The 72,089-nt window shown below is 34.1% G+C and overlaps 3 protein-coding genes and 1 pseudogene across 7 annotated transcripts; 2 read left to right on the top strand and 2 right to left on the bottom strand.

The window, feature by feature from the left end:
- Positions 1-35,979: 35,979 nt before the first annotated feature.
- On the bottom strand, positions 35,980-38,403 carry LOC147063157 (uncharacterized). Of its 5 annotated transcripts, none has more exons than XM_085959627.1 (5): positions 38,361-38,403; positions 38,208-38,269; positions 37,835-37,971; positions 37,375-37,560; positions 35,980-37,283 (listed from the first exon to the last, which is right to left on the bottom strand). In XM_085959627.1, the coding sequence occupies exons 2-5, from the start codon at positions 38,257-38,259 to the stop codon at positions 37,149-37,151; spliced, it is 510 nt and encodes a 169-aa protein (XP_085815753.1). In that variant the 5' UTR covers positions 38,260-38,269; positions 38,361-38,403; the 3' UTR covers positions 35,980-37,148. The 5 variants fall into 5 exon arrangements, with proteins under 5 accessions (XP_085815753.1, XP_085815755.1, XP_085815754.1 ...); XM_085959629.1 differs by having other exon boundaries at positions 37,012-37,283; positions 38,176-38,269; positions 38,361-38,388; XM_085959628.1 differs by lacking the exon at positions 38,361-38,403 and having other exon boundaries at positions 37,012-37,283; positions 38,208-38,350.
- Positions 38,404-39,246: 843 nt separating this feature from the next.
- LOC147063156 (uncharacterized) lies at positions 39,247-50,683 on the bottom strand. Its single transcript, XM_085959998.1, has 2 exons — positions 50,059-50,683; positions 39,247-39,257 (listed from the first exon to the last, which is right to left on the bottom strand). Exons 1-2 carry the CDS (start codon positions 50,681-50,683, stop codon positions 39,247-39,249), a joined length of 636 nt encoding a protein of 211 aa, XP_085816124.1.
- Positions 50,684-50,939: 256 nt separating this feature from the next.
- LOC147063155 (uncharacterized) lies at positions 50,940-62,378 on the top strand (annotated as a pseudogene).
- Positions 62,379-64,259: 1,881 nt separating this feature from the next.
- Positions 64,260-66,257, top strand: LOC147063154 (uncharacterized). The gene is made up of 2 exons (XM_085959997.1): positions 64,260-64,884; positions 66,130-66,257. Exons 1-2 carry the CDS (start codon positions 64,260-64,262, stop codon positions 66,255-66,257), a joined length of 753 nt encoding a protein of 250 aa, XP_085816123.1.
- Positions 66,258-72,089: the final 5,832 nt, after the last annotated feature.

The raw sequence follows: 72,089 nt of genomic DNA, 5'->3' as shown, positions 1-72,089 counted from the left end.
GTATTTCTTAAACATTAAAAAAAACAGAAGTAAGTGCCTATCAATAAATATAGCTATTACAATCTTTTTAAAATATTATTTTATAGCAAAAACCTACATACCTACATTTAAAAATATGTATTGATCATAATTGTAGAACTAGTGATTTTTTACAAATAATTTGAATATATTGATAATTTTAACTAAAGTTCGTCAAGTGCAAATAAGTCCGGCTGCAGGAAAAGCTTCTGAAATTCAATGCTTGTACAGGCATCAATAATTATAGAATAATCGAACATTTATGTCACGGACGTTTTCTATTTCGAAATAATATTACGATAATTCATCACGACGATTACTTATTTAAATATATTTGATGAAATTTGTTTTATTATTTTTTCACTTCTGTTGGTTTCACTCAATATATTTACATTTTAAGAGCACATAACTTATTATTCATTTTCAAAAACGTAAATGAGTGTGCTTTCTTAATACCGAAATATCCGGAATTTTGAATTTTAAAACCGGTATTTCGGTATGGATAAATACTGGAATACCGGTTTTGAGATACGGGAATTGCAATCCCTAGCTGTGTGATGTTGTTAAACGGAATTTGTGGGGTGTGGCCAGAAGTGTACGAAATACCTCATTCTTAGGTGAAGTGCGTTTTCACGTGACGAAAGGTGAGACTCTTCATCATGATTCTTCAGATAAGAAAAAAATCGGTGTGTGTACTTATGTACGCGCGTTAGAAGTTATATTTCTTTGCCATAATAAAACAAAAACACTCGAATGTACGCGAATAAATAATATTATTACAAAATGTACTTACTTTGGAGGAAAAAAATCTCAAAAATTTAGCAAACCGCTATTTTGACCATCTCTGCTTAAACAGATGACTGTTGAACTATTTTCGTTAACAATAATAATTTATTACAAATCAAAAGTAAAACATAGCATATGCCCTATTTTCATGGTTTAACTGAAACGTGATATTGGCTTTTGTGATGAAACATAATAATTATTATTGTCTTTAATTATTATAAACAGCTAATAAATAAATTGACATGGGAGATATTATCCTAAACTATAAAAATATCTATTTTTGTGTATGAAGTGTCTAAATATTGTAAATTTACAACATATGTACCATTGTTTGAATTATTTACCAACTCAACATTCACAAAATTTATTTATTTATTGATGTATAATTTTACTCATAAATAATACTTAAGTACATAAATATAGTCTCAAATCTTAATGAATAATCATAATAATAAATTGTGTTACATCGGCGTCACACGCCAAAAATACACTGATCTGTTTTCCCAAACGCGCCAAAAGATGTATAACTTCCAAAAAAAAATTATGCAGTCAACATAATAAAACTCAATATAAGTAGGTAATTTTGTAATTTTTTTCATAGATATATATTAGAATTACTTAGTAATAGGTTTTTGACAAAATATGGATGTATACACACATTAATGACTGGCGAAAACAAACTATGTAAATACTAATTAATTGAGATAGATACAGCAGTCTTTGACCAGCCCTGCACGCCAAGCAGGTTCAATGCGCCCCCTGTCACTCCATCGATAAAGCTGAACTGTGGTATTCCAACTTAGGTGAGGATTATTTTCGAAACTAACGTATTTAACATACGGTTTACATGCACTGGCTACGAATAGTGGCCGAAAATTGGACTTCCAGATTGCGCTTTCTTCGAGCCAGCTGCGGCGGCGCCCATATACCCAAAATCATATTTAAACACTAATGGTATAAAATTATCTTTCGAACAAAGTCAATAACATGTCCATTACTACAATTTTTAAGTATTTTATTTCATTTTAAAGTTCTACACCTCTAAAAAAAACACCCTTTAGTATGTAATTTGTGTGAAGAAAACTTAATCAAAACCATCAGACTGATTCGCTTATGCAGAGATGCAATTTACCTAAGTTGGATTTTCATCTCTGGTCGTTACCGAAGCGTTAGCGAATACAAACAAATAAATAAGTTTTTAACATTTAATAACTTTAACGGTGTCAACTGATAATTTTGTTGAGAATGTCTTGTTAATCGCATGATGTTTATATGGAATATTTGTGCTATATTTTAATTGATTTCTTTTTGAGATACGACATTCTATTTGATTAATGATTAAATTAGCGGATTCAACTTAAGTTACATTACATACATAAATCGTCTCGAAGCGGTTCATAAGTACGTCAATTTTAAAGCTTACTGTTATGATTTATCTAATTCTATTTCAACCACTGCAAATTTTATGGTACCATCTTTGGAAAGTCGACGTTCGATATCTGATCAATATTTTCTTTTTAAAATTATCAATGGTTTTGTTGACTCGCCAAACCTACTCGAAAGGGTGGGTTTCCATTGTCCATCAAGATTTACGCGAAACTAAACTTTGTACCATATCTTGTTAGGCATATTTTAATGTATATATGGAAAGTTTGCTGGTTGCAATAACTTTTCATTATTATATTTAATATTTTTGTAATCAATATGTAACTGTTTGTTTCCACAATAAAAAAAATATACATATTTGATTTGCACGTCTTTTAATTCAAGCACATCATTTATTATAAGTATCGGGTCGGAACAGAATTACTAAAAGGTACTAACTAATTATTTAGTTTAATTATAGTAACATATTAATTTTAATTTAATTTAAATGGAACACTATAATTTGCAATAAAATTGAATAGATTTGATTACAATTTGTTTTTAAGATTCCTATACAAATCAAAGTGCTGCTTTGCTGATATTTGTAAACCGGTCCGATGTTTTCGGCTAATTTTATCGAGTACCTACAGGTATCTTCGCATAAATTTCTGGACACAATACAAATATATTATATTCGCGATACACAATAGGTTAATTTTACGAGAAGACGTTTACAATTAATATTGAATATTATATTTGTACTCTCCAGTTGCTAAGTTGTACGATTAAGTCATTAAATATTTCAGTTATGACCAGGTGCTCAATGAGTGGAGATTAGTGCTACTTAATTTAACCTTGTCGGGGTATGTATTATGACAAATAAAATGCGTAAACACTTGAAACGTCCCGGTAACAAGAACTTGTTTTTCCCGTGTGGTGAAAATCATAGGTACATTCCAGTTATTATATTTAGCCATTTTCATATCAGCGATAAATACGCGGAAAGGGAGTAGGTTGGCTTTGAGAATTTTGAAGAGTTTTGAAAAGGAAAAATGTTACCTAACGTTAATGTGAAAAAAAAATAGATTTCTAAGAATCTATTTTATGAAAAAAGGTAGCTTGTAAAAGAAAAGGTAAGAATCTTTGCTTAAAATGTGTGTGTTACCTAAGGTCTATTTATGTTTTCTGTTGTTTTATTATCGAATCGTATGAGTACGTTTTTTTTAATCTATTAGCACTTTGGGAGTTTTCAACAAATGCACAAATCAAATGAAATGCTTCAACAAAAAGCGTTGTATTTCACTGTAAAGTGAAACGGGGCATCAGAAAATATTTTCACGGAAATGTTTATTACTTCAATGAGTGAGATATTGGATATATTCCGTCTAATATTTATCAATCTTCTCAACGACATTTTCCTGATCACATTTCAACACAACGGCTTGACTGCATTTTCCTCATTTTACGCTTGGAGTGTAAACTGATTTCATGTTGGCACAATTTAACGATAATCGTTTGTCAACGTGGTGCGAAAGATTTTTGAAAACATCGCTCAGTTTTCGAGTTTTTAGTATCAGAATACCCTCATAAAAAATGTGTCTTTTTGATTTCTGTGATTGATTGAAATTCACATGTGACTTGTTCAATATTAATGTGTTTATACATAAATGAGGATCTAATGCAACTTAAATAAAAGAATGGATTTGAATTCTATCAAGTATCTTTGATCGATAGTATTAATATTATATAAAAGAGTATTTGATTACTGCTACTTTCAGAGTTTTGTTTTTTTAATTGGACTGATTCATGTATTTAACTTCAATACTATAAATTAATATTGATTCATGATATTTTTTTCGCTTTGAATACTTTCCGATCCCTGTTAAGATTCAGTACCGGTGGAAAGGTTAAGCACAAGGCCGCGCCACTTTCCTTGATCTATCGGTGCATCTGCAGCACATTGATTGCTTGTGTGTCACCGCTGCAGGGTGAAGGAGGGTAGGTTACGTGACGGAATCCTTGCGGATATGGTGGCAAAAAAACAAATACGATAAGAACTCGTTCGGCTGCGTAGATAAATATTATCATCCCTACATAATTAAAATCATAAAACAAATGATATTATTCAGAAATTACCAGAATTCCAAGTTCCATTATACGAGTAATATTAGCATTGATGTGAAGATCTTTTAATTTATAATTTAATCGCTTTTTTCTAAAATCATTTGCGATTTGATCAGGTACTTTTCTGTGTTATAGTTATTAAATAACCAAATTATCCCTGGGGTTGTGGGTTGCAAATCATCTGGAAGTTTCTTTCATAAGTCGAGGAATGAGAAACATAAACACATTGCATGGGTGATAGTGGGTTGAACTGACTCTGATATGATCCTCAACTCCAGGCCTTTTTTGTTGGATAGTTTTGGGACAATTAGTACACGATACCATATTGTATTATGTGGGTATCATCATCATCATCATTATCAGCCTGAATCTATCCACTGCTGTATGAAGGCCTCTTCAAGCTGCTTCCACTTCTCTCGGTCCTGTGAATTGCGTTGCCACGTACTTCCTCAGAACTTTATCATTTCATTTCATCGATCCAGCGGCCTCTAGGTCTTTCTTGCGGACGTTTTGTGGTTTTTGGATACCACTGGATGACTAGATTTGTCCAACGATTGTCTCTTCTTCGAGCTATGTGTCCAGCCCATCTCCATTTAAGGCTTTTAATGAACTCTATCACATCCACTCATTCGTTTTTTTGTCCTTTCAAACTCTTGATTTATTCACTCGTATGACGGCAGGGTGTCGATGACCGTATATATATCCGTACCTATAGAGCAGAAGCATATAAGTATTTTTTTCGCATTATACAGGAGAATGTTTTTAAGGTTTAAAGAAGTGTCACAAATCAGGATATGATGAAAATTGGATTGTTTAATGTTATTATTATAAAAAAACTAGTATATTTTTAAAATATATTTGATTAAAAAAGACAATCAATCAATTCAATGAGTTATTGATTATTTAATGACATATAAGGTTTTGGCATAAAAATATTTTCAACATTTTGACATATCATTTACAATAATAGATGTTGTATTATAGAAAACTTATGAAATTAAAATAAGATCTTGGAAATTTAATGAACACACGATAAATTGAAATTAACAGTATTAATAATAGTTGGTAAAAACTAATAGGTATATTTTAAAAATATATTTATTAAAAAAAGAAAATTATGTAATTACATGAGTTATTGAGCATTTAATGACATATGGTGTTTTGGCATAAAAATATTTTCAATATTTTGATATATCCTTTACAATAATAGATGTTTTATTATAGAAAAACTTATGAAATTAAAACAAGAGCATGGAAATTAAATGAAAACATGATAAAATTAAACTAAAAGTAATAATAATATTGGTCAACAGTTGTTTATGAGTATTACACTTATAGTATTTTTATAAAAAAAATTAACATGTATTTAAATTTATATAAAATGGATGATAAACCGGATCTATTAGTGGCAATAAACTGATGAGGTCATCTTTCTTAGATTGATTTATTGGCAGAGGACTGTTATAGTATTGCTTAATGTTAACAATGTTCCTTCTTCCTCTTGTCGTACGGCGTAAATCAAGTTGAAGAAATGGGTCATCTTCATGTAATGAATTTTTAAATTTTATTAAACAAAACTCCTTCTCATACCTGAGTCCTGAACCATCTAATTTTGTTCCAAACGACATTTTCTCCAACTGTATTAATTTTTCGCTTCACCAGTTGATTAAAAAGAAGTCTTAAATAATTGTAAATCTCATCCTGAGACATCTCTTTGGCAATAAAAGATTTCTTGCCCCTTACTGTTCTAACAAACTGATACCAATCATGGCGAATATTAATTTCTATGTTGGAAGTTTTCTTGGCTTTTTCAATACGTGAATGGTCAGTGTCACATTCAAGTCGCGTATGGCCTGGGAGCAAATATTTATGATCCATGACCTGGATATTTGGTGATGTACTTACAAAGTAAGATAGGGCTGCAGTTATTATAATATTTTTATTTTGTCCCAGACAAGAATCAGAGTATGCAATATCACTTTCAACAGTTTGACTTATAACACAAAACGCTATTTCGTTGGTTCCCCTTACAGCTATTCCCTCGTGCCACATATAACATGAGGTTTGGTTCGATGACCGATGTGCAATTTCTTACGGTCAAATTATATGTGTACAATTGCCTTTTATAGTACACTTTATTTGAGTTAAGAGAAGGCGTTGGCAAACACTGCTGCAGGTCGAATGCTAAAAAAGCAATTTTACCTTCAGATTGGAGAGCTTTGGTCTTATCGTTTTTTTAATTCATAGCCTTTATCTGCCACTTGCAAACTTGTCGGTTTCCAATTTTTGTTTTATTTGTAAATCTGTAGCACAGTTTAATCGAATATTGTATGTATCACAAGTTTTTCATGTGTTTTTGCTAGGTACTTTAAATTTATATCCGGTGTTTTTAAAAATTAAAGCATACATACTATATGACACAGGAATCATATTTTTTTCCGTTTGCATATCACAATACATTTCAAACATTTTTGATATGTTTAGCTGCCCAGACAGGTATTCTTTGGATGTGCGACGACGTGAATAATGATTTTCATGTCTAGGAAAGCTTTTTATGTGTGCAGTAACTTCTTCCCTTTCGTTTGTTTTCTTATGGGATTGTGTTTTCTACGATTATCATTACCAATAAATCCTGTATCTTTGCATTGTTTGCAGTGATTCCAAATACATGTTGAAACATTTTTTTGCGTACTTTATATTCCAGTCCCTCTGTATTGCTAATTTTATAAATTCAATAAAGACAGCTGCCAAAAATGCAGAATACCATAGATAAGACGTCTTTGCATGCGTAATTTTATAATATGCCAAAAGCGTATACGTCAGACATATAAATGCTTTTGCCTTGTTAGAGTTTGAAAATTTATATTATGCAAAAGCGTATAATATGTCAGAGATATATGCTTTTGGCTTGTTAGAGCTTGACATTTTATGACATGTATTGTTTTTCCAAGTCGTTTTTACGAGAAATCTATAGGTTTTAGAGATATATGCTTTTGCCATAACATAAAGTAGGCATTTTTTGACATATTGGCATTCAAATCTCAAAATCGCCAAAACACGACTTATATGCTTCGGCCATATTGGTACGGATATATTCAAACAAATGCCTTATTTAGTATATTGTATACAATATAAAATTCTGCGTAGGGCCGTTACAGATAAGGATGAAAAACTTTATTATGTATGTATATAGGTACATTTTTTGTAGTACACCCAATATACCAGATGCAAAGACTTAATACTAAACGATTAGGTATTCAACGTTTACTTATAAAAAAAAAAATAATTCGAGAATTTGATAAATATAACATACTCCTACACAATTGCCACGGAAATTGCGAATTATTCATTATTCCGTCCGTACGAATAAAAGTTACAGTAAAAAATTGTTGATGTAACTAAAATACTATGTAAGTTATTGAGAGATTCGGTTTATTCTAAATTTTATCGGTGAATCCAAATAATATGCCCAAAATAATCGCCGCCCCTTATCTACTTGATATTATAATATATTATAATATATTATAATATATATATATAAATGTATATATTCTATATTTCTGGTATATCTGTTTGTGTCGTTAATAGTAATAGGTATCTTGTAGTGTGTATTCTGTAAAGTTTTATTCATTAAAGTTCATTGATTACATCGTTTCGATATTATTTTACTGTTTTTTAGAATTACTAAAATAAATTTATTTTCGCTTTATTATTATATTTTTTTAATCCAAGATGAAGCTATACACAGTATTACTTTATATTTTTCAATTTATTATTTTTCCAACTTATGTATTTTTTTATTGTGCTTATATAAAAAAAACAAATTATGCGTTCTAATTCAATAATATAGGTACTTACAAATTACTCATACAATTTTATGAATAACCAATTTTTAGTTAATTATGGCAACATTCTTAATGCGGGACAATCGCACTCGCTGAAATACCAACTTACGATAGTAGATCTATAGGTACCCACCTGTTGCGCTAACCGTTGTCGCAACAGGTAGTTTGACACAAGGACACGTTGTATATTACTGAGGCGTCCGCTTTCTCTTTAGGAAACTGGTCTTAGGAGAGAAAAACTATTGAGTTGATTTAAAGTCCTCTGACACCAAAATCTTTTAAATCCTAACAATAGCTTACGAGGTAGGTATTCATTTTTATTGGTTAAATGTGTTTTTTATGAGGCATATGCCGATATCTGAAATATTACGCAGAAGTAAGGGTTACATGACAAAACATACATGATAGAACAAAACATGATAAAGTAGAACATGACAATATAGTACGGTGACAAAACGGAACATGGAAAATCCGAACAGTGACAAAACAGAACAGCGATAAATAGAAGAACTTATGACCTATCAGGAAAAATAGGTATAACATTTAATATTAAATGGATAATATAATACTATGTTGATAGATCTTTAATAGCACAGATTTTCAATACGCCGTAAAAATTCAAATTATGTATATAATATCTCCATTTCTAATCGCTGGAAAGCCTCAATTAAATGGGACTCAACTCGGTGTTTCCGGCAAGCTTAGATAATATATTTCAATCTAATATGTTCAAAATGATTGGGTGACTAATGAAATAATGAATTTAAAAATTCTATAGAGACAAAAACGGAAATTTAGCTATTTGAATATGTATTGTAATCTATATACGAGTACCAGCATCATATTGATAATATTTATTTATTTGGCTAACGGTATCTTTTTTTCAGCATTCTAGAATAAACTTGAATTAAACATTCCGATATAAAAATGGATCTATAATTTAATCCTGTTCAGGTTTTCCGTTGAATATGGACAAAAAATATAATTGTATACAATTATACATAGTTTGTGTATACAAAATATTTCCTAAGCGCCATTAAATGAATAAATTTTATAATTCGTTGCTTATCTTGTATTTTCCTTAATTTAATCATTTAGATGGTTTTACAGTAAATGGTGCTAACCTACGATACATCTAGTAGCTGCATAATTGCCAAAATGTCGGTTTTGAAAAAAAATGTTTACTTATATAGGTACGCGTGAGAGCAGCCGGAACATCCTCTGACCTTTTTGAAATCACGTCAGTCAGAAATCAATTCATCGCACCGTTCCCCAAAACCGTCAACTTCATTTGCTAATAGAAGCATTTGAATATAAACGACTATGTGGTGTAAATAATTGTAAAGTGTATTTTAAAAGTAACTTTAAAGAATTTTTAAAGTAATTTTACTAGTAAAGTGTATTTTTCAAAACATTCCAGGGGAGGCTAAAAACAAAGCGAATTACAATGCCTGTCGCCTACAACATCGAAATATCTTTTTTTTTCAGAATACCTTTTATTGTATTAAATATATTTTTTCCATGGTATAGATAAGCTATAGGGGTTAAAAAAATGTTATTTGATTTTTAATTATTTTGTACGCACATAGGTAGCCGATTAAAATAGTGCATTTTTTGCACATAGCTACTGTTGTCTATAATAGATCTATGTTTTTCTTGATCTCATTGTCGGACACTGATGTTAATGTTATGTGTATTTTTTTTTACATAAGTTTGTTGGATTCTTTGTTATAATTGGCTTGTTTACCTCGGACGGTCAAATTATCTTTTATTCAAGGCGGAGCGATAATTTTGGGAATTTTATGAACCGGAACGGCGCTCCGGTGCCCTTCGGGCCATTTTGAGCCCTGAATCAATTGAATATGATACTTTTAGATATGGTAGGTAGTTTTCGGGTCGTCAGCGAGCAAAAGGATAAAACTAATAGTAGCGGTTGTCGTTCCTTCCTCCACCACATTGCGTTGGGGCATAGGGCAAGTACAAGTTCACACCACTTCCCTCGGTCCATTGCCAAATTACATGCCTCAATCCCTGAGGGCTGCCATGTCTGAATCTTAGGGGTAAACTGGTACGACGGCGTTACAAACAGTCGAGTTCATGAGCGGGCAGTAGGGGTTGTAATTAAGTGCAATTAAGATTTCACCAAAAATTAGTTGAATTTGCCTTTTTACTTATTATATTACCTAATGCACAAAATTAATAAATAGTTAAGTAACCGATCAGACATAGGTAATATAAGAAAGTCTTTGAATAGATAGTTGAATTGTGAAAGGACGCATAAAAATGTTTTGGCACATAAAAATTGATCTAATACATAATATCGCGTTACATTTTAAACGTCATTTAGCGCTAGTAATAGTGCTTATTAAATTAGCCGCTGTATTATTGCACCAGCTAACGTATGAATATGATAATATTATTATAATACTAGCTGACTCGGCAAACGTTGTTCTGCCAATACATTATTTCTAGTGAATATTTTGGTTGTTAAATAAAAAATAACGAATGTATCGTAAGTGTGTGGGGATGGGTTCTATGACAGAAAGAGGAATAGAGCGCTGTAGACGATGACCGCCGATAAAAACAAAAAATCATCAACCATTCATTTTCTCAATTCAAAATGACTAATGATGTTCATAATGAATGAATTACCTGTGACAGGATCTCGTTGTTTAATGTTTATGCAATATCCGTCTTGTGCCTTCCAGAAAATTAGCGGATATTGGAGAGCGTCGTATGAACGGTGTGTGTCAGCGATGAACTCCAGATTATTGTTTCTTCTTCGAATCACGATTTCTCGCGTCGATGTGCGGTCGCCAACCATGATTCCAGCAATGTCGTCAACAACAGGTGCATTGAATCGACGCACGTGCTCTCCAGCTGGTGTTTTATCAGGATTGATGACAATAGCGTGATTGTCACTTTGCAATTCGTGCATGTGTGCTTTGAAGACTTTCAATAATTCATTGTGCTCATTCAACAGGGCGACCAGTTCGCCGACGATGTGCCTGGAAATAGGCAAATTGAGGCCATTGTAGCCGCAACGTGCATCCACATGATTGATGTCCTCACCGCCCATGAAGTAGATTTGTAAAAATGTATGTGGTTCGTTTGGCATTGGCAGCAATGAGCCTACTTTGTGGTATACTTGGCCTTTGATTTTGAACGTAGAATGGAATTGTTGACCATTTGCGGCAGTATTGTGAACTATTTCTGTTACTCCGAACAAAGTCATTTGGAAGCATGAATTGAATGTGCGAATGGACTTCAGGAACAGGTTTGAATCTGGAACCGTGCCGATGAGCAAGCCGTTCAATGGTTCTGGTGGTATCTCAATTTCTGGTAGTTGCACTTTTCCAGATGCGCAACACATCCCGACTGACTCATGTTTGAATTTGAGCGCATGACAATGGGGACATTCTTTGTCCATAGCACCAATCAGCACTTTCGGATGAGCGGAATATTCAATATCTGGCTCGGTTTCGAATGCGAGACGAAAGAACGAAGCAAATGTAAATGCTCGATGTACTTGTTGGCGTTGACGGTCATTTTCTCTGCGTGTGTTAACTACAAACCGGCGCGCTTGGCTCCGTTCCAATTGTCGTTGTTGATTTCGTTCAGCTCGTGCCTCTTGTGATTGAGATGCACGCAATTGCGACATGCTCACATGCACGTTTTTGTTATCTTGTTGGATTTGTTCGTCTGTTCTTTCTGCTCTACTATTTTGCATGTTTGTTGCTTTATTCGTTCGACGGCCCAAATGACCCCCCTTGCGTCTTGCTGGCATTGTGCACTGTAATACACACACACAAAAATAGATAAATTAAAATAAATCGTACAACATTTTGCACGCACTGCGTTGTGATATGCCGAATGAAATGTCAAAATGACGCGACGCTTCTTTTGAATTCTTCTCGGACATAGCGCCATCTGTCATTCAACAACATAAATAATTTCGTTCTGTTTGAAATACGAACGACGGTTAAATTTGTTCATACAAAAATAATAAAATCGCGATTAAAAAATGGAAGGGTGGGATTAGGAAAGTTGAAATTTGGGGTTATAGGTATTTTTTTATGCCAAATAATAAAAAAAATACAAAAAAAAAATTGTCAAAAAAAAAAAAAAAAAAATTCTGGATAGAGATACCCTAATCACCTAGCGGTATGAAATATACTTGTTGACCTACTCTCATACCTAACAAATATACATAAAAAAAATCATAAAAATCGGTCGAGCCATTTCGGAGGAGTTCGACCACAAACATCGTGACACGAGATTTTTATATTTATAGAGATATTAAGACGTGCTTATTTATAAATTGGAATCTGGAATATTTGTTATATACAAATCGATAGCGCTTAATAATGTTATAAGAATATCGTTAAAAAAATTTAGAAGTCTGAATAAAATTATATTGTAAGTGTATGAATGAATTTAAAAAAAACATGGTTTCAAAGTATTTTATGGATTTCATTATAATATAGAAGCCAAATATAATTATTAAGTTATTTTAAATATAACGTTTTAGAATAATCTATTGGAATATTCAAAATAGCGATTAAAGTATTTTAACGATGTCTATGTGTTATCGTAGTAGATTTTTGAGTTTCCACCGTGTGTCTTTTTTCCCTCTTTCCTCGACGTTTCGGGCTCATTGCAGAAGCCATTATCAAGAGATGATATGTTTTATGATGAAATGTAGTGTTGGTATATGAATGTAAACGTTGATCTTAGAATTGCAAAGGAATCCGATTAGCTAAGAGCAAACGTTGCTCAGAGTAATGTGTCAGTCGTTACGTAGCGATTTTGTTGAAGAAACAGTTGTCATAAATATAATGGTGATTGGAGATAACCAAGCTAACTCTTAACCACTACACCAGTTGAATGGCCATGGTGGATTTGCTGCTCTTTGAGCTTGGACTTGTTACCCGACCAACATGTCCATGTGGTGGAGAAAAACAGGATGCAAGCCACATCGTCTGGGAATGTTTGAGAATGCGCTCTGAGAGGGAAGAGATTGGGCCCATCCGACCTAGTCGCTACAAAAGTCAATTGTATAGTATTTAAAAAATGCTGTATATTATTAGATCTCTTCACATAGTTTTGTGTGTCCGTATTGTTTTAGCTTTTTTGTATTACATAGATACCGTTAAATTCATTTATTTTATGTTAATTCCCCGCGCCTGTCTCCTCTCATGCCACTTTTTATTAAATTATGTCAATCAGTACACTCAGTTAAAGCTCACTTCAAGGCAGTCAATGTCATCTTAGTCTTGGGTCTCTGTCCTGATAGAATACCAGGCGTATAAAACTGATGATCCTTCACCAAAGGACCAAACACAAAAACGTTCGTGATACGCTCGATTAAGACGTAGTATGGTGCGGGGAGGGTTGGTACGGAGGGGTCTTTGTTTGGATTGCCATCAACACTTATTTGTTGGGTGAATGTTTAAGGCTTCAAATTGCTTGCAAAAATAGTAAATATTTTATTAAAATAGTGGCATATATTTAATATTAACAGTAAGTAAAAAAAAATGATTATCGGTAAGTATAAAAATAATCTCTATGGAAGTATTTAAATAAGCATATGGAATTATTTAAATAATTAATGGTGAGTATACATATCAGTTATATTTGTCAGAATAAAATCTAATTTGGACAGATTTTTTTCTTTTACAGAAATAACTTATTTAGCAACTTCCATATTATGTTAAATTTAGTAGAATAGTATTCTTCTCTCCGGCTCTCCAGAACAGATTGTGTCTTGGCTGTTACTATAAGAATATTTCTCTATTATTTCATAACTTACGCCCATTTGGTGTAGCAGCATTGATGTGTATCTATAAAATAGCTCAATGATACAATGTGAGTGTCCTGAGCAAGTTCTTAGAGCCTTTAAAATACTATTTAGTAAGAACGGGTAGCTTAAGTAAACAAACGAATAGTGTGGCCAGGCTATTGAAAATTTAGAATATAAAAAAATATTTCCTCAAATGCAAATGACGTGGACAGTAAGTTACTACCAATTGTTGATCAATGAATTCAAAATTTTCCTTGGAATTACGTATCTAGTGTAAATGAATCATTTCCCATAATTTACGTAGCTATCTTTGTAGTGAAATCTTTTTTAAATTATTAAATTCCTTATCTGTCTCGTGGTTCATTCCATCATGGTTCAATAATATCACTGAAAACTAATCCTACTAACAATATTTACAAAAATAGTTATACTTAGGTAGGTACACATAAATAAAATTACAATATTATAATGAATTGAAATATTAATTCCTCTGTTTATTTTTTAATATCGCTTATTTTGAAACGCTCGTGGGTGGATTACTGATGATTTTTAAAAATATGTAAAGTCCAAGTAGAATAAATTGCCCGATTTATCTATACTCTGCTTCTGATCAACGAACGAGTGAAAAAGTCGAGCCGTCAAAAGTCAAAATTACGATTATCGTTATGTCTTCCAATAATCATAAAATTTGGTGTTATTGACATTAAGACTTGCATACAATAATTTAACAGTTAAAATGACACAAATTATAGTTTTTTTAAGAATATCATAAATACAGCCTTTTTTCTAGTGATGAGTCCTAAACATTTGAAATTATAAAAAATCCACTAAGCCAACTTAATTTAACATACAATTTTAATTGAGACAAATTTAATATCATAATATCTACTATTAATATTGTTGTACACTATTAATTTTTTTATAAAATTAGAAATGTACTTAGGTACTTAGTTTAAAATTTTAAGAATTTTTTATTATGTAATATTTGTAGTAGAATATATTTTTGGTCAATTATTATTTTAATCTTTGAGGTTATTCGATTAATACCTACCATACGATTAATTACCATACGATTAAGGTTATTCGTATTTCTTGTGAGAAATGTCCGTCTAGCTCTTTTTTCTGCACCTGTTCGACATCTTAGTTGATCTTCTTTTAATAAATGTAATCATAGAGTGATATTATACTTTATATATTGCGATAATGGTAACCCTAAAATGCCGTGTGTTCTATTGAATGTTTTTTTTTTTACTTTTCATTCTCATCAATATAATAATGGGTATCGGTTTTATCTATTGGCCCATGTCATTTAAATAATGATTATTTATTTTTGCAACTGATTTTTGAATATTATCTCTCGCTGTACCAATATATATTTTTTTACATTCACCATTGAAACTGGCGGGTTTATACCGATACTTTGAAATAAATACTTACCATTAATTTAAAATTCTGACAATTGATATTACAAACTTTTCTAATTTTTATAGTTTTAAAAGTGCCCTGTAATGCTTAGAAGTCAATGTTAACAATGAGATGTGACTATCGATTCTTGACGATAAACCACTAATAGTAAATTAAATGTGTAATTAGGTGATTGTGGTTATCCAAAAAAACCGTAGTTAATGACTCCGGTGTGTATTCCACAGAATGCTCTCGAGTCTTGAGGAATCATACAACGGTGTGCATTTATCTACGTAGGTACATAATTGCATTGAATGCTGTAATGGCATTCTAAAGCGAGGTGGAGATGTCTCCTAGCAAATCATTAATACTAGTAATGTTTAACATAATATGTGTATTGCTAGCAGAAATCCTGTGTCATACCTAGATAAGAATTGTTATAATGATTGATGACGACGAGAAAGAAAAAAATCCCATCTCACGCGTAGAAAGACACGTAAGACCGTAATGAAACATCTTTTAATAGGCAAGTAAATGTTTTTTTAATATCTCAATTCACAAGATTATAATAATATCATGATAAGCATTTGCTTTTTATTTTTTTACCTTCCAGGTTCCCATTGATGTATAGGACACCACCTACCCACCCACATAAGTTGTAGTAAGCATGCACTTTTCAAAAGATTCGGTGTTTACTTGACGGTAAAATTATCAAAAGTTCAACACTAGATAGTATTCACTGCATAACAACTTTGAAAGTGCAAAGCTTATTAAACAATCTTTATACGGGTGAATACTAAGTTACAAACTTTTTGAAAATTTGTAGGGGTTTTGTAGGTAGGTACTCGTATGTTTGATTAGTACGTTTATATAATAAATACATAAACACATCACATATGTATAATTCATTCAACGGTGGAATAATAAATGCATTTATTATCTTAATTATCATCATCATCATCATCAATGAAAGATAATATACAAATGAAACCATTTTAGAAGAGATTTCTATTTATTAAATGGTCGAAATCAAAAGTTAATACAAAAAAGTAAAGAATACATGCCTAGGTAGGTACTTAAACCATTTACATACATTTTCAAGAAAAACTACACAGAAATATTACTCGAATGATTGCCCTGTTTAATGTTCAGTCTCGCGTTAAATATATTGTTAAATTAATAGCCAAATATATGTTTGGCAAAGTGATAGGATTTATTTTTGACACTAGATAGATACCGTAGTGAGGTAACTACCAATCTTCTTCTTCTTTCACCCTGTCACGCCCCAGTATTGGGGCATAAGGCAAACACAAGTTGAGGCCGTGCCAGAAGACAAAACATTAAAAAATGTGCATTCGTTCAACCTTCTCTTCATCTTATCTTTATATATTATTTAACAGTAAGTCCACAGACAGCTAATTAATGAACACACATAAGCACGATCTCGGTTAGTACACTTTGCACAATTTCCCCAATATATATATATAATAATATGTAGGTATATAATTTTTTGATCTTGACGATCTTCCAAAACAGCGACCAGTTCTTAGGATATCCGATTACCTACTTATTGATGAAATTGACAAATTTGAATGAATAATCTGTAGAAAATCTATTTGTTTTTAAATGTATTTCAATGTATGAAGGCATAAAATGAGGCTCCACATAGAATGACATTATAACCGGACAAACAGGCAGAAAGACACTCCAATTTAATTAATAATAATATACTTGGAATGTTTTCGGACGTAGTAGGTAATTAGATATTATTTAATGAATATCTGTAACATTAAAATATATACAAATTAATGTCTCAGATGTAGCGGCAAGATTTATAAAATTATTATTCAAAACACTTGTAACAATGTAAATAATTAGTAAAATTTATTGAATGGCATCTTTCGTTATATATTGCTAGATGCCTCTCCAGGAAATTCACAATTCTACTGCAATTCGTTTTAAGCCGGCTCTCACATCTAAACTCGTCCGTCTGCAACGGGTCGAGTACGTGGATGTGACGTCATCGTTATTCACAAAACACACGTTTTCTTATGGACATTCGCACACTGCTGGAATAAAACATTTTAGTTTGAAAAAAACATTTGGAGGCACATGCAACTATTTTCACCCGATATGCAGCGCATGTATAATCCCGAAATGTCGCATTTCATCATTCATTTTGGCTTACCGAGTGACTTCATTGTCCTCGCACGGCCTTTCTATACTCACATAAGAATGTTGCAAGTTGCGCTCAGTTTTGATTTATGACTATTATCCCAGTCGAGACGATTTTCAATGTCCGACTGGGCTAAGGTATAAATAAACACTAACTCTCTTGACGTCTGACCATTGCTGGTGATGTCTAATAGTAGGACTTCGGGTACGCGTGGGCTTTCGAAGGAAAATCATTTTCAACGGCAACACTGCAGTCGTCATTTCAGAGTTGCTTAATTCTTGGAGATCCTCTGTTTGCCGGCTGTGAAGGTGGACCCACAAGTCAACAGTCTGCGATTGTAATACTATCGCCCATATAGACAGCATGTACGTCGCCTATCTACATGGCATGGCGTCGCCGACGTTGATGGTCCAAGAACATGGTCATCTGGAAAAGATACAGATTTGATCAGAAAACAGAACTATAATTTTATTCTAGTATTTTGTCAATACAAAAATACAGAATTCTTTCCTGATCAATGGTTTTTTAGAGATGTTTGAATTAAAGAAAAAAACAATATTGTTTCTGATTTCTACGATCACATAATAGTTGAATTAAAATATTTAGCAGTATTTACTTTCTCTTCTCTCGACCATGTCCGATCCTAATATGATCATAATATGAGCCTCCACAGAGTGGAGGTTTGTATTAACAGATTTTGTTTTTACGAGAAATGGATGTCAGCCACTTGCTTAACCTATTAGGTCCATACTCTGACTCATACACAAATTGAAAAACAATATGTGTTCTTGCCAGACCCAAGATTCGAACCTGGGACCTACGACGCTATATGCCGAAGCAAACTATTTACATAATTCTTATCATTAGATTATTCGAATGATTAATCCTTTCTATGCCGCAATTAGTTAATTGATAGTAATTAACATAAGAATTGGTGTAATTAGGGCGTCCAAAGACGTTTTGGGTACTTAACCGGTTAAAAGCACGTTTAGGTTTATTTATTTATTTTAGTTTATTTTATTTATCACCAATAACTACTTATGTTATGGAAAATAAATAATTAAAGTAGTAAATCCTTTTTATTTTGTGGTAATAAGGTCACTGGGTCAAGGAGAATACACATTTCAATGAAACTAATTTCCACTTCGAATAAAATAAATTGAATATAACCGATAACGTATCTATTCAATTTATTCATTTATGTTCATACGTGACAATTGCATATCATTACAGATAAATTATTGTAAATCACTTACCGTTTGAAAGTATTAAAAGTACTTCCATCTTGACTAGATCTTCATTAGATGTAAACGAACGACTCAACTGAATATGTGAATTAAAATATTTTCCATATTGTTGTTAAGGTCGTTTACGAGTATCATTATTTTTGTTCTACATAATTAGTCTCGTAGACATCAAACTTGTCAAAAAGTGACCATATACAAGGAATACTTGATCCAAATATGGGTACCAACAATATGATTCAAGCACCGTGATTCGAATGGAGCATAATTATTGAACATGGCGTAATCCAATTATACTACAAACTCAGAGACAGTTGAGTGAACGCAAAAATCGTATTTTCTTGGTCATAATTAGTTATGGCGTAAGGTCACTGTAAACACAAGTAAACTGCATTCGACTGCCGACAGTTATTTTTTTAAAATTAATAAATGCCCAAATTGCATCCAGTCGCTACACCGGATTTTTTAAAAATAGCTCTTATGTATGAAAAATCTGATTGTCACTGATGACTAAAATTAATTAAGAGCCATACCATTTGGAAAAAAAAACAACGCAATGTACCTATTATGTTTTTCAGTTTAGTTATTTGTATTGTGATGGTGATAGGTAATGATTTTGTCGAAACCGGTCTTTGTTACTTTATAATGTAAAAAAATATTAAAAATTAAATTGTTAATATCAATTAAACGGACCCTTCTTTTATTTTTACGGAAAGCTCTTTTATTTGCCAATCTACTTGGAACCAATTTGCCTAAAAACGCAACGAACCCTAAAGATTCAAATATATTATGATGCACGTCGCGTACCTACTGTTACGTGAAGTCACAGTAAGCTGCCGCTACGGGAAAAAAGTGTAATGTCGTTTTTCTTGGTGTTTAAAATGTTATCAGACTAATGCTCCCATCCCGTAGCACATTTTGAACCTTTAAACGAACATTTAGTGGCTCAATGCTTAAAGGTCCAATGTAATAATTATCAATTGTTGGAAATGCAGTTTGATAAAGTTTTTCTGATTTTGAAAATATTTTTTGTTTTTGACAAAAAACTTTGTACGTATCATAATATGTAAGTGCTCAGTTTAGAGAACTTTTTATTTCGCATATGTATATATTATTTAAAAAGATGGAATCGACAATGGACGTTTTTGTATACAGCTAAATTTTGTAGGGACAGTGAACTACAGTGGATATAAATAAAACTATAAGGTCCAATGTCAATTAAAATTCTATTTGGAAAGAAAAATTAAACATAAAATTGAGTTTTGTAATAGGTATATTTTAAAAAAAGTCAAAAAGTCGGTTTATTTATAAACGGTCGGTCAATTTATAAACAAGAACAAAAAATGACTATGAGGTATGTTGTACAATTGATATTAAAATTATTATGAAATAAAAAATCAGGTAGGTAGAATGATGTTATATTTTAATACTGAACAACATTACATTAATCTCAATTTTCATCTCTATCAGCTCCTCATCTTAGTCGGGCAAAAAATCAGCAACAATACCTCCCCCTGAGTCATTGATTGGTAGAAATAGTTACTACATGGATGAATGAAAGACAAAAGAGACAGCATGCAGATCTCTTACGTTCAAAGCCGGCAGAGAAGTAGATATTATATTGTGAAGTGGAGACAAAATATTAGTCAGCCGGCTATGGCCCGTACGCGACCTCATAACATTCAGGACCTTAAATGATTTGTCATCATTGAATGAGTATTATTTATAAAAAAAAAAAATCTGCCAGCATCATTTATTCGGTATTGTATCTAGGTACTTTATTCTAGGTCATGGAACGGGTTAACCAATGGTATTTTGCTTACGGTGGACATATTCTTTTGTTACGTGTTAACTTCCTGAATAGTTTTGTCAATTTCTTTTATTATGTATTAACGTGCCATTAAGCTTAATAATTCCACTAAATGTCTTGATCTGGAAGACATAATGCACAAATCTCGACATTTATAGAGATAATGAACAACAAAGTCGATTTCAAACACCTTACAAATTGTTTGAAACTTTTGATAAGTGACATTGGTCATAGACAGAATGTACCTGCTCCGTTTAAAAATCGATTGCTACAAAGAAATGTGTTCCATACAAAAAGGACTGATGTCGACATTGGTCATTTTACAACGCAATTTAATTAAGGATTCAAAATGACTTTGGTCCATAGATTTTTGATATCTCCTTATTGGTGCTTAGTAGACATTGGACCTTTTAGGATATATTAATATGGGCGATTTTAGGACCAACCACGGTATTAACTCACTTTAATCAATTTTTGACATTGGACCTTTTGGCATTGAGCTGCATTGTCAGTTAGCAAAATTTGTCAAAATCACCAGAACTACATTGAGGTCATTTCACGCGTACCGCACTACATCGACACCCACATAGCTCAATGAACGTTTTTTTATTATAGTTATAATTAAAGTAGGGAGTAAAATTATGTTAACGCGCGTGTTTGAACATGTACCTAACCGAATTTTTTTTTTTTTTTTTAAACGGTACATGTTCAAACACGCACGTTAACATCATTTTATTCCCTACATCAATTATAGTTTGTCAATTTATGGCTATGGCCGTATGTTGTAGCTTAACTACTGGGGAATGCCAAAAGAAATGGCTTATTTAAAAAAAAACACTACCTTATTCTTAGGTCAATAATTATTATAAAGCAATCATTATTCGTAGGATGTTAATCACACTTAAATGGTCAAAGACATAGCTTATAATAAGTATCTTTAGAATTATCTTCAAATGTGTTAATTTTGCCCATTTTTTGAATAATAAAATGCCTAATTCTTGTCAAATTTGGGATCACAGAGATTATCAATATATTTTTTATCGTAAATATTTCACTATAATAATGTCGTGATATTTATACTGATGGTTTTATAAATGCGTTTAAAAATTAATAAATGTAAAAAATCCTAACACCACTGCACATTTATGTAAGTACTGAAATATGACTATATTCTAAAACATTAGAGCGAGAAGTTTAAAAGAATACTATTTTATGTAATAAAAATGCTTTATGCAGTTTAAAATAAATATAATGGATAATAAGGCTTCAAAATTATATAAATAGATTATCTACAACGTTTAAGGTATGTCCAGGATCATGCTTTGAAAAAAGAAAAAAAAACTCTATTTTGACCCACGCTGAGCACGTCCGCCCTTAAATCCTCTTTCACTTTCCAGACACTTTTCAATCGATAAATAAAGGGAGTTAAGTACGAAGTGGTACGATATAGCATACCTTCCCCTACAAAATTTGTCACCGTGACAGTATAATAAAATATAGTACTTTCGTGACGTGCATCATAATGTATTTTGAAGCATAAACGATAATATTCCTATTATACCTACATGCACAGACATACAAATTATATACAAAGGGTCGGTGCTGCCAATATAAGCTTGGAAATAGTTCATGTAGAAAGTGCTTAGCGGATGAGGTACGTACTACATAAATTCATATTAAGTATTTCATCGTGATGCAGTCAACTGACAGACGCTTGGTTTATGGAGAATTTAGAATAACGCTGTTTCAGCGGGTCCGGTAAGGTTACGATTGTATTTGTACCTATATTTGGTTTGTTTCTCTCAATAGTTTTATGGACCCTGCGGATCACCGCAAAAAGTTCATACCTATTTATTAAAATATTTACTAGTTTGTAATTGGTATTGTGTAAGCATTTACTCATATAATGTAACGTATGTAAAATTATATTTACCCAATCCTTAGATCTTCCTATGCCACGAAGAAACCTCAAATCCATGATGAAAAATTGTAAGTAGTATGGTATTATATAACCATTTGTTCCAAAATAGAAAAAAAAGATTTTTATCACTTTTTCCTAGTCGTAACATTTATTTTGTGTCTTGTGACTTAAACTAACATTTTTATTTAAAATTTTCCGGAAAAATCATTTTGACTGACATCAATTCGTACTGCCACCAGTAACTAAAGAAAAATATTTAAAACAAAATCAGTAAATCTCTCAGTTTAGAGTTTTAGACTCTAAACTTTAGAACAAAGGAATTTCGTTCGTTATCTTTATCTGACTCAATATGTGAAAGATGATTGATGTTTGGTAAGTGTTACAAACCCATTCTTTTAATTTATTTGACAGTAGATTTTCCACGATTATTCTACTAGTGATATTAAAGTTTTACAATATTAAAAATGTATGCTAATCCCTGAAGGTACTATTATGTAGATAGATACTAACTATTTAAATAGGTACCCATCTACTTATATCTTAATTATAAAAGCTCATTTTTTTTAAAATGATATGCAGACAACCAATTTTTAATATTGATATATCATTGTAAACTTTTCGTCAAGATATCACGATTTTTACTCAACTAAATTTTATTCCTTAGCTTTCCACACTTTTAAAGGTCCGTCAGGATATACATAACAAAAGTTCTACTTACTCTGATTAATATTAACAGAATTTTTAGATGTGGTATTTTTCGGGCCTAGGATAAAAATAATAGTAGGAGTTGTCCTTCCTTCCTCCACCCTGTCACGCCCCAGCGTTGGAGCATAGAGCAAGTACAAGTTCGCACCACTTTCCTTAGAACATTGCCAACTCACACGCCTCCCCCCATGCCAGACCTGCAGGCACGTTGGTCGCTTTTGTAGCACCGTCGTATGGGGAGGGAGAGCCGGCCACGGCGACGAAGCCCTTGAGGCGGTGCTACAAGGGTACGAAGTGTTCCACTCTATGGCAGCACCCGGAACACATGTACCAGCCACGTGAGCATCTTTTCGTGATTACCTCAATCATTGAGGGCGGTCGTGTCTGATTTATTTAGTAATAAATAAAATATATGTACAGAAATTTATAGTTCTCATTACATTAGCCGTTGTATTATTGCACCTGCTAACATATGGATATGCTCAAATTACATTGGCCGATTCCTTCTGGTCCGACCGTCTGCCACATTCATCCAAAACAATAAGAAACAGATAGATATTATAAAAATTAAAAATAAACATACAATCGTTCACGTGAAGGTGCATTTCGGTGAACGTTGTTTTATAATAATATATGTTTAAATAGCTCGGTACGCATATCACATACATATTATATTATATTTAATTCATATTTCGGCAGCGTATTAATGATAAACCAAGAGACGTCACGGAGCTTGAAGCTTTCGAGATGTGGCTGTATAGACGCATCCTCAAAATTCCTTGGACTGACCGGGTGACAAAGGTCGAAGTTCTCAATCGAATGGGGAAGGACCGAGAGGTTCTACGTATTATCAAACCAGGAAACTACAGTACCTCGGCCACATCATGAGAGGACAAAAGTACATCATTCCCCAACTAAGCGTAGCAGAGGACGGCGCCGCATTTGGTGGCTTAAGAACCTCCGTGATTGGTACGAGTGCAGCTCTACTGAACTGTTCCGGGTAGCAGACGACAAAGCTAAGATCGCCTTGATGGTGGCCGACCTCCGCTAGGGGATGGCACAATAAGACGAAGATTAATGATACAAGGACCATCTATACTACACACAGAAACACTATAGGTATCACAGAAAGTCATAGAAAACTACGCCAGCTAAACCTGATTCAACAATATAGCGTTATCATTTTTTTGATACACTTTATGTTACTATTTAACTAGACTTGAATATATTAAAATAGTATTATATGGTCCCATTTTCAGTGGAATTTATTTCATGTTAATCGATGTCGAATTTCGGACAAGATTAGCTAAATCTAGCTGGTGCCGTACATTTTTGGGTAGGTACATTCTCTATAACCAGACAATCCGATTTTGAAGTTATCGTTGAACACCAGGCCTGAAAACATAACTACGGATACTCCGACTTTTTGCGAAGCTTGTGAATCGCTGCTCTAATTGTAATCCGTACAATATTAATAATTATTGTGAGTATCAGAGGGAGGCTATCAATACGTTCTGCTACAGTTTACAAAATAATCACATCAGTCCGTGCTTAACGTAATAATTGATTAATAATTGTCAACATCGTGTTTTATTAATACCATGCATGTTACCTTCAACATATGATTGCCTTCATTTTGATTCCAATTTACAAATTTCTACAGAACCGAAGTAGGATGATAGCCGTCGTTCGATTATTGAGTCTATAGAAAATAAATAAATATGTACATCGAATTGAGGGTGACGTGAGCAATCTGTTAACTACATACTCGTAATATTATGTTATTGAATATTTATATAATTTGAAAATATTTCTGAGGAATATATAACCAGAAAGACACTAGAATTTTTTTATGAAAATATACGACACCCAGCAGGATTAGAGCCTGCAATCCTGAGATTAGCGCCCATGTGTCCTGACCACTGAACTATTTATGTCTAATCTAATCGCGACGAAGTTAACTAATGTTTTTACAATGAGACAAATCATGTCATTCAAGAATCCAAATATTTCACGTTTAGATACTCACTCTACGTGTCGTTAGTACGGAGTATTATTGAATATGGGTCCATTATGTGGAGTCCTTATGCGGTTTCCTATAAGCTTCTTTTAGAGCGTGTCCATAATAAATTTCTTCGACAACTTTATTTTAATCTTTAATGTAAATACTTATTTTTCTTTTGAAAATTTCTCAAACTAGTATTTTCCGACTAGCTTCATTTAAAACATGCTTTTAAACAATGCTGTTGAACATGTGGCTGACATCGATTTCTCGTAAAAAAAATATCTTTTAATACAAACCTCCACAATGTGGAGGCCCATATGATAATATTAGAATCGGGCATGGCCGATTTTTTTATTTTATTATTGATATTTTTTATTTATTTTTTTTGCTATACAATTATTTTTGGCTTGTTTTTTTCTCTACTAAATGTATCTGTTATTTTCATTCGAAATGTCATTTAATAAGTTGTTATGTACCTACTCAATATGTCTTTTTAATAAATAAATAAATAAATATTCTTTGAAGCACTTTCTAAATTGCGTTACTGATTGGGAATCGGCTTTTGTATTTTAAATCAAAGTATTATAATTACCTTAATTACTAACCGGTGTCAGGACCACTGCAATTTTTTTGTTATATCATACCCACATCCACTTGCTCATAATTATGTTTTTTTATTCAAGGATAGATAATTCACAACATTTAAGAATGTAAATTTTGTCAATTACGTTTTCAAATTGAGTGACCAATCCCTTGACCGTTTTTTGGATCCTCTAATAGCGTAAGCTTGTTACCAGGGAATACATAATAATATGCACTAAGTTTGTCACGTAAATGTAACGCGCCTGCAATATTTGATGGCAGTCGGCGCGCTTTTTAAATTAAATTTTATGACTTTACCATCATCCAGTACGTACCAATTAAATCTAGTATTCATCGATACAAGCTTTTGTAGGGTCATATATAAAAAAGGAAATAATACAGCACGATCATCATCAGCCTGAATCTATCTAATCTAATCTGCTTCCACTTCTCTTGGTCCTGTGCATCGCGTTGCCACGTACTTCCGCAGAACTTTATCATTTCATCGATCCAGCGGCCTCTAGGTCTTCTTGCGGACGTTTTGTACTTCTTGGATACCACTGGATGAGTAGATTTTTCAACGATTGTCTCTTCTTCGAGCTATGTTGTGTCCAGCCTATCTCCATTTAAGGCTTTTAATAAACTCTATTACATCGCATACCCTTGTCTGCTTCCATATCCACTCATTTAATTTTATATGTTAATAATCTGATACTGTTTTAACGTTATTTGGTAATGTACCTTAAAAACTATTAGGTACCTAGCCTTGCAGTGTGGTATTGAAGAATGTTAATTATCGCCATGGCAATTATTACTATTAATCTGTTAATAGTAATAATTATATATGGTAATAATAACGTAGATATAATATCTCAATATATAATATATGTATAGGTAGGAACTTATATATAAGTATAATATATAATACAAAATATTATGTTTGCTTAGTTTTCAGTTCGTTAGCTATTGTATGCCTTATTTATTATTATCCAATAGTTTCACTAAAAATAGATCCCGTCAGAGTTATAAATTGAAAAATCTAGGCTCCGATATTGTTCTAATATGATTATATTTGATGAATCCATAATAGATTTGGCATTCAACATAAAATAATTTTATCTTAATCTTTGATAAATATCAGTGACGTCCAGTGGGGGTAGGTAGGCCGTGCGTTGATTATGGGTGGCAAATGCAGCAATGAACGATTGAAAGCAGTGGCAGTTTTTCACGAAGTAGACGATACGGTCGCTTCATTAGAAAGTGTCGACATCTTATTTTAAAAAAGCATAAAGGGGCCTCCAAATATTTCAGTGCCACGAACCTCCGTGTACCTAAAAACACCGCTTTTTGGGAGTATATTTCGTAGAAATGCTCTAATCGGTCTAATCCTTAGTAGATTATAGTAATATGTATGTAAGTATGTATTTTTCAAGAATTCTGTTGCTACAATCTGAGACTAAACATGAAAGAGGGTGGCATTCTTAGTCTGCCTAAGGGCGGCACTTTGTTAGGGACGTCACTGGTAAAGATTCAAATTTGGAATGTTAACCAAGAAACAAACAGACAGAATTCGTATTTTATGTGTACATAATATTATAGACTAGCGTTTGCACCCAGCTTCTCAAGGGGGGCTTCTTCTGTGTTTTTTTATTGTTCCATTGGGAACTTGCTGAAATTTTAATTTAAATTCTAGATGATTTGAATTTTGTACTATTCCACTTGATTATTAGTTTAAATAGAACGCAACTTGTATCGTACTGATTTCACTTTTATCAAATATAACTGCACCAGTTTCGTCCGCCTCAGAGGGACATTTTCAACTAAAAGAATATACAACAAACTAAAATTTATACTATACAAATTTAAAAAGTGACAAAATATTCACAAACACATTTATCTATAATATCAAACAATATTATTACAATCACATTTAGATATCTACCTAATTAAATGAATTAATTAAATAATAATATTTCATAATGATTTGTTGATGGAAATCTAAAACCAAAAATTCTTATTATTTACATAAAACATATAAGAACATTATTATATACAGAAATATCACTAACACGTTTCATATTATATTACAAGATAACTATTTATTAATTCAATAATATTAGGTAATTAATAACAATATGATAATATTTAGGCTAATAATCAATCTATTAATAATTTACAATAAAATTTAATATTGTAATTAAATAGTAGAACAGTATCAATTCTTACAGAAAAATAATTATAAAGATGAAATATAAAAATAAATAACATACAATATACTTAATAATTACGTAGTATATATTAATCCATTTTTTTAGATTTATTATTCAAAACTGTATCGTAAAAAATGACTGAAATGGAATACATCTAATAAATGTTGATCTAGAATTAAAGCCGCTTGAAGCTGTAATAGGCAAATCGCATGGAATTTATGGGATTACAGGAACAAACACATTTTCGGTAAATACAATCAGGTAAGTTTCCATTGATCGGTCTGTTCTAAATTTATTAATTTCATTCGTTGTAAATGACTAAAGTTTTTTATAAATCTGTTTCTGTAATAGCGATAATCATCACCGAAGACCGATAACGCATTTTCGCTGAAATTATGTACGCGCGTTAGAAGTTATACTTCTTTGGCGTAACAAAACAAAATAAGCCGTTACCTTAGTCTATTAATATTAGAGTGGATTAGGTTGATGAAAACGTATGCGATTTATCTGTGTCTCATATAGCACATGATACTTGTAATTTAATTATCGTATTGCATCAAAACTCATTTTTTCCATACAGCGGTTATAATCGATTCAGAAGTGCCCATGATGAATCAAGAAAAAAACAAATTATATTGGCGTGTTATTATGATTATATTCATTTTGGTTTCAAGGGTATTTTATCGATATAGGTACCGTCAGCAATAATATTATGTATGTGAATAAATAATAATATTATTGCAGAATGTACCTACTTTGGAAGAAAAAAATCTCAAAACTTGTGTTTGAAAAATTTAGCAAACCGCTATTTCAAACATCTTTGTTTAAACAGATGACTGTACAACATTCGTTAACAATAATAATTTATTACAAATCAAAAGTAAAACATAGCTTATTTAATGGTTTAACTGAAACGTAATATTCTCTTTTGTGATGAAACATAATAAATATTATTGTCTTCAATTATTATAAACCGCTAATAAATATATTGACATGGGATATACGACAAATATTATCATAAACTGTAAAAATATGTATTTTTGTGTATGAAGTCTCTAAATATTGTAAATTTACAACATACCGTTGTTTTAATTATTTACCAACTCAACATTCACAAAATTTATTTATTTATTGATATATAATTTTACTCATAAATAATACTTACATAAATATAGCCTCAAATCTTGATACACAATCTTTGCAATGACAAATAAATGAGTACCTTGGTATCAAAGTGGGACAAACGCCACCTCCCACTAAATCCATGTTTTAATTGATTATGGTAGTGCAAGTGATGCTCTTTTCAAAAAATCTACCAAAAGTATTAAAAACGGTAGTTTTCATAGAGATTTTTGAGTTTAAAGTTGGTATGTTATATGAAAAACGGACACTTTTCACACATGTTTGTGAGTCTCCTGTAAAATTTTGTAAATGGCTTATGTCCCACTTTGATACCAAGGTACTCAAATATACACTCATATATAAATAAAGTTTTATGAATATAAATTAATAGTGTAGAATGTTAGTATCCAATGAATGAATCAATGAAATGAATAATCATGATAATAAATTGTGTTGCATCGGCGCGCGCAACTTTGCCACACGCCAAAAATACACTCTAATCTGTTTTCCCAAACACGCCAGAAGTATTTTTTTTTTTTTTTTTAGAATTATTAATAACCATATCCTTGCTTTTTCGTACAAGGTGGTTGTTAGTAATTTTGAACAATCACAAACACCCAGGCTTTGAGAAAAACACATAAATGTTTTTGTCATGACCGGGAATCGAACCCAGGAACTTACCCACTGCACCACGAGAGCCGCCCCAGAAGAAGTATTACTTCAAAAATAATTTAATTAAATCAATGGAACTATCAACAAACTGCATAACTGAAAACTCACATGACTAGAAAGCTGGTGGTTTGTAGATATACAATAGTTGCAATAGTCACATTGCGTAATTAGCGCTAAGTACCTGCTGCCACTTTCCTTTCACAAGGTATCTCAATATTCTTTAAAAATGTTATAGGTATGTACCGGGCAGTTGGTTTAATCAAATAACCGTAGGTATGCGTGTCAATTTATTCGAACTGAGATTTATTTAGATCCTGGTGGTGACGTAACTTACTATATACCTACACTGTTAAATAAGTGCCATGGAATACGTAGGGTAGAAAAATATGTTTCAGACTCGTATAAGCTATGTCAACATTTTTTTACGAGATTTAGCATTTTTTAATACATGAAAGCTTGAAAATTTTGCACCTGGCGTATGGAGTTAAATGTAGAGTTCATATAAAACTACAACGTTACTAAACTAAAACTGCTAGATAATCAACGAATAATATGTATTTTTTACAGTTGATAATAAACATCAAGGTTAGTAGTTAAAGTTTGTCGCAATTAAGCATGGCAGTCATAGCATAGTGGTAATGCAAAGGGCGCGATACCCAATATACGCAGGTTCGATCCTGCCGGGTGTCTTACTTTTTTCGAAAAAGATTTTTTCTATTGGCTATATTTTCTCATGAGTGTTTTCAGAATTATGTATGTTCAATAACCAGAATGTACATTCTTAAATCCCGTGAATTATTCGTTGAATAAAATAAATTGTTCACAATATATTATTTTTGGTCATAATCACAAGAATCATGCTCTTTATATATTGTCATTTCAGGATTATATTATTTTCCTTTCCGCTTTCTACCTCTAAAATTTTCCAGGATTTGGAAGCATTGCACTGATGTTTGTTACAATTTAGGATCTATGTCGACTGGGGGATCCTCGAAGTAGAGGCGGCATGTAGTGAGTAGTGTAGGTGTGTCAAATTAAAGATTTTTTGTTTTTGTTTAAGATAGCCGAAAATAAATAATAAAATAGATAAGTAGGTATCTAATAAATTTACTGACAATTACCAGGTGTAAACGTCTGTTCCACAGTTCTAAACTCACAATCTCTATAAATTCACGGCATAACTAACATTTTCCATGTTTAAATTAAGAATTAAGTATTAAGGAATTCAGTTTTAAGAATTAAGTATAAATTAAAAATTAAGATATTTTGTATTTCTAGCTGAAATTATCATTTTGTTTTATTACATCCATTTCTTTACCGATAATGGATTGGATGCAACAATAACCACAATATTCATTTTAAATTGTAAGGAGAAAACTGTTTTATTCAATTTACCAAAAACAAACATTGACATATTAAGTAGATTGTGAGATATGAAACTGGGGCCCTCATATCTACCTAATGGTACTTTGCTGTAATTACACGATTTTATCAATCAAAGATATTAACAAGACAACAGTTTTGTAGTTTAAACATTGTAATACGAATGCATCAAAGTTTGCTGCGTATTATAAAAATACTTCCGCAAATTTATAGCGCAACCTACGTCTAACGATTAAATTAACTAGTATATTCGATGGACTACAAATTCATTTTCAAATTTTCCTAGTGTGTTCGTGTGTATGTAGTAGTAGTTCCTAGGAGTGGAAATGAAGTGGCCAGTGATTTAATTACGTACAGGTAACAAACACCAAGCAATGTAAAATATCTACCGCTCCTTCATTCGTATGATATTATGTAGTGCTCTTCAAACTGTGGATAAATAGAGACGGGCGATCATAGTTAGTTTAAAATCCGGGCCTATCAGAGGGAAGCTTCTGAAAGAGGTCAAGGTTGAAATTGCATTGTTCTATTTAATATTCATTTTCCGATTTATTAGCATACGAGTTCGTGAACATACGCATAATAAAAGCTACTTTCCGTGCTTGTTAAAAGAAACCTTGAAGTTAATCCCTCCAAACCAAAACCCGCCACACACCACACCCGATCTTAATCGGGCGTATCACGTGGCCCTACATTGGCGATGTGAAACATCTAGTTAAGTTTTAGGCCGGGAATGCCCTAGGAGGAGATACCCAGGACTAAGGTTGCTACGCTCAGAGTGAGCTCTGACTGAGTTTAAAGTTACTTTCTAATGGAAAGTGCCGGAGAGAGAAGAGCACAGGGAAATTATGAAAATAAAATGATTCTAGTGTATATAAAACAAAATAATGAAGCTAATCATACGGACAGCAAAAATTTTGTGAATAGATCTTCACGCCCGCAGTAAGACGCCGCAAATTTTTTAAATGCAAGATAATTGGCCTTAGTAGCAACCAAGTCGGATGGCCCGATGGGCCAAACAGCTGGTTGGACCGACCTGAGCATCTCCTCCCGTTCGGAGCACATTCTAAGATATTCCCAGAGGATGTGGTTGGCATCCTGAATCTCCCCTCCGCATGGACATGTCGGACGGCTTACAAGTCCAAGCTCAAAGAGCTTGCCAGCGAACCCACCGTGTCCAGTCACAAATTGACTGGTGTGATGGTCAGGAGTCAGATATTTGGTTATCTCCAATCGCCATTTAATATTTGAGACCATAAAAATATACTGGAACCTGGCAATAATAAATATAGAGCAGGGATGGCCAGTGCGTCGATCGCGAAGCTATTTTTGGTAGATCGCGGATATACTAAACTGAAATAATGTCTTCAATAAATGACATAGAATTGTCAAGAAATACAGTCAGGCAAAGAACACAAATGATGAGCCTAAGCTAGGAAGAAATTCTACAGGAAAACATTAATAAATGTAAATTCCTATCCTTGCAATTTGATGAGTCTGTAGATTACTCGGATATTGCACAACTATGCGTTTTTATTCAATTGGTTTTTGAAGATAATATCTTACAATAAGAATATCTTATAAAGGATTATTAACCGTTTTACTACTGAATGAACGAACCAGAGGAGGAGGTATATTTAATGCATTTACGTCGTATATTAATCGTACTCAATTTCCTATTCATAAATTAGTAACGGTAATGACTGATATTATAGCTCCTGCTATAGTTGGGAATCATATTGGGTTTATTACTTTATGTAAAAATGATGAAGCAATACCCACCTTTATCAGTTATCATTGCATTATACACTAGCAGGCGTTATGTTCAAAAGTCTTAAACCTGAATCAAGTGATGGATGTTGCTTTTAAAATTGTGAATTCAATCCGTGGTAAAGCTTTACAAAGAAGGCAATTTCGATCATTATTAGAAGAATATGGATCGGAAAATGGCAAAATTTTGTTGCATACATATTATGTAAGGTGGCTTAGTCGGGCTAAGTTTTTGAAAAGATTCAGAGATATTATGTTATCTGAAATTAAACAGTATTTAACAAAGAAGGATATCATCAACTAGATGACAAAACGTGTTTGCTTGATCTTGCCTTTTTCTGTGACATTACAGAAAAATTAAATCTACAACTTCAAGGGGGGGAAGTGACAATAATTGATTTGATAAGTGCAATGAATACATTTAAAATCAAACTTTCACTATATTAGAACATTAATTAAAGGGATGTTATATTAAAAAAATGATAATATGAGGTCCGAGTAAAACAACGTTGCTAACGGAGTAAGGATCTTTCTAAATTAGAAGATGTCGTTACATTTAATGATAGTATAAACGCAGAAGAAATAGCCATAAAAATAGTGCTTATTAGATATTCTACACACCTTGCCACACTTGAAGGAGAAACATTGACATTAAAATGCGATGTGGTCCTGAAAACCAGATTTTTTTGAAAATTTTTGGAGCCTTATTTATGAAAACAAATATCTACATCTTTGGAAAGTTGCAGCATATTTAACTTGCTTTTTTGGTTCTACATATCTGTGCGAATGATAATTAGACTACGTGCTGATGTCTAGCGGTAACTTCATATCACGTACAATAAGACAAATTTGCTGAAAATATGCAACCCAAAGTTTCGGATGAAAATAAAAAATAAATTTTAAGATTTATAAAGTTCGATATACCTACAGGTAAATTGTGTAACTATGTCGAAATTACAGTTAATGTGTACTTATTTTTTTTAGAAGTGAAATACATAATAGTTATATTATTATCGTTAATTCGATTTTTTCGTATCGTTATTTTTTATTATATAAAATATCAGTTTTCAAAATACACAATAAATACATATTTGAATTTTATTATAAAAATTGGGTTTTTGTTGTTTTCGCGTGATATAATTACCTACAAGTGATATCAGTCGATCGCCATAAATAATTTTATGACCTAGTCGATCCTAGAAAAAAAAGTGTGGCTACCCCTGGAGGGCGATTCATGAATTTAGCACAAGTGACCAGTTGCACAACTATTACACAACTTGCTTCAACTTGCTTCAACCGTAGCATATTAAAAGTCGACCGCTGGATGTCACTAGGCCAGGCTTTGGTAGTACACATGCTTTGACGGTAGAGGCGCTCGCAACTTTCCGTTTGACATAATAAACGTCAGATTTTCAATTCGTATCATACGTAATATTGGAGAAAGCTGTTAATAAATTGTTATACATTTACCATTTATTACTACATATTACCGCTAAAATTATTATTTCGTGTTTCAATTCTCATTTAAGGAGGTGTTTATTGTGATTTTGTAATAGTTTGTCTGTAAAATATTGTTGTATCTTGTATTGAATATTCTAATAATGGAGACGTTTCTTTCTTTTAATTATCTACGTACGTTTTATATCGCAACGTTGACGGGTAAATACTGATTAAATATGATGTTATTAACATATTTTAGGTTATTTTACGCCCACAAAATGGAAGTCCCGCAGTCAGAATTCGGTAATCGAACGGATGCGTTCAAAATGACCGACAACTCGTTTGTAAAACGTTTTCGGTTATCGAAACGATTAGCAGATCGACTTATTACCAGGTTGGAAGAATTGATGGCACCTCCACCCAGATCTTCGGCATTAAGCGTCGAAACTAAGGTGAGTGGTGAACTTTGATGTCTATTTATATAGGTAATGAAAAAAATATTAAATGTTTGTCGCTTAACATTGTTTCTTGTGTGTAGGTTTTAGCCACACTTCGGTTCTTGGCGACTGGAAATTATCAAACGGGTGTCGGCGATGAGCACACAGTTATGATAAGCCAAGCATCTGTCAGCAGAGCCGTTCAAGAAGTGACGATGGCCATTGATGACCATTTGTTGAACGAATGGGTGCTATTCCCTTCTGAAAATTTGGAGCCTATGAAACAAGAGTGAGTACTTATATAAAATAATTAATTATCTACACGTAAATTATCATTTGTGCCAAATTTAAAAAAAATTTAATGTTTACTTGTTTTCAGATTTTACAACAAATACGGTTACCCGGGTGTATCGGGGGCCATCGACTGCACACATGTGGCAATTGTTGCTCCACCTGCCAATGATCCTCTTCGCCCGGAGTATATCTACGTCAATAGAAAACTATATCACTCTATCAATGTGCAATTGGTAAGCTAACTATTCAAATTAATTAAAATATTATATACAGCAAAATATTGCATAAATTTGTCTAATCCTATTTAATCTCCTTTCTCGTTAGGTATGTGATGCAAAGTTGCGCATTCTTAACGTGAATGCACTGTTTCCGGGCAGCACCAACGACGCTCACATTTATAAAATGTCTGAAATTGGGACTGTCATGGAATTTATCCATAGGCAACATCCTACGACATGGCTGCTCGGTAAGTAAAATAGGTACTCTATATTTATTGTAGAAGCCACAATAAAAAAAGATTTTTTGTGACTTTGCTGACCCAATATTCAATTACCCATCTATTTGATCACCGGTTTTCACAAAACAGTCTCTTACGTTACCTCTTAGGAATAACCTGGAAATAAGGCAGCGAAGTATCTATCAGTAACTATAAATAAATACCACATGAGTAAAGACGCCTCAATAGCTCATCAAAAATAAAATAAGTAAAAAAACTGTGAAGTTATGAGGTTTTCATATCTTGACGCCGATATGCATCGGACACATACTTAAAAATCAAAACTATGATTCTGTTACTCTATGTTAATATTAGAATATTTGAATATTCTTGTGAAATATGAAAGCAATAAAAAAAATGATTATTTCATATACTTTAGAATTTTATTTCATCCTGTCTCAAAAAATGATTTATGTACACAATCAATAGCACAATTCACTAAATTTAATATAGTTTTGCGTAAAATTTGCATTTTCAAGATACTTATTATAATATCAAACAAAATACACTATGCTGGCACACATAAACACTCTTTAAACAATTCCTTAGAAATATTTTATAGACTAATTATACATAGTAATTATACGCACAAAATATGAAATTTAATATAGGTTTGCATAAAATTTGCAAATTTTCAAGACACTTATTATAATAATAACAAACAATATAAGGCTGGAAAAATCACAGATGCAGACACACATAAATACTCATTAAACAATTCCATTTAAATAAATCACTGCATTGAAACAGAACTAGACAAATTATTGGTTTTTCATAAGGATACTGACATGAATGTATACTTTGAAATAGATTTCTTTTGAGTATTTACATGAAAAAACTGTTTTGAGACAAATATAAAATAATGTTTCACAGTTGATTGTAAACAGGTGAAATCATACATCGTTTAAAATGTAATAAGGATCACTTATACTGATATACACGATGCTGTAAAATTTTATTTTATATTCGGCTCAACACGGTAATTATGATTCAGTGAAACCCCCGAAATAGCAACAACCACCCCAAAGAAGCGATTACGGTGCATAGCCGAGATTGTCAATTTTTGCACCTAGCATTAATATTAGTGCGCTCAACTCTGACTTGGCTGCACCGATCAGAGCCACAGTCTCTGACTTGGCTGCACCGATCAGAGCCGCAGTCTCTGACTTGGCTGCACCGATCAGAGCCGCAGTCTCTGACTTGGCTGCAATGATCAGAGCCTGCGTGTCTGACCTGGTTGCAATGCCGAGAGCCACCATGTCAGACCTGAGCGCAGCAACGTTGATGGTCAGCAACTCTACGGCGGCATTCAACACGGGCACCGGACCCATTGTCTGCGTTGCCACAGAAGTTTGTGACAACGAGAGCCTGTGGGCTCTCACTGTTGCTGGGAAGACAGCACTGCCTTCACTTGTAGCAGCATGGGCTCTTGTGAAAGCAGCACTGTCTTCCAGTGCAACAGTTTGAGCCGTGAGCCGTGGTGTCGCAGAAATTGCACATTCGGGGGTTGTCATCATATCTGCATCTGATGATGATTCAGAATATGCTGTAGTAGGTACAGTAAGAGGGGTTGCGGTGAGTGCCACCTCCATGCTGCTGGTGCTGGGTTGGATGATCCACCGCTGGGGCTCCGACGTTGACACAGACGCGACCCAAAATTTCCTGTGGTACCTGTGAATTAAATGTTATCACCATAAGTAAACGTGCGACGGGTGAACCCTTTTATACTGTTAATCAATATAGAATTACATGAATGACCTACCCCCCCAGTGTAATTGCCCTGTCTACCTTGCTCCCCAGTAACTGTAAATGGCACTATTAGAGCCATAATTCGCTGCTGGAGAGCAGACAGCCGGATTCTACAGGGCGGGCCGCCTCCTGTCTTCCTCTGGGAGATCAGGATTTTGGCCATTTTGGCCCGCGTGTTCCGCCTCGTGTCTTGCCATACCTGTAAACAATAATAATTAGAAATTTTCAATTTCAACAATATTACTAACGATCTAGTACTATTTACAGCAGTGACATTTGGGATGCTTTCAAAAGATGTGGTTTAATTTATGAAAACATTTCTTACTTGAACTTGCTATCTATAGCTACCTATGGTGGATTTATGTGGAGAGTAAGATATTTTGTAAAATAATATTGGATAGGTTGTTGACACAGTCTATTATATTTAAATAAATAATAATTTTTACCAATACTAGTAATAAATAGTAAATCACCTTTTTCCACCGTCTGTGGGATTTTGTAGCACCGCCCAAACAAGCATTTAATTGCTCCGACAGTTCTGTCCACAACCTCTCCATGTCGAGGCTGGTGAACTGCCCGGTGAGCCTTCCGGCGACGAGGTCTGGATGCACTACGGAAAATATGGTAATGTTATAGTATTCCATATCATTGCGGTTAAGCTGGTTTGAGTTACAGTAAGTTATGGTTTGGTTTTTAGTCTCATAAAACGAGGTCATTACACAATTATAAGTATGTCATAATAATGACACAGGCTATGTCTCGAACTGTGTTAATTCCACATGTTGGCATAACTTTAGTAGGCTACATTTCTTACGAGTATTGAATAAAAACGTGGTAGCTACTGACATTCCATGAATTCTACCAATTGCTCCATCTGGTGGCTATTTGCCGCTGGCATTTTGTTAATTCTGTAAAGGAATAAATAAATACACTTTTAGTATGATTTCTACATATTATTTTATAAAAGAAACAGTATATTTGAAAACAAATCTGACTTACCGACGTATCTGTTCTTATGAAAGTTTTTGCGCGCGAGAAATAGCTGTCAGATGTGGGCATAGACAAAAAAACTCTTAGGCGATCATAAATGTACGCCCGTTTTTGGCAATTATTAGGTTGCATTATTGGACACAGGAAGGAACAGTGTGCTTCTGTCGAAGCATCACTATCCAATTATGACTACTCACACTACTCACGTCGGCCATGCTAAATTCATGAATCGCCCTCCTGGCCAGCACATATTATTATCAGTAAGTACACACGAACGTTCTTGCTTAAGGGGGAGAGGCATAGAAATTCATTATCAAATTAAAGCTTTAAACATATTTTAATCGATCGATACCTATCTAAATACAATGGGAAAAATAAAATATATTTTTTTATTTCAAAGAGAAAGCGACAAATTTGAAAAAATGGCTAAAAATAAGGGTTTTACTAAAATAAATATTTATTGTTCCAAGTAATTTCTTGAAACAAAATTATCGATTTAATGTTGTTTAATAAGTTTTCTTGGAACTAGTGAATCTCTTTTGTCAATTTATTATAGTTTTAATGTTTTTTTTTCAATCTAAAATCAATCGATTTTTACGAAAAATAAAAATGTTCAATTTTCAATAATTGCATCAAGCGAAAACGTGGGCCTGTTCAATATATTTTTCTTACTTTTTAGATATATTTAACGTAATATTTTAATTTATATTTATTATGTTATTTACTAATTTCAAATTAAATACAGTCGTCAAGGACGTGCTGCCTCTAGCGGCAACAACGTGCGATACCGAAATAACTGTCATCTGTATTAGATTCTAGTTCGCATGAATAATAGGTACCTACCTCGTATGTAGATACGTGCGGTTAGTATGCATGCACATGGTAATATATTTTATTACGAATGATCTGAAACAATTTGAGAAATTTATGTTAGCATTTACATTAAGCCGTCTTCTCATTTGTTTACTTGTATATTGATAAAACAAAGCAAACATTCATCAGTCAATTTCAATACACTGCTAGCAACGTTCCCTCTAATTTTTCTATTGTGTGTGTGCGGATCATCAATTCACGCATTTGAGCAGTGGCGTAAATAGGGTTGGTGTCACCCGTCAGCCGGTGTGGTAAATTTACATCCCCCCCCCCCACAAACAAACACATACAATTTTTCATTAAAACTTATATTGTTAAGGTAGGTATCTATTTATTAATTTCAGCGATTTTATATAATAATAACACTAACAACGATAATTTTTGAAGTACCTACTTAAATAAAAAAATAGGAAATAAAGAAAAAAAGTAAAACGCCCGATCTGGTCCCACAAAAGCCAATTTGTTGCATTTAGAAAATTTGCGGCGTCATACTGTCAACGTGAAGATGTTTTTACTTCCTTAGATAATTCATAATTATCAGCTTTGTATGAGCTACCAAAATTTTTAATTTTGCTTATGTGTTCCTTTCTTTCATGGCCACTCTTGACTAGTCATATAAATTCGGTTAAAGCACACTTGAGTGCATGGCAACCTCAGTTTGGGTAACTCCTAGGTAGGTAGGTAGGCTCCTGAGACATTCTCAGTTATAAAAAAGCAATTAGACGAAATAATGTTCGCGCTTACGTAGTAGGTAGGTACAAGTTAATTTTCCTGAATCATCTTATATGAAAAGACATACATATCCTGAAAAACTATCGCGTTTGATATATTATACCTATGCATTGAATTCTATTACCACTTCAAGTGAATGTGAACGCGAATTTTCGCAAATGAATCTAATTATTACCCCAATAAGCAGTGGCGCACCCAGGATTTAATATTGGGGGGGGGGGGCAAAGGAGGAGAATGTAAATTAGTCCCATAGGCTCTTTTTCTTCTTCACAGCCTAATTTATCGTTTATCGGTCTTTTGTCTATTGCACTCGGTGTACCTAGACCATGGTCCCCACATCCTGAAACGGGCCCTCAGGCTAGGATATTTGGCGGGCCCCCTACCTACCGCTAAGATTAAAGGCAGTGTGAAACACTACATTAACGTTTTTCAAATTGTGTTTTAGTTCAAATTAAGGGTACTTATACAGTGAATTATTGACGATTTTTAATACATCTACTTTAATAATGGAGCTGTCGAGTATCGACACGTAATAATCAAAAAATATATTGCACAATTATATAAGTAATTGAAAATGTTCATGGCCATGAAGTGTAATAGCGCCGCAGGCGACTTTTTCTACTATTAAAGCTAATTTATGATGTGTGTTTATCTCACTTATCTGGTCAACCCGACACGCCGGGCCCCCCACAACCCGGGCCCCCAGACTAGAGCCCTGTCAGCCCTCCCCAGCCATGACCAACACCACTCCTGAATTAAGTTGGACACCGAGAATTTTTTGACAGTTCATTAGGGATTGGGTTTCTAAAATTTTGTTTGTTTTTTTCGTTTTTTTCAAAATTTTTGTGTTAGAAATTAAAATCTAAGAAATTTTTCTAAAAAGGGTGCTGGAGAATTATTACAAATCATTTTTTTGCCGTGTTTTTATTTGTCTAAGCCCAAAGGTATAGTTTATTGGCTTTCAATTTCAATGTTTAAAATCATTCTGATAATTTTCATGTTTGGGGATGCCAGGGCCCCTCGATCCAGGGCATATCGACTTGGACACTAAAGACGTACCTAGTGCGTAACGATTAGGTGGCCAATCGACATAATTAGCATACTATTTAAAAGTGGTAATTAAAAAGCAATTATCTAATCAGCAGTCAATGTGTTAAGTAATTAACATACCTACTAAATATATATTCATCGAAAATAAAATTGATACAATGTTTGTAAGTAGCTACATAAAAAAAAAACATTACTTATAAAATATCTGCAAACTAAATAATGTCAAAATTAATTATAAAATTAATTTGGGATATACCTACCTATTCAGATTTAAATAATTAGATCAGTCCTTATTTGGTTTCACTTAACCAGTTTCCAATATTTGTATAAGTAATCAGAAGTATTTACCTACCAAAAATAATCTCGACTGGCATATTTATACCTAGTCACAAATCAAAACTGGCGCAACGTTGCTTTTTTGCGATGGTCCGAGACCACAGAAAAGAAAAAAAAATATTTCTGAGTTCCCTGTCCAGCCAATTCAGCCAGCATTGATGGCAGCTAGCATTGATATATTACTAGGTATGTACCTGCACGACTGACAGATGCTTTCCAAATAAACCCTGCAGTGTGCCTGCCTACATTTATTATTATTACCTACGTTTTGTGAATGCCAGAAAAAATAAATTATCAACACATTCGACGTACCGTTTTGAGTCCGGTCTAAATTCTATTCAGATGTTAGGTATATTTTCTTATGATGAGAATAAATTATTATTGTCAATGTTTTGGGTATATTTTTTTTTTTTTAGAATTATTAATAACCATGTCCTTGCTTTTTCGTACAAGGTGGTTGTTAGTAATTTTGAACAATCACAAACACCCAGGCTTTGAGAAAAACACATAAATGTTTTTGTCATGACTGGGAATCGAACCCAGGAACTCTCGGGTGGAAGGCGAGCGCCTTACCAACTGCACCACGAGAGCCGCCTAATTATTTTCAAAACACCAAACCGGCTGTCATCTTCGGATTGTTCTAATAATGTATTGATAATATTTATATTTTTACTTAGGTAACCTAATCATTATTTTCTAAAAATGTGTTGTAAAATAGTCTATGACGCCATTTTTATGGAGATCGTGTGTATGGTCTAATGATTCCATACCTAATTAATTATCTTCATTACTATGAGAATGTCAATAATTCACAGATTGTTATCACATATAAATATCATTACACAATATTATTATATGTATAAATTTTTTTAATATTACTATAAAATCCAAATTCTAATACAATCCAATCCATTCCAATTAAACTCACATAAGTAATTATTATAAGGTACTACCAGGTCGATGGTCCACGTATATTTTTATAATAATCTGACAAAATATAAAAAAGTCCGATTGAAATAAAATGCAAAAAATATATATACCATTGTTTAAATAATAACTGTAATTATATCACCTGTTTTTAGATTTTTTATTAATATATAATTACAGTGACATCTAGATAAGATGCCTCGAAGATTCATTCAAATTGGATTGTAATTGGAATTAGATTCTGATATAATTTTGACCTATATGCTTTGTAATTCGAGGAATAGATGGCTCTATAAAAACGAAACTTTTGATGACATCCCCCTTAACGGTTTTACGCTGATTCCAACATGTCTCAACGTGTGTACCATCTGGCTCGATGGTTTTTTGTTCGACATCGAACAAATTGCGCTATACGAAAAAAAGGTCTGTAATTCATACGCGATGTAATTTGAGTGAGGAGTGAGGACGCACCGGCAAGGCTAGTGTGGCCTCGCTCTCACTCGTGGTCAAAGTCGTGGCGGTGCGACGGTGGCCTCACAGCGTCTTGTGTCGAGTTGCTCGTCTGTGTGGACGCAACGACGAGCATGCTTCCAAGTCAACATGCTCGATCGAGCAAAACCGTCGAACAAGAACGTACGTGGGTACTAGCTTATGGATCTTCACACAGTGGAAGTTATATGAGAATATTTATGTTTTTATGAGAAATGGACATTGGATTCAAACCCGGGACCCATGACTTTATAAGCCAAACCATAGTTGATTATGTGTGAGGGGGTTACTAATAAATACCGATAGTATTCTCTGGAATTTTTATTATCGTAATAGTACATACCTACCTAAATTTCTACCATGGCCCACGTCACTTATTGCTAGCCAAGAGAAAATATTGAGAAGCTATTGTTATAGGGAAATATCGGAAATAGTGAAGCAATGATGCATTCCGAAAATCAAAACTCACTTGAAGTTCCATGGTAACGGGTGGTGCTCCTCAGGTAAACTTTTGCAATTTGACGTTGCCATGCACTTAGCGCATAACAAGACAATGGATCCATCCAAACAGGATGGAGTTTCAGTGTGCTCCACAACAAACTACTCGATAAAACATTTTCACATAAGTATTAAATATTTCAAATTCAATTAGGTACATGAACTGAATCTTATATTGAAATATAATATGTGACTACATAAATAGGTACGTATATCGTATGCGGTTGGCGTCGGCTGATTTAAAAGGTCGCAAAACAATGACAAGCAAAATATCTTTGAAAATACACAAAAGTTCAAAGTTTACTTTCAAACGCCATAGTTTGATAGCAATATGCATGGTTTTGTTATGAGGGTTTCAAGATGTTTCGAAAATGTCAGAGTACTACGTTGGTCAGGGTTGGCAAACCTTTTTCCACACGCGTGCCAAAATATTATAAAAATATTTTTCGTCTGTCTGACGTGCCAAACAGTCGGCTCGTTTTTTTTATGTGAAAAATTTTGCCGCAGGCTACTAAATTTTTCGCAGTCAGCTTGTTTTTTTTTTAGGAAAATATTAACGCCGCGGGCCGCAGGTTGCACAATTTTTCGCAGTCGGCTCGTTTTTTTGCCTACAATTTTTTTTACAATGCGATCTGCGCGTTGATTGGTAAAAATAATATTAAAACCCGAAGTTAAAGCGCATGGCTATGTCGTCATTATTTTTTATATGTAGGTAAGTATATTATTTATTTGTAAAACTTTTCTGAAAATTTTTATTGGTCTTCATTAGCGCGCCATTCAAATTCATCTCGCGTGCCATAGGTTCGCTACCCCTGACGTAGGTACATCAGTCGCGCATGTAAGGAGGAGGGAGATATATTTTTTTTTTGATAAATGGAATATTACTGCTTATTAGTTTTCATCAGGACCTCATGACTGAGGATCGTGACCGGGATGATTTGGTTATTGAACGGCCTTTTCAATGTGTTTACCCCACTCTTCTCGGTATTCTCCGGCACTCCTACGAAATTTGTGCAACTATATGGGACATCTAATGTTTGTTTTAATATCCTGATACGGGTTGTATGAAAGATAACATGGCGCGGGTGACAGAAACAGATACTAATGATCCCAACAATATGACCTTAGTTATACCTGCAGGCCAGGTGTTTATAGCTAGATTCAAATATATGCAATATTCGGGTATGAAGAATATATATCTACCATCTACCCGAACAGTGATTTATCTTTTAAAATATCTATTTTTACTTCTTCGTGCATTGATTTACAATCTTTGTATAAGTACTGGAAAGTATATAACTTTCATGTTCCCACCAATATCACTTTGTAACTCTGCGGTCTTCATGATACCCATCGCAGGACGGATGTGATGTTTCTTGATGCTGTGTATCATGCGCTCACTCTATAACACCATAAATGTTTATTCTGGATTCTGGACGTGTTGAATAGGTTAAATTTATAATAGATTTTTATTATTTTATTTTTAATTTTACACAAGATATTTATTTCTATTTTTCTTGTTTATATTGGTTATCAGTATTTTTTAAAAATACATGTCATTACTGTTGTTAATCATAATTGTATACCTAATATATATTTTATTGTGTATTAGATAGGTACCTAATAAGGTTTTTTTCTAAATATATAAAAACTATATTCATTGTTGATCTAATATAAAAATTTAATATTATATGTTATAATTATACATTATTACGATGTTATAGCGTATTTTGTGGAGTATATAAATTGCATTCCATGTTTAAGAATCACATTCAAAACCCCTATTATTTTTTATTGAATATTGAATAATATACTTACTTATTTACCCAGTATAGAAGAATATAACAAGCACAAGGTATTTTTTGATTTTCAAGTCAAATATTTTTTTATCGTATCACGTATTGTGTAAACCATTTTATATATTAAATGCCTAGAAATGCCTAGTGTCTTTTTGAGCTAACAAAATCGGTCATCATTAAAATTATGTGAATTAAGTACTTACTATGCATAATATGTATATATTCTCTACCGTTCCATCATGGCTGAGGATCGTGGCCACAATTAAATGCAGTCTTCATATATTTTATACTTGACCAAAACTACTCCACCCATGATGTTACTCTATTTCTTTCAAGGCAGAATGAAGGCTCTTTTGCTTAAATCACTTCAGCGCACCGATGCTAATTTCCTGCTTCACCTTCCCTATAGGTCACCGAAAACTAAGAATTATCTTGTGTACGGTCTACGACGGCCAAAAATCTGGAGAATTGCAGACTGCTTCTTAGATATTCTTGACAATCGTTCCTTTATATCAAAAATATCAACTAAGGCTCCGGGTTAAAAATGATGCGTATTAAAACATTAGAGTTATATATTATATATCTGCGTCCAAATGAACGCAAGAAGTTCATGCCTTCAAAATGTGATATTGACCCCAGAAACTTTTAATGACTTGGATAATTCGAGTAATCGGGTAAATAAAATGCTATATTATATGATTTTATGTAATAAAATATTACGAGTATGTACACAATACAATTTCTGTAGCATCATATTATGTAGTCTGGGCCGTCTAGGATTTATTGTATGTACCTACCTATTCAATCTAATGCTTACTCATGTTTAAAATAAATGTAGGTAATAACATCGGGTATAAATACTTCAGAATAACGCAAACAAGCCACTCAAGAATATTACATTTCTTAATATGATAAATATATTCATATTTATAACAGGTAGATATGTATTGTAAATTCCTGCATAGTAATAACATGAATGCTATCAGGGATGGTATATGATAGATATTATTATGGCGTTTTCTCGCACAGGCAATCTTTTAACAAAGAGTATCTCCAAACCTGTCACCGTCACATACCTCCATGTACTTAAAGCCATCATTGTTTGAGAGAATCATGGAAATGATGTAATTTTTACAGCGCTCGAAATGGAAAAGTTTACGAACCGGAGCGCTCAACAGTTTTTTGAAGAACAATACATAGTTATCATAGTTAGAATACATAGTTATCAAATTTTATGTGTGTTTCATAAAAATAAGTGTGTTAGATTTTCTATTATAATATGGCCTATCTAGCTCAGACGGTCAAATTATTTTTTCCACGAGACTGAGCGATAATTTTACCAATTTCACGAACAGGAACGGCGCTCCGGTGCGTTCCGAACCATTTCGAGCCCTGAATTTTTATCAATAGAAGGTGGTTGGGCCATTTATATTCCCATTCCATTCCTTGTTTTCCCACTCACCTCCTAATCCCCAGTGTTATTGTCACCAGACAATCAATTAGCAATTACGGGTCATGAGAGACCGTGTTGCAAAGAGACAGGCAGTTACATCTCCATAGCGGGCCTCTAAAAGCTTTCCGACATTATAAGTTTGCAAAGGTGGTACTTGTCCAGCGGTTGTTCACTCGCCAAACGACATGTCTGCCCATTGCCATTTCATCCACTTAGCGACCTCCATCACATCGCGTACTATTATCTACTCCCTTATCCATTAGTTTCTTTTGTGATCTTTACGCGTTATGCCCAGCATGCACCTTTCCATGCTACATTGCGCTACTCGTAAGTTTTGAATTTCTCTTACATTAAGGGTCAATGTTTCACATGCATACCTACGTGAACGTTAATGGCATACATTGGTTGAACACTTTACGCTTAAGACACAACGGGTGGTCAATTTTGAAGATACTCTTCAAGTGCCCAAATGCACTGCATTCCAGTTTGGTTCTGCGAGAAATTTCGGTATACATACCACCGTCAATTGACATTTGTTGTTCGAGATAGATGTAGTCGTTGACGGGCCTTGACGATTTGGCGCCGCAAACTGGCCGCCAGGATAAGTGGGAGCCAGAACAAGTGGACGACGGGACAAGTAGGCGCCGGTACAAATAAGCGCTGGGGCAACTTGACGCCGGGCGCACGGTCGAATTAAATGCGCAGAGGAATAGATGTACGTTACGATTTGGTAGAGAAAGTAGACAAGATACTTTAATATGTTTCTATCTACATACTTAGTAGTTGTACAAATACATTTTGCGCTGGATACATTTTTTTACGGATTGAGAATTATTATGCCTCATAATTTTTTGTAGGTATGTATATAAAAAAAAGAATTCTTTCCTCGTCAGAACTCAGAACCTACATATTTATATTTACAACATATATTAAAAATGAATGGGTAAGAATTTAAATAATATTATCCTTCAACGTTTTCTCGACTTTATAATATAATAAAGTTTAAAAGTATATAATATTATGCATAAATAAGTTTTTTAAGTTATTATGATATTAAAAACAATATACGTATGGTTCAAGTATAGTATTATACGATGTTTATAAAAAACAGAACTCTTTCTTCGTCGAATTTATAGATGTGCACAATTAAATTTACGTGTATTTACAAAAGGCATAAGTAGGTATAGTATACGTATGCAAAACTAAATTTTACAGAAAAGAGGAAAAACACTAAATAAAAACATCACGGCAGAACAAAATAACAAACTATCAGAATTGTATATACTTATCTATAAATAAGTAGATCGTTAAAAATGCAACCGTAAAACACCAAAGTTTTTGTTATTTATTTCGTTATGTGTTTTTTCGGTCTAAGTATATTTTTTGCATAGAGTTTGAATGAAAATAATATTTTTTTAGCTTTTTTCAATATAATACAATACATTTTAAACGTGTGTATTAAAATAAATTAAAATATGTAAGTATCTTTAAATATTTATGAAAATAAAAAAAATATAATCTGCTGTTAATATTTCAGTAGCTTGATGGATAAGCATGACGTGTAAAATAACCTAAATTTTATTCATATTCACTATTTGAGAGGTAATCTACTCTCCTGCCATTTTACAATAATACCTACTTAACTATTACTATTTTTTTAGTAGTATTAGGTCACCTTCGAGCCTTGACGGACATATGATAGTATATTAAATACAACACAATAAGTATGTAATACTTATCCCAAATTATTTTATAATCAATTGGATCGGTTCTTCATCAGTTGATAGTGCGAGGCCAAGCAAAAGTGATCAATAATTGAATGACAACAATTATAATATTACACTTTTATTTTCAATGACAACCTATTATATTATAATATACATTTCAATGAAATAAAAATAAAAGCAGTTCGTAAATTAATACACATCGTGTGTGTATTTGATAGTCTTACATACTTATGATATTTAAATAACCTCTAGTTACCACAGAGCCAACTTTTCCCAAGTGTATTTATGTAAAAATTGAGTAGTTAAGCTCGGTTTGAATATCTACAATCTACATATTATATCCTTCGGTGGAACGTCATCCCTCGCTTGTATTCACAATAATAACCAAGATAAACCAAAACCGATATGTCTAAACTGACATTTCATTTAAAGCTGACTTATCCTAGTAGTGACGTTTTGAATCTAATACATTTTCTATGTAACTAAGGATCAATGTTTAAGTTTATTTAGACAAAATATCATATTGGAAAATATTCGAGCTATCGGAGCCACAAAAATTGTCAAAAAATATCTTAGGACTGATTCAAATATAAAAAAACATGTATAAATAATACATCGAAGAATGAATGCACTGTTAATAAAAAATACCAGGAAAAGAGAGGCTTACAAAATTCAATTAATAGTTTCACCTCCCAATAATGATTAATGTCACGTGTGATAGCTTTTTTTTTTTTCTAGATGCCTTTATGGATACCTCGCATTTACTATCGAGGTTTCTTAAGGACTTTGGCACGCAAACTACTCTACTTGATGCTAGTCAAATGAAAATTGTGCCGGCTGAGAGAATATGCCTTATTGAAAACTGTTCTTCTACCCGCATCGGGTATTGCTGATTTGAATTCGGCCAGGGCCTATGATACCGCCTTGCAAAAACCCTGGAAAATTCTTAGTAGCGCAAGGCGGAGGTGATTCTGATGAATATTTTGTCGTATTCATTGGGAACTGAGGACTGCGATTTGTAGTCGAGTTTTTTCCCGTGGTAAAAGAAATGTCGCATTGGACTAATGTTCTAAGTATATACTTATCCTATCTTATATGATTGCAGTCACTGGATCTGAAAGGCATGAATCATCTTTACATGTCACCATTTATTATTTTTATTCTTTTTATTACATCAATACAGAAATTAAAAAGGGCATCTCTTCCGGCCTCGTTTGCCATGGTCCCCGGAAGGTCTCGAATGTCCGCATCTGCCATCTGTAATAAAAAGTTCAGGTTGTGCCGCTCCTTGCTAAAGATTTGACAATCTAGGAGTAAATGTAAGACGTCCTGGTCGCTTCCGTCGTCGCATGGACACTTTCCATCAGATGTTATTTTAAACCGGTGCAGGTATGCTCGCATGACTCCGTGACCTGTAAGAATCTGAGTCATCTCAAAACACAGTCCCTTTTGCACCCTGACGTCTCGTGCTGCTAAAATTGAAGGTAAAAACTTTCGGGTCAACTCCCCTGTCGATGAGTTTATGTATCGTGAGTTCCATTCGTTTTTCACCATGTCTGAAATTGTAATTTTCGCGTAGCTCAGAGGAAATTTGTCATAAGCTACCGCGGTCTTGGGTTCAGAGGCACCATGCCAAGCCAATTTGTCAGCTCTTTCATTTCCTTCTATCCCGGTGTGTCCCCTTATCCACTTGAAGTGCACCTCGGGGTGGCGCCGTCTCAGTAGAGCGGACTCGCTGTGAATAGAAAAGACAATCGGATTAGTAGACAACGGATTTCCAATTGCTTGGATTGAGCTTTTGGAGTCCGAATAAATAAAAATACTATGGTTTTCGGTGAGCTTTCGCTGAATTGGATCTGAGCCTGCCCACTCCAGAGCGCATTGGATGGCATAGAGTTCAGCCTGCATTACCGTACAATAGCTGGCAAGGCGGTACTTACGAGCCGCTATCTCACCGCCATTAATGTATGCCACAAACCCTGCACCAGTACCGCCATCAATTTTGCTCCCATCAGTGAAAATCGGCATGTTATTGCATTCGTTGCTTTCCAACGTTGCAGGATAAGAAACCACTTCAGAAAATAGTCTAACCGGGTGTGGCAGCCTTCTATAGTCCACCGGTTTTTCATAAAGCCTGTCGTCAGGTAGAAAACCTGCGAGGCCCTCCTCGCCCTTCTTAGCTCTGTAAATGAGAGCGATTTGTTTTAAACGTAAATCTAGAGGCATAAGTCCTGCTAGAGCTTGCGTTGAATTGAGCGAAGCCGTTCGGTAAGCTCTGCATATTCGTATCGCTAGTGCTCGCTGAACCGTATTGAGTTTTTTTGCTATGTTTTTCCGTTTGGCAGCTTCATGCCATATGCTGGCCGCATACGTGATCATAGGCTCAATAGCACAAGTGTAGAGAATTTGAAGAGCTTCAGAAGATACACCCCATGTGGGTTTGGCCATTCTTGCTAGTTTGAGCGAAGTCACCGCGGCTCTTTTGCAGATGCTGTCCGCATGCTTTGACCAATTTAGTTTGTCATCGATTACAACCCCTAAAAGTTTAAGATCCCTAGAAAAAGATAGAGGTTGCCCATTCATCACCAGCGAAGGCGGAGAGACGCGCCTCCTAGTAAAGAATAAGGCCTTCGTTTTCTCCGCGGAGAAAGACAGTTTGACCTTCCTTCCCCAGGCCTCGACGCTCTCCAGCACGCTGTTAGTCATGGATTCTAGAGAACCAAGTTCTTTGGATTCCATAATCAGCAATACATCATCAGCAAAGGCCTGTGCGTGTACACCTTCAGGAAACGGCATAGAGAGAAGATCGTCGAGAACTATGTTCCACAGTACAGGGCCGCAAGACGAACCTTGTATGCATCCCTTTGATGTCTCTTTGGTAGCAGATGCTCCAGCATATTCGACGAAGACTTCTCGGTCGGATAGATAGTTTTTGATGAGCCTGAAAATGTTAGCGGGACAATTTTTAGATTTCAACTGTTGAAGAAGATATGGCCACCATGCGTTGTCAAACGCGCCTTTGATATCAAGAGCTGACCATCGCGGTTAGCCCCCCTGATTCTATCAATTGCTGCATGAAGCGCGTCTTCAGTACTCTTTTGAGGGGTGAAACCGTACTGGTATTCGCTGAGCAGATGTTTAGTCTGAAGTTTCCAGGAAACTCGATTAATAAATAATTTTTCGAGTACTTTACCGAACACGGGCAGCAATCCGATGGGCCGATATGACGAGACGTTAGCGTAGTCGTCCTTTCCCGGTTTGGGAATGACCACCACTCTAGCTACTTTCCAGATTTTTGGAAGATAGCTTACAGTTAATTAACAATTAAAAGATTCTCAACTGACAAAGAAAAATTAGAAGCTCAACATCAAATCAAAGAAAACTTGGAAGGTAAATATAACATAAAACTCGTAATAGTTATAAATTGAAATGGGAGAATAAAAATAGGGGAAGGATTTTTTTTAAAATGAAGTGGTAATGGAGGACCGACAAAATGCTTACCATCACATTTCTTTACTAATAGCCCTACTACCCTGTCTAACCGCCCACTGGTTCCACATTAATGGTGATTTATAAAATAGGGAAGTAGCTTTAATTTATAAAATTTATAAAGCAGAGTTACAGCAAGTTAAAGCATATAAAAATAATTACTTACCAAATACTTTATGTCAGACTTTCGCTAATTTTGGCAGAATAAATCTTTATAAAAGAACTTTCTGTAATTAAATCTATATTTTTATTTATACTTTGCATATAAGTAGGTATATAAGCATGAAGTCTGATGAAATTACATCTAATCAATTATATTATTAATGAGATCCCTGAGGCTGATGCTGCAAAACAAAATACTGGATATCTGGCTCAATTTTTGAACATTTTGAAAACATAATGAAAATATTTTTAAAACCTCTATCGCCCACCATAAAAGCTGAAACGCCCACTATTGTACGACAACATCTTTTTGGCTACGTGTTAAAACTGTCAACTAACATGCTCCGCCCATTTTTACCCGGAATTCCATTATAAACTAACAAGCTCCTCCCATTTAGTAGACAGCAGCGCCTAGAAGCGTAGCCAAGAAGATGTTGTCGTACAATAGTGAGCGGTAGGGACCAGGTTGACTACCCTTGATCTAGACAGTCTAGACCAAGCGGGTAGCACAGCCGATATTATTTGAGTAATGTTTTAGCATACTATGTCCAGCATGGTCGCTGTTAGTCACTTCCAATCCGCCAGTCGCTGATGACACGCTCAACGGTTACTGCCACTATGCCTCCAATTTAATAAAAATTAAGAGAAACTGTACAAATATACCGCTGTGTATTGTGAAAATATGTACAAATAATATATGAAGAAGAAAAAGAGCCTATGGGACTAATTTTAATTCTCCTTCTTCAGCCCCCCCAATATTAAATCCTGTTTCAGAGTGGCGAAAAGAAATATTGACTTCCCAAGACCACGCTCGACAATAATTAAGAAGCTAGATAGCCCACGCTCCCGTGATGATATCCTAGCAGCGGTTAAACAGTTTAACAAAAATAACCCCAACGGCAAGCTAAAGGCGATGTCTTTATTAAGCCTTTCTACCAGAAAAATACGAAGCTTGCAATTTGAGACATTTTATTGATAATTTAGAATTTAAACTGTATTAATTAATAAATATGCATCTGAATTTTTTTTTTATTATTTTAAGTCAAAGATAAACCTACAATTTAAGAAAAATGTTATGACATGTGAATTTGGTGCAGGGTTCCATGTTATTATTACATATTATTTTATTGTCATGCTATTATTAAATTTTAGTTTATTAAGTTTTCTATTTTTTTAGAGATGATATCTGACCAATTCATAGTTTTAATATTTTTTACATTAATTTTAAAAAACATCGATTTTTATAAAAATATAAACGTGTACCTATAACTTGATTTTTTTTTAATATATATGAAATCTTATTTAGGTCTAGGTATGGTCATAATATTGAAACTAGATTCCACTTTGACGATCCACTACCACTTTGATTCGATTATTTCCAAAGCCAATTCAAAGCTGGGGTTCGTTTTGAGGTTATCAAATAATCTCAAAAAACCCTCTACCAAAATTCTTCTTTATAACACTGGTACGATCGCAAACTCGAATACTGCAGTTCAATACGAAAACCACACTTGTCACGTCAACAGATTGGAATGAGCGCAAAAACCTTTTTTAAACCATCTATCTTTCAGCAATTACCTTAATATCAACTTACCCAACTATTCTTTCCAAATAATATTAGAAAATTCAATCTTTAAAAACTCGGCGTACTATTTCTGATCTTATCTTTATCTTCAAATTAATTAATAACCATTCAGATTCCCCACAACTCTACTTGTCTTACATTAAATTGAATGTACTAAGCGCCAATATTCGTCCTCACATTTTCTCACTCTTATACAATAAATACTTAATTAATACCGGTGGCTCGACTCTGCAGAAACCTAAATCTTCACAGTGATTGAGTGGATCTGTTTTGTTCTCTTGCCTCTTTGAAATTAAGTTGCTCCAAAATATATGACTGTATCTGGACGACTGCTTGTTTTTATTGTATTTTTCTTTTCTTATCTATGTTAGTATATACTTTTTTATGTGTTTTTTTAAACTATTTTTCTCATGATTACTAACTAATGTGTTTTATCTTTTAACGATTTTCAATAACTCTCCAATTATATTCATTATAGGTAGTTGCACCTAATATTTGATCTAATTTAATTTGATTTATTTTGCTTTTGTGTCCGCCTGTTATTGAGACCATCACATTTTTTTTTTATATTACAATTATATTTATCCTCTCTGACTGATCCTGTTGACTGGCCAAATAAATATCATGATTTAATGATGATGCTGCAACGGATACCGGAGTACTAAGAATACTTTCGTTGGCTTCCACATATTTCAGAAGCAATGAAGATAATGCGTAGTTTTTTTAACATTATTTTGCTGGTATGATTAAAAAAAATGGTTTATATATTATTTATCCCATATTATTATACCTGTTGTTATTTAATCTATATGTATGCAATATTTGAAAATAAAATGAGAGCCAAAATGTCCCAAAATACAGCTAAATTTACGAGGGTACCAAAACAAAACATTTCCACTTAAATGTGCGTTAAATAATACACTAACTGTATATATCTTATTATTCCCGAAAAACAAAAAATATCCATATGTGACAAAATAGTTCAAATAAAACTTTAAATGCATTTCCTGCAAAATGCCATTTTGGTATTTAGAACAAGTTAACTCTCATATACAGATATATAGGTAAGAGTATGTGGACATAATCAGCTGGGTGTTCACTATCCAGAAATAACGGACGATCAGTTGATCCAAAAAAAATATTTCATGGTAGACGCTACGTCTCATCTAAATCAGCTTAATTGTAAACTGCAAGGGGAAGGAAACACAATTATTTCGATGTTAGAAGAAGTTATTTCATTCAAAAACAAATTATCCCTTTTTGCTCAAGATTTCGAAAGAGAATCTTCGATTCACTTTCTAAGCCTGCCGAAACATCGCCAAGAACATAATTCTGATATTAACATTTGCTATTTCAAAACAACAATTTCTAATATGAGAGAAGCTGTTCTCAACAGCTTTCGGGAATTTAGAAACAGCAAAGTGATGTTAGTCGTTCGTTTAAAAAACCCTCTTAAAGCTACGGTAACAGATTTTTTTCTCTCCCTATAATGTTGACATTAGAAACTTTGAAATGCAATCATTGCTGGATTAAAAAAAAAAGAATTATATAGCTCTAAATTTGAATGTCTCTGTGCTGATATGGACATAATGGAGAAAAACAAATATGAACATGGTTCACAGCACAAGAAGTCTGCTTTGAAAGACCTGGAGAAGGAAGGCATGATGATTTTTAACACCTGGAATAGTATTCCTTACTCATGATCAGCTGAAAAAACTAGCGTTTTCTGTTCTTTTCTTTTACGGTTCTACATATTCATGCGAACAATCTTTTTCAAGCATGAAACTTATCAAGAGTAAATTGAGAAGTCATCTTATTGATGAAAACCTGGAATCGTGCCTAAAATTAAAACAACAATATACAAACCTGACTTACCCAAACTTTTCAAGGAGATGGAAGGCCACTGTTCACATTAAATGTCTGCCATGACTTAATTTTATGGGTACCTTACTTACAATTTAATTTGTATCAATAAATAAGTATTCAATTAAATCATTATTAAGTGACATCAAATTTTATTCAGTGTATCTATAGTTTAATTAAGACTTAAAACCTTAATTAAATTTTATTAGGTTTATGCAGTGTACCTAATAGTTTAAGTTTAAGAAATTTGGCTCTCAAAAGAAATCTCAATCGTTGTACTGTTGATATTTGGCTCTATTGACTAATGAGTTTGCCGACCACTGCACTAAACTAAACTATCGATTATAGGCATGTAGTAGGTAAGTGTAATAGTATGTACCTACTTACATTTTTTTTTACATTACTGCTCCGGGCGCTAAATCATTTAGTTACTCTCCTGTACGATACTCTATTCTCTTTGCAGGTCTGTTATCAATAGTATGCTAGCGCACATCTTTGACTTCTTGTTTCAAAATATACCTACCATACAACATTTTTATTCAGATACTAAAGCTATACTATTACATTATCTTGGCTTCGGACGTCTCGTTGGCGATTTACGTAAGTACAGATTCTATTGCAATATCATGTAGGTATACATAAATCTATCCACAAATCAACATTTGTAACAATAAAATCAGAGCCAAAATATTATGTTTTTATAGTAAATCTGTATGACTTTCATACTTATGGTGTTTACTTTAGTTAGTAAACATCGAAAGTCTTCAGCATTATCCGCTAATCCACTATATCATCAGCATAACGAAGATTAATATTTCTATCCATCCACGATTCCATCTACGATTATTTTACACCTTTTTAGATATGATCAATTGAGTCTTTAAAAATAAACTTTGAGAATACATTAAAATTGTAACCCTGTCGTACACCTTCAAAATTTGTACATCCAATATCAGGCCCAATCCCATCCAAGTTTGTTCACAACTTTCTGGTTCCAGGTTCAAGCAGGTACCAATTTCGTATTATTGTGTCTATATTTACCGTCAATCCAATTATCTTTAATAATGTTGATAATTTATTATGAGAATTAAATTCAAAAGCTACCTTGGAAGTCAAAAACTGATGAATTTGGACGAAGCCAGAAACCTACCTTTATTACTCTCACTCTCTCACCATGATACAATCCGTTTTTATTTTACCCCTGTGTTCACATATCGCAGAAGATATATGTAGAGAGTGTTAGGTAATTTAAAATGTTGTTCTGAAATAATCCATCAATGGCAATAATGACTAGGTATGTACTGTGTTTAGTTTATCAATAAAATATGGTTACCCCAAATATACTTTTAATTATATCAGCAGCTTCCAGTGGGCTCTGTTTTACGTAGGCAACTATATTTATATAATAATATGTAATTTATAATTCTCTACAGCGGTGGAAAATAAAAAAAAATATTCTAGTGAAAAAGGAATTTTAAGGAATTCAGGTTGTGCCATTTTAATTGAAACAAACGTTCACTCACGTTACAACAATTATTGTATTTCAAAATATTTTGTGAAAATATAATATGATAATTTATTTTAATTATAATTATTTTTAATTTATAATTATAATTATATTTATTTTTATATTTTATCTAAGTATATTTTTATATTTTTGTATAATACATAATATATATATTAAGATTTTTATTTTGTATATAATACTGATAAATAATGTTTATATATTTAAACAGTGTTATGTAACATTTATATAAAATATATTTTTGTATTCACTTATTAACATAAGTATATTAAAATATAAATGAATTATTTAAGAAATACATATATTAATAAAATAAAATACAAAAAGTTGCATTGGCCGGGATCGAACCCGGGCTGCCCGCGTGGCAGGCGAGCATTCTACCACTGATCGACCGAATTGCATATTGGCTGTTGTTTTACAAAATCTTATTTTACATATTACAATATGTATTCACTTATTAACGTATATTAAATATTGATATTAAAGGTTAAAAATAAAAATCAATAATTTAAGAAATACACATTAATAAAATAAATACAAAAAGTTGCATCGGCCGGGAATCGAACCCGAACCACCCGCTTGGCAGGCGAGCATGCTACAGCTGAACTACCGAATTGCATATCGGCTGTTGTTATATTTTATAAAATGTTATTTTGCATATTACAATATATATTCACGTATTAACGTATATTAAATATTAATATTAAAGGTTAAAAATATAAATGAATAATTTAATAAAATAATTAATCGAATTGATCGAAACGATTATACGTTTTGGACAAACAGATAAGACAAAGAAAAAATATAGTGTTCTTTGGCACCGAGGAAAAAGAATCTTCGTACGAGGAACTGGAAAACAATATCGTCAAGTGGATAGGAGAGTGTTTTTCTATTAGATTAGACCATAAAGACATTCAAGAAGTAAAGAGAATTGGAAAAAAAGGCGAAAGACCTCGACCAATAATAGTAACTTTCACTAATCTCGGTCCCAAGATAAACATATTTAAACAAAAGGGAGCGCTGAAAGACACTCAATATTATATGAAGGAGGATAAAGAAAAAAATAATTACAACAGCAAATGATCCTAGAGAAAGAGAAAGGCAATACAGTCAGAATAAAATATGATAAACTGATCATAGTAAAACCTAACAATAAAAGAACACTCCCTACATCACCTGAAAATAACCCCCTTCCACAGAACGATAGAAACATTCAAGCCACCAAAAAGAACAAAACGCTCCAACCACAGACATCGTTTCGAAAATCAAATAGCCTATCAGAAGGAGCCCCGACACCCGGGATGCTGAACTTCTTATTCAACAAAAATACCAACATTATAACGAACAACCAAGTCAACAAAGACAAGAACACATAGCAACCAACCCCCCCCCCCCCCCCCACAAAGATTTCGTACTTGAACATATTATAACAAGAAACAAAAACCATCTTCCAATACGGCTGGTCACCGAGTGGTGTGAGACTTTTCTACTTGCTATTATCTCTATCTTATCGTTTCCCATCATCTTAAGAAAGTGTCTTCAACGTATAATTTAATTAGAAACTAGAACATTGATTTGAATATCTGTTATCGAGTATTTAAGTACTTACCAGAAACCATTTGACAAACCGATTGACCATTTTGTGCATGTTACTATTAAATTTTGCTGAAATATTGCAATTCAATCATCTTATTGGTTGATTTTACTTATACGATGATTGTATTCAGGTGCACATGCATTGTAAAAATATATTTTTATTATTATTGCACCGGGTAATTTTACTCGGCGAATCGGTTTTTTGTGTTACCTACATTTTGTTTTTGTAGTAACAATTAAATTTAGTAATATACAATTTTAAGTAAAGAGATAATAAATTATACACTTATTTATACTATAGCTTTAACATTTTATTTTTAAAAAATAATTTGGATATCATTTTTAAATCGATAAATAAAAAAATAGTTCATTTCATTCCATTCTTTTTACGAACATTTACATACGTTTATTTAAAGCGTACCTTCCACCTGACAAGTCGTACTTTTTTCACAGCCTAACTTTTCTACCTTTCGCTACTGATTATTAGTAAATGGAAGTTCGTTAAGTTCAAACTAAAAATTGGAATGAACCATAATACTGGCTATGAATCAAGGTAACGTGGTACTTTATTTGTGAATATATTTCTTACATAGGTAGGTAGAATATTAAAAATATTTAAACATGAAATATATATTTTTTTAAATCCTCGACGGCTTAAACTGTTTACCCGGTTAGTTACTCTAATAAAAACCGTTAGCAATGTAGTATTTTTACTCTGGTTAATTAAATGTATTATTTATTAAAAATATTTTTATGTCTACCCTGATTCTTAAGCTCTTAAAAACTTTTTCAAAAACATAATCATTTTCACTGACTCTCAGTGAAATACAATGCCCACTTTTAAACCTATAATATACTTATCATTATATTATATATTTGAATTTCACAAACAGATTTAACAAATTTTAATAAAAAAACTTCAAACAATAACACAATTACATTCTACTGGATCCCTTTATTTTGCTTAATTTGCAAGTATAAATCATAATACCATACGCTTGAACCTAATATTATGAAATACCATTAGGTAGCCCAGGTATAGTTAGTTCTAAGCGCCGGTAAGCGGTAAGCTGAAGATCCAGTCACTGTTCACCTGAAATCAAAATTAAATTTGAAAAACCCTTTTATGATGCAGGTGGGGATTTTAATATGCAGTTAATATTGATGTGAATGTAAAAATTAATTACTCAGACTAATGCTCATCAGATGTACCTACAAGTCATTTCACATTACAATTAATGCACATGTAGTACCTATTGTTACATAGTTGTCTCCCATTTTTCGTAATTTATGCTACTTGTTGTCGTACTTATTGTAAATAACAATTTTATCATCGGGGAACACCACATATTGATTCTTAATGTATATGCAATATTAAATTTAAAAAACCTATTAAGTATATTAATTTATTTTCATTAGTAACGTATATTGAATATTTTTCATGTGCAGTCTATTGCGGCGCATTTGCTAATCTGCTATAGCACTACGTGTCAGAAAACTTATACGTATGCAGTTCACCATATTATCACACTTCACCGTGAAATGTTCTATCAGAAATATATGGCCGTATAAGACCGTCCAACCTAATATTTTTGATTTGTGCATAAGTAAATAATTTATGTTTTTTGAAGTTACACTTCTTTCGGCGCATTTGGGAAAGTATACAGCGGCCAATTACAGTGAAAAAAAGTTAAAATTTACCTTCAACAGATTAAAATCGAAATCATGTTCACTCAAATTTGATCTGAGTGGATATAAAGTTTGTGTGGATAGTGCTACCCCATCTCTAATTGCTAGCAAACCTTCCCCCCTCGTCTACCGTTTCGACGGTCTGTTCTATGCACATAGCTATGGGAAATGAGTCACTTAATGAGGACTCCGACCGAATAGGTTAATTACGGATAGTGATTTGTTCGGACAGATTAGGTCAATTGTGTCTTTTGTAGCTGTAATAAAATGTATAGTACTAGCGCGTACGAATTACGGAATCTCGTCGCCACCCCACACGTTTCTTCCAATACTGCGCGCGCACTCTCGCGAATCTCGTTCGCCCCGAACGACATATTCCGTTCGCCGGGCAGCGTATCCTTCGCACCCACGTTTCTTCCTATACTGCGCGCGCACTCTCGCGAATCTCGTTCGCCCCGAACGACATAATCCGTTCGCCGGGCAGCGTATCCTTTGCACCCACGTTTCTTCCTATACTGCGCGCGCACTCTCGCGAATCTCGTTCGCCCCGAACGACATATTCCGTTCGCCGGGCAGCGTATCCTTCGCACCCACGTTTCTTCCTATACTGCGCGCGCACTCTCGCGAATCTCGTTTGCCCCGAACGACATATTCCGTTCGCCGGGCAGCGTATCCTTCGCACGCACGTTTCTTCCTATACTGCGCGCGCACTCTTGCGAATCTCGTTCGCCTCGAACGACATAATCCGTTCGCCGGGCAGCGTATCCTTCGCACGCACGTTTCTTCCTATACTGCGCGCGCACTCTCGCGAATCTCGTTCGCCCCGAACGACATAATCCGTTTGCCGGGCAGCATATCCTTCGCACCCACGTTTCTTCCTATACTGCGCGCGCACTCTCGCGAATCTCGTTCGCCTCGAACGACATATTCCGTTCGCCGGGCAGCGTATCCTTCGCACCCACGTTTCTTCCTATACTGCGCGTGCACTCTCGCGAATCTCGTTCGCCTCGAACGACAAAAGCGCCAGGTGACGCGGGACCGATTTGTTCGCTGGCTAAAGATTAGTTTTAAAAGATTCGTTCGTTCGAGAACAACGCATGTCTATATGCACAGAATATTCACTGCTTAACAGCTCGTTCGCCGATATGGTGTCGTCGTACCATGTCTTACTAGGAGCAATTATTGATAGGCGTGCACAGAAAATACATCCTTTAAATGTATTTACTTTCGTCTTTAAGGCGATGTCTTTGGCCTAAATAACACATATAATGTGACTTTTACGCCATCTTTTTATATTTAAAGGCATCTACCATGAATTTCTAAAAATCTGTTACTAAAAACTTTGGTCAATTCTAACCAGATGGCAGTAAGTTACCATAATAAGTTGCAAGTATTATTAAATTGCCAGATGAAAAAAATCGCTAGACAAAAATTCATTTACATATTATAAGAATATAATAATATATTCTACTATAATAATATTATATATATATACCTATTCAAATAATTATAATTTTTTTAAATAAGTACAATATTTTATTATATCGTATTGACATTTTTATGATTTAAGAGAAAAGTTTGAAATCAATTTATACTTGCCAACTTCTTTTTTCATTTTGAATAAAAATTTAGAATACAAAAGGCCAATGTAGGGCCAAAGGAATGAAAATATGGAAGAGAAGTATTAGTCTATTGACAAATGTTTTATTTTTATTTTATAAAGTAAAATATACTATATGCACATACCAGGTCACACTGCAGATGAATATTACCTACTCTATAAACTTAGGGAAGGTAAAGAAAACAACTTGTTCATAGGAGTGGTCAATTTTAATAGAACATTACACAATAAAAATAATACAAAAACATTATAAATAGGATAATTAAATATATTTACACTTAAAATTATGAAATAAAACCCTAAATATGTACTTTAAAATTGCTTTGAGCTGCATCCTATACTGTGTGATACAGTTCAAAGCAAAATTTTGTGCACACGTATATATTGCATTTTATGCAAATATACCTGGTGCGGGACTTGCATCCAGGGTATCTGCACACGGATGCTGAATGGTGGCCAACGCTGTCCAAACATACCTCAGCGATCGGTTGGGGGACAACCGTTCTCCTGCGAGCTGGTGGCTCTGTGTCTACCTGCGATGTCGACATGTTTCTTGGCCGACCTCGTGCTGGCAGTGTTAAAATGTTGGCTACCCGATCTTCATACCGAATAATAGCTTTCGCTAATCTGATTCAGTACGACAACAGTCCCATAATATCCTTTCGGGGTACATTTTCTAGTTTACAATTCCGCATATACATTAGCCAACAGTTTACCACCGCCAAGTCCACAAAGTGGTTAAAAACCCTCACAGGCCATTTGCATGTCTTCATCGCAGTCCTGTAATAAGCAATTATCCGATCGCAAAGATCAATGCCACCCATCGACATATTGTAGTGCTTTACAATGGCCGGCTGAGTGGCACTGATCTTCCTCTTTACTTCCTTCGACCATCGCATGCAGGTACCAACAGGAGTACTGCCGACCGCAGTGGAAAATAATAACACGGATTTATTTTCTTTCCACTTGACTACACAGACTTTGTCATCCTACCGAACCTTCTCATCCCAATCTCCCCTCTGCATTGCCTTATCGTTTTTTTAATTTCTTAATCACATCGCCGATTCTATTACTTCTGACAGTTCCAGTTAAGAACATTTTGTCGTGAAGTAACGAATCGGCGAGCTTCAAACTAGTGAAAAAACGATCAGTATAGACCAGTGGCGAAGGGTGGAGGTAGGCTATTAAGATCCGCCATAAATAGTGCACATTAAACTTTTTCAGACATACATATTTGTTTTCATTGAAATAAGATTACAATTTACAGATAGTGTTGGTTAGTTTTCAAAATTCAATTAAACCCTGAGAAACCAAGCCATAATAGATAATAGTCAAAAAATACATGTCTATTTATAAAATATCTAAAATTATTCAATTAAATCATACATAACTTTGAATATTTTATAAATAGAATAATATTTTTTATTTATTATAGTTTGGTTTAGTCAGGGCTTAATGAATTAAAAAAAAATAACCAACAATATGTGTAATATGTATTTTTAATCCAACGAAAACAAATAAGTATGAATGAAAAAGTGTGCACAATTATGTCGTATTCCCCAAATTAGACCAAAACTATTATGGTTTCGTTTAGGCATGGCTTAATCGATTTTTAAAAACTAGCTAACACCATCTGTAAATTGTAGTCTTAGTTCATTAAAAAAAAATACATATGACTAAAAAAGTTTAGTGTGCACTATTTATAGCGAATCTTAACAGCCTACCTCCACCCTTCGCCACTGGTATAGACAATGCAGGAGGATTGGGGAGAGTCCGGCAGAGTAACTTGACCACACTTGCGCCCAGACCGAACTGCTTCATATTTCCATCTGATACCGTTCCCTTCCCTACATTTATGTGAAAACCTATCACTAATCCATCTCTGGCCGCGAGAAAATTTTTTTTAAGGCCTACAGGATTTGGCTTGTTAAGCACAAATTGCCTGTGTCTACAGCGGCCAGTAAACGGCATCATTTGCTCATCGATGGAGTTATGAGCAGGTCTGGGCAAAGTATGGCATTTTTTTAGAACCTCACTTAAAAAGGGACTAATCTTCCAAAGTTTATCTGTGCAGCCCGTGCGGTCAGCAGTGTTATCTGCAAAATGAAAGTGATTCCGCAGTTCGAAGTACCCGTCTCTGGGCATTGCTTGATTAATGATTGGAATGCTTAAATCATAACACCACTGGTGATGAATGGGCAACCTCTATCTTTTTCTAGGGATCTTAAACTTTTAGGGGTTGTAATCGATGACAAACTAAATTGGTCAAAGCATGCGGACAGCATCTGCAAAAGAGCCGCGGTGACTTCGCTCAAACTAGCAAGAATGGCCAAACCCACATGGGGTGTATCTTATGAAGCTCTTTGGGCAACCTCTATCTTTTTCTAGGGATCTTAAACTTTTAGGGGTTGTAATCGATGACAAACTAAATTGGTCAAAGCATGCGGACAGCATCTGCAAAAGAGCCGCGGTGACTTCGCTCAAACTAGCAAGAATGGCCAAACCCACATGGGGTGTATCTTCTGAAGCTCTTCAAATTCTCTACACTTGTGCTATTGAGCCTATGATCACGTATGCGGCCAGCATATGGCATGAAGCTGCCAAACGGAAAAACATAGCAAAAAAACTCAATACGGTTCAGCGAGCACTAGCGATACGAATATGCAGAGCTTACCGAACGGCTTCGCTCAATTCAACGCAAGCTCTAGCAGGACTTATGCCTCTAGATTTACGTTTAAAACAAATCGCTCTCATTTACAGAGCTAAGAAGGGCGAGGAGGGCCTCGCAGGTTTTCTGCCTGACGACAGGCTTTACGAAAAACCGGTGGACTATAGAAGGCTGCCACACCCGGTTAGACTATTTTCTGAAGTGGTTTCTTATCCTGCAACGTTGGAAAGCAACGAATGCAATAACATGCCGATTTTCACTGATGGGAGCAAAATTGATGGCGGTACTGGTGCAGGGTTTGTGGCATACATTAATGGCGGTGAGATAGCGGCTCGTAAGTACCGCCTTGCCAGCTATTGTACGGTAATGCAGGCTGAACTCTATGCCATCCAATGCGCTCTGGAGTGGACAGGCTCAGATCCAATTCAGCGAAAGCTCACCGAAAACCATAGTATTTGTATTTATTCGGACTCCAAAAGCTCAATCCAAGCAATTGGAAATCCGTTGTCTACTAATCCGATTGTCTTTTCTATTCACAGCGAGTCCGCTCTACTGAGACGGCGCCACCCCGAGGTGCACTTCAAGTGGATAAGGGGACACACCGGGATAGAAGGAAATGAAAGAGCTGACAAATTGGCTTGGCATGGTGCCTCTGAACCCAAGACCGCGGTAGCTTATGACAAATTTCCTCTGAGCTACGCGAAAATTACAATTTCAGACATGGTGAAAAACGAATGGAACTCACGATACATAAACTCATCGACAGGGGAGTTGACCCGAAAGTTTTTACCTTCAATTTTAGCAGCACGAGACGTCAGGGTGCATAAGGGACTGTGTTTTGAGATGACTCAGATTCTTACAGGTCACGGAGTCATGCGAGCATACCTGCACCGGTTTAAAATAACATCTGATGGAAAGTGTCCATGCGACGACGGAAGCGACCAGGACGTCTTACATTTACTCCTAGATTGTCAAATCTTTAGCAAGGAGCGGCACAACCTGAACTTTTTATTACAGATGGCAGATGCGGACATTCGAGACCTTCCGGGGACCATGGCAAACGAGGCCGGAAGAGATGCCCTTTTTAATTTCTGTATTGATGTAATAAAAAGAATAAAAATAATAAATGGTGACATGTAAAGATGATTCATGCCTTTCAGATCCAGTGACTGCAATCATATAAGATAGGATAAGTATATACTTAGAACATTAGTCCAATGCGACATTTCTTTTACCACGGGAAAAAACTCGACTACAAATCGCAGTCCTCAGTTCCCAATGAATACGACAAAATATTCATCAGAATCACCTCCGCCTTGCGCTACTAAGAATTTTCCAGGGTTTTTGCAAGGCGGTATCATAGGCCCTGGCCGAATTCAAATCAGCAATACCCGATGCGGGTAGAAGAACAGTTTTCAATAAGGCATATTCTCTCAGCCGGCACAATTTTCATTTGACTAGCATCAAGTAGAGTAGTTTGCGTTCCAAAGTCCTTAAGAAACCTCGATAGTAAATGCGAGGTATCCATAAAGGCATCTAGAAAAAAAAAAAAAAAAAAAAAAACACCAGTACATTTGAGTCTGCGGAAACCTTAATGTACCCATCATAATTTTGATGCCGGTGAATACGAATTTCGAATTCGTACTCACCGACCACAAGTCCTTTTTTTGTGCTGAATATAAATTTGTCTGCTCAGCTATTTTTTCGAAGAGAGTGAGGTTGAAGTATTCGAAAAAGGAGCTGAGGACTTTGTCAGCAACATGCCCTCTCACCAACAAATCTTCCTCCAATTCCGGACCAGCATTCGGCATACTGAAACAATAGGAAAAAAATATTATTACATAATCCATGTTTCCTCATTAATTCAAGTATTTAGCAGTAAAAATACAAATAATGATGGGAAATAATATGTCAACTCCTCATTCGAGACAATCGCTACATCATGTGTACAAGATGTAATGAATTCTTGTTTTTATGCCAAAGCATGTAATGAAAATGAATCTAGTGTATGACCGGATGGTATATAAAACCAATAAATATATTATTAAGAAAATTGTAAACCTACCATTTTGTGAGCCAGGGAAGAACCCTGGATTGTGATGTCGAAGGTTGTAAATGTCGAATGTAAACGTCGTCGCTGTTGTCGGACTCGTAACCGTCGCCGACTTCGCAGTCTGTCGTCCAATATTTCGTCGAGTTCATCAGTATTAAAAGATTTATCTATATGTAAACAAAAAAACATAACCTAATTACATTCATATACTCGTGTCAAACTTATCAGTTTATCACTGTAGATAACGTTTTCAATTTACGATTATGTTGTATTAAAAACACGGACACGTGTTTGAAAGCACATAAAATATTTGATTATAATCAATCATTGGTTACATTGTATAAGCATTGTGAATAATTATAATGATGATTATGAGATACATTTTCGAGACAAGTTTCAGTAATTTTGAATGAAATTAAAATTTTATTTTATTAAATTCGGTTCTACAATCCTATTATGCGAATGAGAGAAATTCACTATCTATTAGATAATTTACAAAACGTACAAGATGGGCTCGATGACATTTGTCATAAACATAACCTCAAACCAACGTAAAGTATTTATAATTCTACGAAAACGATGAGTCTACGCCTAAAATAATATATATTGATGATAAATGCATGATGGTGATTGAAAATACAGTATATGTAACTCTTTTCAATAATTTTTGAATGTTTGTTTGACAATCAAAACTGCGTGACATAGTTTGTCATTTTGATGTACGATAATAATATTATTTATTATACACTGAAAAATTTACTTACTTGACAAAAATGTTACTGATGAGTCGATTCCTTCCTGTTTTCAAACAATATACCTAATAATGGCCAAATAAAGAAGAATTGTCATAAACCCGATATTCGATCTTCGATCGAGAGCACGAATGCTACCATATGTTAAAATGCGAGATTTGTTTATTTTGTTGATTACTTTTATCATAAATAATGATAAAAAACAGTTGTAATTTAAGCAAATACTAATTGCAAATAATTCGCAGTTTCAAATTTTGAATATAGGCAGGTTTCTACGTAAATTAAGTTAATATTGTAATTTCAATTATTAAGTTATTTTTATTCATATGGCAATTTCGCCTCAAACTGATAAACTGATTTTTGTCAAAATGCAGAGAAATGTTATTTTGTCTTGTCTATGTGTGAGTTTCATTTTCAACGTCATGTTATGGTATGTGTGTTTTGTATGGAGATATTTTGTTTCCAAATAATTCCACAACGGCAGCACCATACAGCCAAGCGTCGGCTAAGTGTTGTCAACATGTTGCCAATTTGAGCAATTATTATGGTTTCGATTTCTATCGATTCGTTAATATACAAAAATACAAGATTAAATTTAAATAACTGCCGTAAAAATTAATAAATAATATTTTTAATAGAAACGCTAAGCGTTATTCGCGATAAATTGCGTCTAAGCCGAGATTTCTCGATTTTAATTGCGTGCTTTCTGACCTCTAAATCGATGTTTTTTAAATTTGAAAAAAAAGATAGGTATAAGGATATAATAAATTCCAATTTTCGCTTAGAACTCCATGATACTTCTTAATTTTTTATTTTATTTTTCTCATTACTTTTGAATATATATTTACCGATTAAGAGGACGTTCTACAGAATTGACCTTGAGAATTGAAAATATGATTTTTTAACATGTGGTCCATAATATCTGGTCTACTAGTTAATATAAAAAGGTCGTGTGAAAGTTGTTTGTGTCAATAAATTTGCTCTATGACTGATCCGACTCATATTTCACATTTATTTCATCAGGGCTGTCGAAGACATAAATCATAATAATTTTTAATTTTTATTTATAATATATATTATTTAAGTTTTGTGCATCTAATGCCGGGTCCACACTGGCAACAAGTTAATTTGCTGGCAACCTCGTTAGATTTTACGATAATTATCGTAAAATTTCTTAAGCAATTATGGTAAGTATCGTAAAATTTAATGAGGTTGCCAGCAACTTGTTGCCAGTATGGAAATGGCTTAATATCCACTGTGGTTCACGTAGTGGCATGGACCTGGGGTTAGCTAATTCATGAAGTCAACACCCATGATAGAATTTTTTCCAGTTTTGGTTGCATTATATTCCAAAACTCTTCTGTAAAAATCGTTTCCGAGTTTATAAATGGAAATTTCTCGGTGTACATAGTGAACAAACCTACGAATAAAAAAAGACAAAAAGGAACATACTGATTCATCGCAGTAAAATCTGGTAATCAAATTCGCCATTTTGAAAAGCGACGATTTTGCGTAAACAAATATCACGTGGTCTGTACGTGTGCGGCAAACTTCGAATGTGTTTGTAATTTTGTGCAAAGTGCGAATGTAATGTTTTCAAATAATTGATATGGATTAATTATACCATCGTATTATTTTCTCGAAATCATAAACATACTATAATAGTATTTGAGTATCAACCTATGTTCAATTTGAATTGGGTTATAATAATAACATACCCGTATATATATCAAAAGTATGTTTGCTACAAAATCCACCCAAGTTATCAGTACGTACTTGCACAGGTTTGATTAAAAACTATGATGAAATTAACATTTAAAAAATATGAATGCTTAATATTATTTTGACAGCCCTGTTTTCTGATCGGCTTTACATCTAGCAGGTGTTCATTAAAAAAATAATAATGCTCCGCGGCAGAAATTATCAGTAATAATAATAATATTTCTTGAAATAAAATCTCCGATGATTAGTGATTTTTGCGAAAAGATCGATTTAAATTAACGTAGTTACGACGCCGAGGTCCTTTTTATACTGAATTATATTTGAACGGCGAGCTTAATAAACTTTTCTAGCTATTTTTCGATAACAACTTTACCAAGAGACATCACCTTAGGCCTCAGTGGCGAAGGGTGGAGGTAGGCTGTTAAGATCCGCCATAAATAGTGCACATTAAACTTTGTTAGTCATACGTATTTGTTTTTATTGAACTAATACTACAATTTATAGACGGTGTTAGTTAGTTTTTAAAAATAATTTAAGCCCTGCCTAACCAAACCACAATAGTTTTGGTATACTTTGGGCGATACGACAAAATTGTGCACACTTTTTCAGTCATACATATTTGTTTTCGTTGGATTCATAATATTTATTACACATATTGTCGCTTTATTTAAAAAAAATCATTATATACTATATTATATACCAAACCGTAATCGATAAAAAATATTCTTCTATCTATGAAATATCCAAGTTATGTATGATTTAATTGCTTAATTCTAGATATTTTATAGATATACGAGTCTTTTTTGACTATTATCTATTATGGCTTGGTTTTAGCAAGGTTTCATTGAATATTAAAATCTAACCAACACCATCTGTAAACCGTAGTCTTATTTCAATGAAAACAAATACGTATGACTGATAAAGTTTAGTGTGCACTATTTATGGCGGATCTTAACAGCCTACCTCCACCCTTCGCCACTGTTAAGCCTCTTACATTTAGATAATAAATCTGGCACGACCGAGGTGCGGGGGTTGTTGCATGATGTTTTTTATGAGCTGGTCACGCTATGGATGGGTGAGGGATTTCATTTAAGCAGTCCGTCATTGATCGCTCCTTCTGTTCCGCGTACAGGCGAGCCGGACATAGTGCATAATGGGTCGGGTGGTCATATGATCGCTTGTGACGGTGGCAGGCAATGCATTTTGGAGAATCGTCCTTCACGGGGCAGTCCGCACGGCCGTGGCCTGGTTCGGCACAGTGGAAGCGGGTGGCGTTTTTTGCCGAGCATTTTTTGGCCATGTGATGTTTTGGCCAAGAAATGATGACTGAGTGGGGGCAGGTGCCGTGAATGGCGTTGCTGCCGGGCGATGCCGCCTTCCTAGTGTAGTAGCCTAGGTGGTAGTACCTAATAGGGGGGGAGGGCAGTGATCGTAGGCTCCTTGTGGGTTTTTATAATGGCAGTTTTGAGAGGTTTCGTCTGCTCTCTCAAATCAGCAATGGTCAGGTTTTGATTGTCGATTACGAAGTTGCATCTGCAGGCCTTCAACCTCGCATTCCTGCGCTACCACTTTAATTTCCAGCTTGGCCATGCAAAAATTTTGCCTTCCAATGGCCTCGGAAAGGCTTAGCAGGGCATTATATAGCTTTTCTTTGGAGTCATCCTGTTGCTTTTCTTCCCCTTCCTTTCTTCCCTAAAAGTTTTCCCAGCTCCACAGGGCGCATCGAGGAAAAATTAGCCACCATTTCCATCATCAATTGCCCTTATTAACGTATCGTACACTTCCTTCTGTTGGGGGTTCAACAGTAGTACATTCGTTTGAACTGATTGATTCAATGCATCTCGATCATATTCATGTTCACGTTCCAATTCTCGATTGAAAGCGTCCTACATTCCACGATGTGGCGTTGGCATTCCTAACTTGACTAACAAACTGCCGCACATGAGGTAAAACATGTCTTCGATCAAAAGTAAAGCCTGGTTATGTATCTCCTCATTCGCCTCGAGATCGGGATTCCTTGAACTGACACGATTTCGATGTAAAATGTCTTCTGACATGTTATCCTTGTACTTGTTCCACAGTTCAGATGGATTCGAGGGGAAGTATGTCGAAATAATGATAGCAAATAATGTGCGTATCTGACTTGGAGATGCAGAAACAATTGCTTCAGCGATTGTCATGTCCCAATGAGTATCGTTTTCAAGCAAATTGAGCTGTTGACATGCAGCAAAAAATGTTGAGCACACTACACCATTGACAGTTCGAAGCGATTCAAATAATGTCGGCCCACGACCATTTACCAGCAACAACCGCAAGTAGAAGCATTCGTCATTCTTCAGATGAACTGTGTAAATGCGACCAAGAGCATCTGTAGAACGCACATCCGGATGACAGGAACCGCATCGCCTTGCTTCCGACGTTGAAATTTCTTCGATGAAGCGTTCCAAGTGTAATAACGTGGCATCTCAGAGTAGAGCAACATTCGTGCAAACGGATCGCTTTGGCAAATCGAAAAGAAACTGGTCAATGAAAATGTTGTTGCTGGAGGTGTTTCAGCACGTTGAGCAACATTCGGTGCGTTGAAATAAACTCGTTGGCCATTCTCCAGATGCACCTCCAAATGTACAGTAGTGGGATGACGTTCATGAATGGGGAATGAGAAAATACGCCATGACGCTTCATTGCAGCTCACATATCGATCAACTTGATAGTGCGTGATTTCATCGTTAGTATTGGAAGTTTGAACGCCAAAAACCGCCATATTTATATATATTACATATTTATATATCGGTGACATATTTGCAGTGTGATTGATGGAATTCACTGAATTGCAATACTCCACGTTGCAATGCGCCTTGAATGTTTTGGAAAGAAGTGGTGAATATGGAACAATCCAAGTGTTGTCGACCACGATATCGTTTTCTTTCACTTTCGTTGTGATAGTTCTACCGTTATCATCGGGTGATCGACGCCGATGCAGTGGATAACCATCGTTCACAGTGATAGTCTCCGTCGTCAAATTTTGTGGATTGCTTGGAACACTTGCCGTCGACCATGCACGGTGATTGGGGGTTGATGGCGCCACATGGTCCGTGAATCATGTTAGTAATATTACAACATCATGCAGGT

This window comes from Rhyacophila brunnea, unplaced genomic scaffold (assembly GCF_057557595.1).
Source record: "Rhyacophila brunnea isolate RB1 unplaced genomic scaffold, BYU_Rbru_1.0 scaffold_9, whole genome shotgun sequence".
NCBI classification, from domain to species: domain Eukaryota; kingdom Metazoa; phylum Arthropoda; class Insecta; order Trichoptera; family Rhyacophilidae; genus Rhyacophila; species Rhyacophila brunnea.
This window is presented reverse-complemented; position numbering and strand designations above follow the sequence as displayed.

What these genes read in the sequence shown, in the direction of transcription:
- LOC147063157 (XM_085959626.1), bottom strand. Translation starts at nt 38,077, where the DNA reads ATGACCTCGTTTTATGAGACTAAAAACCAAACCATAACTTACTGTAAC. An exon ending in CCCACAGACGGTGGAAAAAG is followed by an intron (nt 37,561 to 37,834) that starts GTGATTTACTAT and finishes TATTGTTTACAG; the next exon opens with GTATGGCAAGACACGAGGCG. An exon ending in AGGGCAATTACACTGGGGGG is followed by an intron (nt 37,284 to 37,374) that starts GTAGGTCATTCA and finishes TTTAATTCACAG; the next exon opens with GTACCACAGGAAATTTTGGG.
- LOC147063156 (XM_085959998.1), bottom strand. Translation starts at nt 50,683, where the DNA reads ATGGCCAAACCCACATGGGGTGTATCTTCTGAAGCTCTTCAAATTCTC.
- LOC147063154 (XM_085959997.1), top strand. Translation starts at nt 64,260, where the DNA reads ATGGCCAAACCCACATGGGGTGTATCTTCTGAAGCTCTTCAAATTCTC. An exon ending in AAAGCTCACCGAAAACCATA is followed by an intron (nt 64,885 to 66,129) that starts GTATTTGTATTT and finishes TTGTCTGCTCAG; the next exon opens with CTATTTTTTCGAAGAGAGTG.